Source organism: Perognathus longimembris, chromosome 21 (genome assembly GCF_023159225.1).
Source record: "Perognathus longimembris pacificus isolate PPM17 chromosome 21, ASM2315922v1, whole genome shotgun sequence".
Classification (NCBI taxonomy): domain Eukaryota; kingdom Metazoa; phylum Chordata; class Mammalia; order Rodentia; family Heteromyidae; genus Perognathus; species Perognathus longimembris.
The window spans coordinates 35,202,043-35,274,131 of NC_063181.1; the positions used below are offsets into that span (position 1 = coordinate 35,202,043).

At 37.8% G+C, this 72,089-nt stretch overlaps 1 long non-coding RNA gene and 1 pseudogene across 1 annotated transcript; both read left to right on the forward strand.

Moving 5' to 3' along the window:
- Positions 1–33,265: 33,265 nt before the first annotated feature.
- On the forward strand, positions 33,266–35,039 carry LOC125339395 (annotated as a pseudogene).
- Positions 35,040–35,111: 72 nt separating this feature from the next.
- On the forward strand, positions 35,112–47,075 carry LOC125339572. The gene is made up of 4 exons (XR_007208562.1): positions 35,112–35,284; positions 36,591–36,595; positions 46,407–46,412; positions 47,063–47,075. It is a non-coding gene; the product is annotated as an uncharacterized LOC125339572 (long non-coding RNA).
- Positions 47,076–72,089: the final 25,014 nt, after the last annotated feature.

The following is a 72,089-nucleotide window of genomic DNA, read 5'->3' on the forward strand; positions in this document are numbered from 1 at the left end:
CAAACTGCAAGCAAACCAAACCAGCCAAGCAGCAGGAAAATAGACTGTAGACCATTGCGAGGAAACCAGAGACTGGAAATAGCCCACCCAAACAAGGAAGACTCCATTTTTTAAACATTTTTTAAAACTTTTTTATTTTTATTTTTCATTTTTGAGTTGTCATTTGTTTTTTGTCTTTTTTGTTTGTTTGTTTTGTTTTTTGGTTATATTTTTTTTGTTTTGTGTTTGTTTTCCTATATTTTTCTTTATTTCTCTTTTCACATTTTCTTTCTTTAAAATTACTTTCCTTTGACTAATACCTTTAGTCTTTTCTGTTGGCTCTCCATTGTCTGTCTTTTTAACCTTGTTCTTTCTACTGATTCTACTCTTCTCTACCTTTCCACTGCATTGAAACTAAACCAAAATCATCATCTTCCATTTGTTTTACTCTACTCTCTTCACTACCCCTAACTTACCCTCCTAAACTCACTTCCAGGACCTCCAGACTCCATTGACCTCTGGTCATCATCAGAGTAAATAGAGGGTATCCCTGTCCAATCCCAGTGAGTCAAAGGGGTTCACAGAGAAATCCCTTCAGTCCAAAAAGAACTAACTGTAAGAACAAAATTGCTCATATGGTTATAATGGTAAATAATTAACTACTGAATACAGGGCTCAGGGTTGGTTGTTATATTAAAATTGTATTCTTTGGGGATACCAAATCTGCTTTTATATACAAAAAAGAGAGGGAAGGTATCTGTAGGTGATTGTGAACCTCTAAGATTTATACTACAGTGCTTGGTAAGGTCTGCTTTCGGTCTTAAATGGTGCTCAAAGGTGCTTGTAGATTGACATTTCCAATCCAAATGGGCAGAAGAAGCACAAGAAAGATGGCAAGCCAGGGAATCTCATCTCCCACTCAAAACAAGCAGGAAGCAGGGGAGTCAATCAAAGACCTAGAAGAGAACACTCAAAATCCTCTACAAATTCTACTGATAAAAATGTTAAATGAAAAGTTTGAATCTCTTCAGACAACTTCTAGAGCATGAGGAGGTGAACCAAAGTTTAATACATCAATCCACCCATAAATTAATAGAGGATTTCAATGCCTCCACAAATAGAAATAGAAATGAACTTCAAAAGTCCAATGAAAAGATAGCTACCCAGCTAAAAGATTTGAAAGACAGCACTCAGAACCAAATTAATGAAGAAAAGAAGTCCATACAGGACCTAAGAGAAAATTATAGCAAAGACATGGAAGCCATCAAGAAAGACCAGTCAGAAGGAAGGGAGATTCAAAATCAAGTAGCTAGCCTATAGAGCTGACTAGGTGAAGCAGAGGATCAAATCTTAGGAGCTGAAGATTCCCTAGAATCTGTGGAGAAAGACCAAACACAATACAAAATCAATCCAATCAGCAAACAGATCACTCCAGGAGCTTCAAGATACAATCAGGAAGCCCAATTTAAGGCTAATAGGTATTGAGGAAAACCTAGAAATATAAGTTAATGGAATAGGCAACTTATTTAACAGAATATTAGCTGAGAACTTCCCAACTATCCAGAACGATAGGACTATCCAGATACAAGAAGCATTTTAGAACCCCAAACCGACCAGACCAGAATAGGACATCCCACTGACACATTGTGATCAAAACAGGATCAATAGAGACGAAGGAAAGAATCCTTAAAGCTGCTAGGGAGAAGAAAACAATCACATATAAAGGAAAAGCAATCAGAATTACCCCAGACTTCTCACCAGAGACCATGAAAGCAAGGAGAGCCTGGAATGAGGTACGCCACACCCTAAAGAAAAATAACTATTAACCAAGAATTGTGTACCCAGCTAAACTCTCATTCATAGCCAAAGGTCAAATGAAAGTCTTCCATAGTAAGGAAAAACGGAAACAATATATCTCCACCAAACCAGCTTTACAGAAAATATTGTGTATTTCATTATTGTTTTAGTATTTAAGGTATTGCAACGGTTGTCTGTGTATTCTTTTTTATTTTCAAGTTATTCCCTCAGGAACCAAAATGAGACACCACGTCAGCCTCTATGTTCTCGTGCCACAAGATATTTAGTATTCAAAATCATCCCAGCATTCTGACCCAACAAACTGTTTAAAGCTTGTATTGAAATTTTTCTAAAAATATTTATTCCTTTAGATGATGATGGATGAAATTGGTAGTCTGAAACCAAGTACCAGGTGCTAAGTCCTGTGCTGTGGAACATCTGCTTGCTTTCTACCTTCAAGGGAATGCAATTAAAAATCTTTTTTATAAGACCTAGTTTCTATGGATAGTGACAAAAATAAGATACAACTACTAAAAAAAGAAATAAACAAACAGCAATATTTAAGATGGCTCTGGTGTAAATGAATTGAGTTGTGCTCATTACAGTGCCGTAAATACCAGTAGGAATATTTTAATTAAGTAAAATTAAGCTTTCTGAGGGAAAATTTGAGTGTGGCTAGAACAAAGCAGAGGTTGTATTAGATCCACATATTTATCAAATAATTGTCAGATTTTTGGAAAAAATACCACAGATGGTCTATTTAACACAAGGTTGACTTTTGGGTCCTGGGGACTTCATAGATCTATTAAGGAAAGAACTTTCAAATGGCAAGATCTGTGTTTTATTTATGCTTGCATTTCCATTTTCTTTCACAAGGTCTGACAACTTGGAGACAATTAATATTTTGAATAAATAAGTGAATGAATGCATAAATGTGTTAAATGAAGGCATAGATAATACAAAAATAATTTTCCAAACTCAACTAATTATGTTAGACTCCATATTGCATATTAGCTGTAATAGAAAACCATTCTTAATTGTTCAGGCTTTTATCTTCCCTTTAAAGCAGAACAAAGCATGTCTTCATTTCAATAATTAATTCTACCAGTATAATAATTCAGCTGCTTCAGTGAGTTTGATGACAGAGGAGCAACCCAGCTTTGACTTTGTGGAGTGAAAAAGCATACAATTCCTCCGTGAAAAGAAACTTCAAATGCATTGACTGTGGCCCTGGGAAGAAAGAAAACCTTTGCAATAGAAAATACTAAAAACAACTATGTTTAAATATTGACTAAATGAGTACTTTGCTTTGATTGCTAAATCTATACCTAAGCTTTGTGAGCATAAGGTGGCCTCCTAATACTGAGTTCCTCTGGAAAGATAAAGACCGCAGATGAGTCTGAATGAAGCAGTAGACCCCAGAGACTAAGCCTACATTAATTAAAAGAAGCAACAAGCATATTATGGGTTTTTCTATTTCCATCTTCTGGTACCATCTCAACATGCTTAGGGTCTTAGACCTCCGCGGACAACTGCACTTGTGGGAGGGGCTTTCTCTTCTTATACTATGTGTACAGGCTGGAAATAGAGTGAATGGGAGCCATTGACTCTAACTTTGTCACATCACTTAGACCATACACCTATTTTAACTGACTCTCATAGCACACATTATCTATGCACATTGTTAATGCTTAGTTTGAAAGGCTGAGAGTTAGCTAATCCCAAGTCTTCCCTTGTCCTCTTCAGCGGGCACAGCCTGTTGTTGAGTTGGTTTTCACATTCTACCAGTCATATTTACATTGTACAGTAAATTTCTGGATGTTATGTATTCACCTGGACATAGGCAGAAAAACTGGCACTCAGATGATTGATAGTAGTCCTTTTGATCTGTCATGAGGGCTGGACACAGAATCTTCTAACTCAAAAGTCTGCAGATCACCCCTTGGGCTACATTAGTATTTCTAAGCATGACCACCCTTTTCAATGTCCATTTCTTACAAATAGGAAACAATATGCCAGTGACAAGCTAACTGATGTTTCTCTAAGGGCTCTAAATAACATTTACTTCTGTCAGGAGTGCAGCCTTTGGATTTGTTAAACACTGGTATCAGGATTAATTCAACAGAAGAATACTTTTTTTATTATGAGAAATGAAACAGACGACAAGAGTGGTGATTAAATTAAAAATATTTCTAAGCAAAGAGAAGCAGCATTTCTCTTGTGGAGGGATGCATAATAGATTCATCCCCGATTGGAAAGGAATGGCTATGCAGGGAAGCATAAAGTTTGTAATGTTTACATCTTGATTTAAGTATGCTGGAGTCATAATCAGGCCTTTAAATTCTCTTTTATGAATTTCTTTTCTTCTATGAATTTTATTCTGAAATCCTAGGTCTGGACTTTAGGGGCACAAAGACATGAGCACAAAGTGCATGGAAACCTCTAGTTCTGCAGCCTTGCCCTTAGTTCAGTTGTCCTTGAAGTACCTGTTTCCTTCTTGGCCTTGGGCTGACAAGACCTATATGCATTCAGCCAGGCTGGAGAGTCCTATACTTTTACATATTTGCCAGGAGCCCAAGCTCAATTTTAGGAGAGGCACACTTACACCTTTAATTCCATTTCACCTTCATCTGCATCTCCTGAAGGGAACTGAGCTAAGATGATAAGAGCCTGGATTTGTGGTCCTAGTTCTCCAGCCTAGCATCAAGTCTGGACTCACATACATGCACTAACGCCTCTTCTGTAACCACTGAGAGCCCTTTGTTTATTTTTCTATTGTCTGTAGTAATAAACACAAGCCAAATGTCATTAAATATTATGGCCAAGCCTTTGCAAGAGAGGCCTCATGATCCCTGCTTCCTGGTGTTCTGTATGATGAGGGAAGTCCCACCTTGTATCAGGGCTGTGGTCGCGGCCAGTACAGTGTGGTGATGCTGAACCGTTTCCCACAGGAGGTGATGGTGTGTCACATCCCAAAGTAGACATGATGCTTAATTTCCTAGCATCAGCTGTAGGAAAGGATGGCTTCTGCCTTGGATACACGCTTTATCTTCCTCTATCCACCTCCACTTGCTTGCACGGGAGCCAGCAGCTGCCACGTCCTGCCTGGACACATGGAGAGGTAAGGATGGAGGGCTCCTGCTTCCAGCCATAGGCATAAGATAAGCTTGGAAACCCATTTCCCAGTCCTTCCAGAGGCTGCAGCCTGGCTGACAACTTGACCTCAGTCTCAGAAGGGACTCTGAAGAGGAATGATTCGGCTAATCTGTGCCTGGATTCTGACCCTCCTGTACTTCATGAGGAAATAAATGAGTTAAACAGAGATGTGGGAAGCAATTTAATCCACAACCATCAATCACCAATAAGGGAAAGATTTGTGTTTGATTGTGTGCTCCATTCCCAGGAGCGTGTGTCACATAAATCTCAATAAATTGGTTGACAAACTAGCTGGTGAATATAGAGATGAACCTATATCGCCCCATATCTTGTCCAGGTACTTTCTAGAAAAAATGCTTAAAATCAATTTAGGTCTATGCAGGGCCTTTTCCCTATAGTTGTTGATTAGGGAAGTCCATTTGTAGCTACAAACTGGAAAAGAGTCTCTAAGCTCAAGATTCCCATAAAAATATGAATGCTAGTTAATGGCACATATCCCTATTAAGTGGCAGACATTGAATATTTATACAATCAAGTGGAAATCCTGTTGTGATTGTGTACTTACTTCCAAACTCATCTTCTCATGATGATAGTGATGACAGAGTCTTTCTTCACTATATATATATATATATATATGTATTATAAGAATGTGCCACCACATCTGACTTCTTTTTGGATCTGTCTGTGGCTTGTGTTTCTGTCATATGCAGGCTGCATAAGACTGTACTTCCTTATTTATATAAACCTCAAAAAGTTGCTCCATTCATCAGAGTTCCAATGTTTAATATTTTCAAAAAGAAGATCATTATAAATTTCTGAACTTAGCTGGGCACCAGTGGCTCATGCCTATAATCCTAGCTACTAAAGAGGCTGAGATCTTAGGATTGCAGTTCAAAGCCAGCCCGGGCTGGAAAGTCTGTGAGACTGTTATCTCCAATAAACAGAAAAGGCTGGAGTGGCACTGTGGCTCAAGTAGTAGAGTGCACAGAGGCTCTTAACTTTTTTTGATTCAGAGATTTTTGTTTTTCTGAACAAGACTTGGTTTTTTCTGAACAAGACTGCTACCCAGAGATAGCTTTGTTCCTCCTTCCTGTCTTCTCACCTTTCTCTTTCTCCCTTTCCTTTTTCTTCTCTCACTTTCCCATTCTGTGTATTTCTCTCTCTCTCTCTCTCTCTCATCCCCATATTTCTGTCTCTCTGTCTATTTTTCTTTTTTCCTTTCCCTTTCTCCTTCTTGTATGGTAGAAGTACTTTGGTGTTTGTGCCTATTGGCAAAAGTGGGGCAATCTTCAGACTGAATAACACCTAGAAAATCCTGGGCAGTGTTTATGTTTCTTCCTGATTACTTATTGCTTACTTAACCACAAAAACTAGATTACAGATATAGAAATTACATGTGAAGGCTTTGAAGCTGGAACATTTTAGCTGAGTTCAGTTGTACCTGACAAGAAAAAAATAGAGCCATCCATGACCTCGGATAACAAAGACAGCCTAGTGTTTAGGCACAGCACAAAGCAAAGAAGATGTGGAAAGCAATTTTGAAGCTGCTGAAGAACACGGAAGGAATTATAAATGGGCACAGTCCTTTTCTTTCTATGATGCTCAGGGCCCACCATATATTAACCATTGTGCTCTACCACTGAACCACACACCTAACCCTTTATAGACTTTTAATTATTAAATTTGGAAAACACCCACCATTTCTACATGTCTTATAAGGCATGCAGAATTTGCACATTCCTGTATCTTGCTTGTCATTCTGTGGGTTCTTTCTGTATCTGGTCATCCTTAACCTTCACCAGGCCAAAATTAGGTCTCCTCCTATATGTGCAGAGGCTCTCCCATCTTAACAACCAATGATGTGCAGTGTATGTAGGATTTCATAAATATTTTGAAGCTTTGGCAAATTTTTACTGTACTCAGATTCAGCAATTTGATTTATAAATATTTTCTGTCTCTGCCTCTTTAGACTTCTTCACCTACACACCTATAGAAACCCTCCCACTTTTACCGGATGGCTGTTTTTTAAACTAATGAAAGTCCCAATTGCTTTGTTGTGAATTCTCATTCAAACATCATGGCAAAACCAAAATGATTATCTACATGAAATTAAACTTTCCACAAGTGTAATAGTTACATTCTCCATGATTTGTCAGCTATAACTTGACTCATAGTTCTGTGCCTATCTGTACAAGTTTTCTCTCTGCATCTAAATTTGTGTGTGTGTGTGTGTGTGTGTGTGTGTGTGTGTGTGTGTGTGTGTGTGTGTGTGTGTGTTTAAACCAGTTTTGGGCTTTGAACTCAGTCTTGTGCTTGGATGGCTTGTTTGCTAGTCTATTGCACTGAAACCTTGTTTTATGTTACTTATTTCTGAGATAAGATCTCCTAAACTGTTCTGCCTGACTGGCCTCCAACCATGATCCTCCCATTTTTCAACTTCCCCAGGAGCTAGGATTACAGATCTGAGTAAGTTCTTTGACATTTCTTGCAGAAGCTGACCCAAAGCTAGTCATGTCATTTTTTATGTATACATCATCAACTGGATCCACTTAATAGGATTTTCAACTAGGAAAACAGAGCCAGAGAAAAGGAGAATCCTATTTCCCCAGAAATCATAATGATTGACAGCTCTATCAATACCTGTATGGTTGGCAGAAATAGTTCTGTGGCCTATTAATCCTTCAGTATCAAATTCTGACTTTTCATCTTCAAATTCCTACACTTTTCAAAAGACATTGGGACTGAGTTTTTCTTCTTTCCCCTGAAGAAGACATTCCTGCTGATTCTTAGGGTTCCCCTGGCTACAATGTGATCTTTAAGAAGTGCTATATTCTACATATACTGTGTGTTGACTTTCTATGCAGAAAATTTACCTCTGATCTTTAAAACGAAATGGAGTAAAGAAGGCAGTCATAAACATGCTGTCTATAAAAAAAAAATTGGAAACTCATATGTCTTCTGTCCTGTGTGCAGCACCTGTTATTATTCCCTGGTGACTTTGCAGCTTCTATGGCTTCTGCAAACTTGCTGGGAAATGGTTTGGGACTGCTTTTGTCCTCTAGATATAACCTTCCTGTTTACCTCTAGATATGTTCACCTCTGTTCCTTCACCACTGTCTACAGCAACACACTTGTACTCTGAGAATATCAAAATGGGCAGAGTGGCTCCAGTTAATGTCTCTGCCGGTAAGAAACAATTGCTCTGTTATTCATGACACCTAGGTACTATAACCCCAAGTCCCTGACCTATAGCTTCTGAACCAAGGCTGTACTTTCCCCTGGATCAGGGGCATATTATTTCAATCAGTCTTTTTGTCACTTTGATCAAATGCATTCTTTCTTGGCCTCTTATTGTACTTGTCTTGATGACCTCTATCTGAGACTAACTCCATCACACCACCTTCACTCTTCTATCAGGGTTTTGAGGCAGAAAGAAGGAAGAAACAATGATACAATTTAGAGTTCCTACATTTTACTATCTAATCTTATGGTTATAGTCTCAGCCAAGTTCTCTTCGATACTTGGACATCTCCTCAACTATTCCCAAATTGATCCTTCTTAAAAAAAACTTTTTCAAGTTTCACTGGTTTGTTCTTTCTTCTATCAGCTCTCCTTCTCTAATAGTTAAAATGTGTTTTTCTAAAAGCTACCTAAGAAGTTCTATATGAAGAACTTAGAATGGTGCCTAACATAGAGCAAACTAGACTAATAATAAAGGCTAATTAAGGTTATTTCATCTAAAATATAAATATCAAACTGTGTCTCAAGTTCAATGTGAAGTTTACTGAAAGCATTAAGAAATATAGCTACCAGTATGCTTTTATATCATGTTTCTTAATGGGAAAAAGTCTCCTACCTGCTGGAAAGCAATAAAGTATCATAAAAATGAAGACATAAAGATATGATGTTTTTCCAAATTATTATAATAAAAAATGTAAACATGAGCTGTGCATAGTTGTACATCTCTGTGATCCCAGCTTCTGGGAGTTAGAAGCAGGATTGTGAGTTTGAAGCCAGTCCAATGACAAGAACCTATCTCAAAATAAAAAAATAATAGAATAATTAAAAACAGAAGGCCTGAGGGTGTAGCTCAAGTGATAGAGTACTTGTCTATTATAAACATGACCCTGGGTTCAATCTACAATACAGCCAAATTTTTTTTCCTCTTTTAAGGTTTATTGTCTCAAGTATTTATTTATTTATTATTAATTAAATTTTATTGACAAGGTGTTGTGCAAAGGGGGTACAGTTACATAATAAGGTAGTGAGTACATTTCTTGTGATATCTGTTACACCCTCATTTTTCTTTCCCTTCCCTAGATCAGGTAGGCATTTTTTCAAAATAAGAAAACACAAAAAAAATTAGCAAGATTACAATGAATACTAACATACTAACTACATAGATTCAACTATTGATCATTTATAGGTTGTATTAGGTCTCTTATATTTGTGCGTTTGGTGAATATTTGCACACAACTCATAAGTGTGATATTTGTAACTATAAGGTCCAACAATCTCACTTCGTGTTTTTTAGCCAAAGAAACTAAATCGGCATATTAAAGATCTACCAGAACATGTGTTGTTTATTATAGCATTCATTGTAGGGAAAATGCAGAATTAGCCTGTTCCCATTGATAGATGAGTGGATAAAGGAAATGTGATATTAATGTAGAAAGGAACATTATTCTATCATTGGGAAGAAATCTTGTCATGTGCTATAGAATGGGCAAGTACACTACCCACAAGAGATACTGATGAGCATTCTCATGTGGGGACTGACAGACACCCAGAAGTGGACAGCTATTGCCAGATGTGAGGAAAGGGAGTGGAGAAGAGAAGTAGGATTTGACCAGTGCACCACTGGCACACACATGCACAATTAACAAGTGTCAAAATTTTTTAATAAAGTGAAAACACAATCGATAAAATGGGAGAAATATTTACAAAGTATATGTCTTGTTGAAAACTGATATCTAAAGTATAAAGAATACTTATGCTTGTCAATAGTGGCTCATGTCTGTTATCCTAGCTATGCTGAAGCCAGCCTGGGCAGGAAGGTCTGTGAGACTCTTATCACCAATTAACCACCAGAAAACCGGAAGTGGATATGTGGCTCAACGTGGTAGAGCACTGGCCTTCAGCAAAAAAGCTCAAGGACCTTAAGTTTAAGCCCCACATTCAGAAGAAACCCCCAAAATTCTTATTACTTGAGAATAAAAAGAAAATATTCACTTTAAAATACGAAAGATAATTTTTATCAACAGAGATGGGGAAGACATTCTCCTTATTTATTGTTTTAGTAGCAGTAGTGGGGATTGAACTCAGAACCTTGTCCTTCCAAGAGTGTCACTATACTATTTGAACCACACCTCAAAACCCATTTTCATTGGTTATTATCAAGTTAGGGTTTTGTTTTATTCCATGGACAGACTGGTCTGTGACCTTCCTACTTGTCCTTCCCCATGTTGCTGGGGGATAATGCATAATAAGGAAGTCACAGAAGCCAGATGTACTTCAAAACACACACACATACACACACACACACACACACACACACACATGGCCACAGGTCAAGTTCTAGCTACAAAAAAAGTAGCTTATTACAGACAAGTACTCCCAGAGCTCCAATTGTTTCAGAGACTTACCACTGGAACTTCAAAGTCCCGTTGACCATAGGCACTTATAGTACAGCATGGAGCTGAATCCAAACTTAGAGGCTGAGGCAAAATAAGAGAAGGAGCATGAATGAAGTCAGAAAGAAAACAAGTCATACAGAATAAGAATTACTAAAGTCAATGAATCATAGTGGTAAGCAAAGTCTCTGCTCTCCAAAGACAAAGGACATTATGTCATTAAAAACATAACAGTAATAATTATAGTACTATTAATAATAAAAACAACAGGAATAAATCATGATGTTCTTATCATGCACTAGAAAGTCAACTCTGCAGTGCAGCTAAGGAGGAGGAGGCAGGAAGAGAGTGAGGTTGAAGCCAGACTTGGCAAAAACAGCAAGACTATAATATATGTCTGTGTGCGCGCGCACACACACACACACACACACACACACACATACACACACACATATACTAAAATTAATTAAGAGGGCTGAGGAAGGGGTGTAACTCAAGGGGTAAATCACTTTCTCAGTGTGTACAAAGTCTTGAATTTAATCCCCAGTACAGCAAACAAAAGAAAACAATTACTTTCCAGTAATTTGACCTTTAATGTTTATCTTTTCTCTTTCCTTTTTCTGTCTGTCTGTCTGTCTGTCATCCTTCCTTCTTCCCTCCCTCCCTCCCTCCCTCCCTCTCCCTCCCTCCCTCCCTCCCTCCCTCCCTTCCTCCCTTCTTCCCTTCCTTCTATTACTGTACTAGGGTTTAAAAACAAGGTCTGATACTTAAGCATTAGTTTATTCTTTCAGTGAGATCCCACTGTTTTTGCCCAGGGATGCCCTTTATCAGGGATGCCACAATTTTTCCTTCCTGATTACCTGGGATTACAGGCCTCCAGCACTACTCCTACCCCATTAAAATTATTCTTGCCAAGAATTTGAAACCTTAAGGGAGTTTTAAACTTTATACAAGAAAATCAAACTACCATGACTCATATTGCCACATATTTTCAATTCCAAATATGACCTCATTTTAACATCTGTTTGATTTCTGTAAAGGCTCAGTATCTATCTGATTATGCATACTATTGCTGCACCATTCGCCATCTCTGAGAAGAAAGTTTTCATATTTACAGGTCAAAGCATATGACATGCACAGAGTAAATCATAATAAAATCTATATAATTGAATTTGCATATTTGATTAGCAAGCAGTGTGATACAAAGATCAGAATGCTATGCCTCTCTTATTGGCATGTTGCTAATTCAGAATGTGTCCTTGGACAAGTCTTCTTTATATTCTGAATTTCTGTTTCATTCATTATTAAATGTGTAAATGCTTTCTTTCATTTTCTTCTCTCACAGGAATACTCTAAGAATAAGTACAGTAATATTGTCTTGGAATAGCCATTGGCTTCTCTGACCAGAGACTGTAGGAAAGATCTCAATTTAAATCATTTTACTTCTCCTCTCTTTCCACAGGGAGGTATTGTGGGGATAAATGTGCAAGCTGGTATTTTAAGCATATTTTAAAATGGCCACAGTAATATAAGTAAAACAACTTAAGCATCTGGAAAAAGATGTGCTATGTACACCTGGGGGTGATAAGGATGCTGATAGTGATGATGGAGAATTTTAATAACAGTAAATCTGAGTGAATTTCACTCAACCTATTTGCAGAAAATAACAACTCAAGGACATAAACTTCCCCCAAAGGTTAGCTTCCGTATCCACTTTTGCAAATAGATTTTTTATGGCTTTCCTGATCTCCTGTTCTAGACAAAATGCAAATGTAATAATGCCATACATATCTTGGCTCTGAACCTGAAAATATTCCTGCCAATGGTAAGAATCACAAGATCCTTACTAGTTGGGTGATGGTGCATGACTAGAATCCTAGCTATACAAGAGGGAGCAATGGGAGAGGAGAAGTCAGAGGCAAGCATGGGTTAACAAAAGTTACTGCAGTTATTTCTTCTTTCTTTCTTCCTTCCTTTCTTTATCTCTTCCTTTCCTTCTCCTTCCTTCCTTCCTTCCTTCCTACCTTCCTTCCCTTCCTTCCTTCCTTCCTTCCTTCCTTCCTTCCTTCCTTCCTTCCTTCCTTCCTCCTCCCTCCTCCCTCCCTCCCTCCCTTCCTCCCTCCCTCCTCCCTCTTTCTTTCTTTTTTTCTTTCTTTCTTTCTTTCTTTCTTTCTTTCTTTCTTTCTTTCTTTCTTTCTTTCTTTCTTTCTTTCTTTCTTTCTTTCCTTTCCTATTCGTTTGGTTTATTCCCTGTTATCACTGTTTTTGTCATCTGAACCCTTTGTCTTGTATATAAGTCTATGTGATTTGGGAAAGAGAAGGGGAATAGCAGAAATGGTGAGACAAAGAATGAACCAGTTCAACAGTGATACTCACTAGACACTATTTTGGGAATGAACTTGACAACTTGGGGGAAGAGGGGAGTCAGCTGGGTGGGTGAATGGGTGAAAATGAAGGAGGGGTAACACTGTTCAAAAAGAAATGTACTCAGGACCTTACCTATGTAACTGTAACCCCTATGTACATCACCTTTACAAAAAAAAATGTTAGGAAGAAACAATGTCAAAACATAATCTGGATGTGTTGCACATTTCTTAATCACAAATATCTAGGAGGCAGAGTTAGGCAGATTAAAATTTCAGGCCAGCACAGGCAAAATTGCTGAGAAATAAAATAAACCAAAAGGAGCTGGGGGAGTTTTTCACTGATAAAGTGCCTGCCTACCAAGCATCAGGCCCTGACTTTAATCCCAGTACCACAAAAAGAAGAAAAAGGAGGAGGAGGAGGAGGAGGAGGAGGAGGAGGAGGAGGAGGAGGAGGAGGAGGGGAAAAGGGAAGAGGAAGAGGAAGAGGAAGAGGAAGAAGAAGAAGAAGAAGAAGAGAGAAGAAGAAGAAGAAGAAGAAGAAGAAGAAGAAGAAGAAGAGGAGGAGGAGGAGGAGGAGGAGGAGGAGGAGGAGGAGGAGGAGGAGGAGGAGGAGGAGGAGGAGGAGGAGGAGGAGGAGGAGGAAGAAGGAGATCTTAAACTAATTCTTAGGAAAGCACATTTCATTTTCAGAAAAACTCTACTTTTCCAATATACATATGTGCATTTTGTTTCTTTGCAGAATGCAAATAGGGTAGCATTAATGCATAAAATAATACTGTATTTTTTACAGTCATGGTTGATTGCATTCCACCTAAATAAGTACAATCCAGCAGATGCCATAAACCCCAAATCCTGCAGTGCAGTACATTTTATTCATGAGTACACAAGTGGCTGTCAGCTCTAGCATCTTGAAATATTTTACAATGGAAGCATGAGGCAAAAGTAAGGCTGATGGAAATCAACTTGCAGAAACTGATACAGAAAGCTAAGGGAAGGACAGCCAAAGCACTGACCCAAAGCTGCCGGCTACAGAACAAAGGCCTTGAGCTTCATTTCTTCATCTCCTCATGGAATCCATAGGACTTATCTGATAATGAGATTGTCATGCCCAGACTAAGGTTTAGTAGCCAGAAGAGGGTTAGCCCTCCACAATGTCTATTTATAGAAACTGACTATATCACAAAGCTGTTCATGAATTGTGAAAACCCCTCCTCCCTAAAAAAATAACCCTGAGTTTAATCATGGAGAAGAGTTGAATGAAATTCTCTCTCCTTAATTGTGTCAGGTCTAATACACTTAGCATGTACATGAAATTTTCAACTGAGCTTTTCTGAGTCCAGGATAGGAAAGGCTATAGTTGGATATAAGAAATATATTCTAAGTTTTGGACTTTTCCTAGGGAAATTTTCACCCATGTAGTCCTTATTGGTTCCAATAAAATGTCCTAGTCTTCTAGGAATTTGAATGTCTAAGTATTGTTAAACAAAACAAAACAAAACAGCTCTGGGAAGGTCTTCCCTTCTCCCAAGCTCTCCTCACCGCTTTAGTTTGTGCAAATGTGCCTGGCCTAGAGCACCCGAGTCAGTTAATGTGTCAAGGCACATGGTTTACTTGAGAATTTCCCCTAGCTGGGAGCACAGAGCTTTCCTTCCTTTGGGTAGAGGGATGCAGAAATCTCACCAGTGTTCTCAGTGGCCTCAAAACCCTTTTGGTAATTAATCCATCAATAAAAGAAGTTGAAAGAGCCTCAATGTCTGACTGTTTTGTTACCATTTACATAGATTTAGTACTGCTTGACTGTGGTACACAGCAGAAAACATGCTAGAATATAACAGTGTAGAAGAAAGAAAGATATATAACAATATTTGGAAACCATTTCGTCTAATTTTAACTTATAGAACATAGTTCATAGCACTCTCATGAACATTTTATTAACCATTTATTTTAAACTGAGAGAAATTGTTGTATATGGCAGCTATTATTAGATGATTTTTTCGCTTATTTATTGCTTGAGCGGGCTTAATCTTTATATGGCCTATTCTGATATTCTGATATTGAACTCGTAGTCCTCAGCATCTTAATTATGTGTATGTGTCTCCAGGCCCATTCTGTCTTTCATTTTTAAAATGAGGATAAAAGTTGGGCACCACAGGTTCACACCTATAATCCTAGCTACTGAGGAGGCTGGGATCTGAGGATCATAGTTTGAAGCCAGCCCTGGAAAGAAAGACAGTGAGACTCTTATCTCCAATTAACTGTCAAAAAAAAAAAAAAGCCAGACATTGAGCTGTGGCTCAAGTAGTAGCCTTGAATGAAAAACATTGGAGATAGCTCCCAGGCTGTGAGTTCAAGACCCACTGCCAGCACACACACACAAAATGGTGATAAAAATTAAACCTAAGAGTAAAAATGCTAACATTCTTTTTTGTTGACATATTATTGCATCACATTTTTGTTTCATTACCTGTTGTTAGTTTTCAGTAATTATACTTAACAAGTTTTTTAATTTTACTTTTATCTGGACAGTGCTATTAATAAGGCAGCCTATCAATAATAAGTACAACAGATAAAAGTAAAAATTGGCACACTGGAGCATTAAATTCAGGATGGTTACATTTTCTCACAGATTTCTCAGAACTCCTGGTCCTGTCTATCTGAGTCATTCAACAAAGATGAGGTATCATCTCATGAAAACATACTGTTGACTTTTTATTTCCTAGTTAGAAGTTAAAAAAATAGAGAGATGTCCTCTAGGGGCTGGTATCTCACCTTGTAATCTTAGCTGCTGAGAAGAGTGAGATCAAGCGCATCACAGTTCAAAGCCAGCCAGGGATGACAGGTCCATGAGACTCCATCTCCAAAATAACCAGCCATGTTTCATATAGTAGAACACTAGCTGAGCAAGCAAGTTGAGTGCGAGTGGCGGGCAGAGAGAGAGAGAAGAGGGAGGGGGGAGAGAAAAGGAGAGAGAAACAGAGAGAGCAAGAGAGAATGAGAGAAAGAGAGAGAGATTTCTTTCAGAGCTGTGGACAATTGTTTTAAGCTCTAATGACATTTCAAGGATGACCCACTTGTGAAGTCAGTTTCTGTAGATGAGGGCATTTGGAACTCGGTGAGGAAGCTAATTAGCTCATATGCCTCTGTGGTCCATCCTTTATAAAATGAAAGCTTCCATGTAACCTGCTTAAGCAGTCAGAATTCTCCAGAGCTGCTTCTCACTCAACTTGATAAACAAGGCCCCATGGGGCTCCCTAGTACCAACTGGGATGCCTTTTTCTCTTGCCTCTCTTGACCTCCCCAAGGTCAGTGTGAGCTTAATAGGTTGACCTCTGCTTGTAAAAGCAGGTAAACTGAACGTATCTAGTGTGATCTAGGAAAGGGAAAACTTGAGCAACCTCCTAACAGGGTGACAAGGAGGATAAACCCTTTCTGAAGAACTACATTGTAATGACCTCTTCCCACTGCAGCCAGTGTGCTGAAAGAAAACCACTAAGCCACTTGATGTCTTTCATGCTTTTTATGGTTCCTCCTTTAAAAAGAAAGGAAAAGCTTTGAACAAGCATAGTCGGTAAAGAAAGGTCAAGTGGCACAGCAATGGCACATTTGTTCTGGGGAGTCTTTGTCCCCTCCATGCTGAGCCAGATAAAGGAACCAGTTGTGACTGCCACACAGTGGTTCCTTAATTGAGTCCCCCTTCTCCACAGAACCAGATGAGAGAGTCGCTTGAAAGGCATAAAAACCATGTGCACTTTCAGAACAAAGTGTCCAAGCCACCTAAAAATGGAGTTCTTTGAAGTCCTATTGCTGCTTCAGCTACACCAAGTTCTTTCTAATTCCAGCTCAAGAACTCCTGTGTTTGGAGTGCAGATGCATGTAATGAAGTGGCATTTGATTGTTCACAGTGAGCTGTACCGTCTCATGAGAGGGTAGCTTTCACAGTTGAGTGTTCTCAACTCCATTCAGGTGAGAGAATGCCATGCGCCAGGTCAGGCAATGCTATGTACATATTTCTGGGAATCACCAGGTGACCCACAGTTGATGCTGATCCCTCACAGAATGTCAATCAAGACTGACATCAAAACTAATGAGGAAGTGGTGCTGTGGCTCAAGTGGCAGAGCCTGGTGCTGAAGAGCTCAGGGACAGCACCCACGCCCAGAGTTCAAGCCCCACAATTGAAACAAAACAACAAATGACAACTTTTACCATAGTGCCAGGTGATAAAGGAAAGGTGTGTAAAATTGGAGCTGCTGCTAAGATGAAAATTGAAAGATGTAGACTGAGATCAGACCGGCCTGTAGTTGCCAGAGCGTCCACATGAAGAGCGATGGTAATGGACTTGCTGAGGACAGAAGTGGAAATTCAAGACAGAATGACCTATTACATCCAAGGCTCTTTATCTTAAGGTGAAGTCATATTAATTTATACCTATAAATATGAAATGTCCAAGGTGATGGATAATGACAATCTAAACATAACAGCTCCATAAAGATATTATCCTGTAATTCCAATAACCTATACAAGCAGCAACATAGAAAGTTAAAATCCACATATCCAATCACTATTAAGGGCAGAATAGTTATTTAGCAAGCATAAAAGATCACTGCTCTGATGGCCGTAAAACTTGGATTGCAGCTCTGGATTTATTAAGATATGAGTGTCTCCAGGCAAATTTGAGCCAGGGTTTACATCATTAAAATGAGAGAGTTCGTAAAGTTTTATTCTTCTTTATTATAAAAGTATGGTCAAACTTAGGACAGCAAGATAGATATAAGAAGTATGTTGGTATCCTTAGTAGCAGGTCCCTGAGGCAGTCTTATGGCTGTAAATGTAGACAAGAACTTTTAGATAGTTATTAGAAATATGCTCAAGGATGTAAAGCAAAACATAAATATAATTAGGAGACAAATGGAGATGGAAGAAAGCCACACTGGTACTCTTAGAGATGAAAATTCCATATAAAAATTTTAATGCAGTAAATGTGATAAAGGAGATCAGACAGGGCAGAAATTATTTCTCATGCATTTGACATGTCAGTAGCTTCCAAGTGAGGCACGGAGAGAGGAAAAGTACAAAAATAATGACAAAATAAATATAGCTGTGGTGAATTGAAAGGACTCGGAGAGTAGACTATCATTAGTGAGGTTGGAACTCAGAAGCACATAGAGCAGAAAAAATATGATTGGATGAAAATAAAAACTAGTGGAAGAAATTATAGTAACATCTATGAAACTTTAAAAATCTCAGTGTATCTCAGTAACAATGAACATGAAGTAAATCATATTAAGACATACAATATTCAAATTGCCAAAACCTTGATATTAGGGAAACTTTATCCTGAGAAAAATGTATATCCATTACTCATAGTAGAATAATGACTTACAGCTTGACAGAAATGATGTAAACCAGAATACAAAGGCATAACTTCTTCAAAGTGCTAAAATAAAATACATTTAATGTAGAACTCTGTGTCTACTAAAACTATAGTTCAAAGCTAAGGTGAAATTATGACTTTCACAGATGAATTGGAAGTGTGATTCTTTTTTATATACTTATTTATTGGCAAAGTGATGTACAGAGAGGTTACAGTTTCATACGTTAGGCCTTGGGTACATTTCTTGTACTGTTTGTTACCTCCTCCCTCATTCCCCCCTCCGCCTCCCCCTTTCCCTCTCTTCCCATGAGTTGTTCAGTTGTTTTACACCAAATGGTTTTGCAAGTACTGCTTTTGGAGTCATTTGTCTTTTTATCCTTTGTCTCTCAATTTTGATATTCCCTTTCACTTCCCTAGTTCTAATACCAGTATATACAGAATCCAGTGTACTCAGTGAGATACAGTGATAGCGCAGGTACAACCACAGGAACGGGATACAAAAGGATCATCAACAAAAGAAGCTACGGTTTCACATGGCATGTTGAAAGTAATTACAACAGTGATATAACACTCATTTACATAACATGGAGTTCATTTCACTTAGCATCATCTTATGCGTTCATAGGGGCATAGCTATTGGGATCTTGTGATCCTCTGCTGTGACTAGCCTAAACCTGCGCTAATTATTCCCTATGACAGAGACCATAGAGTCCATGTTTCTTTGGGTCTGGCTCACTTCACTTAGTATAATTTTTTCGATCCTTCTATTTCCTTACGAATGGGGCAATGTCCACTCTTTCTGATAGAGGTGTAAAATTCCATTGTGTATATGTACCACATTTTCCTGATCCATTCGTCTACTGAGGGGCATCTGGGTTGGTTCCATATTTTAGCTATGACAAATTGTGTTGTGATGAACATTGTTGTGCTGGTGGCTTTAGTATGTTCTTGTTTGTGGTCTTCTGGGTAGATGCCCAAAAGTAGGGCTGCTGGTTCATAGGGAAGCTCTGTGTTTGAGGAATCTCCACACCACTTTCCAGAGTGGCTGAACAAGTTTACATTCCCACCAAAAATGAAGTAGGGTTCCCTTTTGGCCACATCTCCTCCAACATTTGTTATTGGTAGTTTTTTTGATAAAGGACATTCTTACTGGGGTGAGGTGGAATCTCAATGTTGTTTTGATTTGCATTTCTTTTATGGCCAATGACATAGAGCACTTTTTCATATGTCTCTTCCCCATTCTCATTTCCTAATCAGAGATGTCTCTTTTTAAGTCTTTAGCCTACTTGTTGTGGGGGCTGTTGGTTCTTTGCTGTTTTGTTTTGGAGGAATTTTTTTTTTTAGTTCTGCATATATTTTAGATATGAGGCCTTTGTCAGTTGTATGGCTGGTAAAGATCTTTTCCAAATCTATGGGCTTTCAGTTTATCTTGCAAACTATGTCCTATGCCCTGCAGAAGCTCGGCAGTTTGATGCAGTCCCGTTTGTCCAAACTTTCTTTGATTTGTAGCATTTCTGGATCTTTAATAAGGAAGTTTTGTCTTGTGCCAAGGAGCCCAAGTGTTTCTCCTACTCCTTCTTTTAGTGTTTTCAGGGTATCTGTTTTAATTTTGAGGTCTTTGATCCATTTGGAATTGATTTTGGTGCAGGGTGATATATAAGGTTCTAGTTTTAGTTTGTTGCATGTCTTGAACCAGTTTTGCCAGCACCATTTGTTAAAGAGTCTATCTTTCTTCCATCCTATTTTTTTTAGTTCCTTTACTGGAGCAAGGTAAAGAATCACATGGTTATATCTCTAGATGCGGAAAAGGCATTCGATAAAATCCAGCACCCATTTATGATAAAAGCCCTGGAAAAACAGGGATTCCAGGGAACTTTCCTGAATGTAATAAAGGCAGTCTATGACAAACCAACAGCAATCATAATTCTAAATGGTGAAAAGCTAAAGCCATTCCCTTTAAAATCAGCAGCAAGACAGGGATGTCCACTCTCTCCTCTCTTCTTCAACATAGTACTAGAATTCCTAGCCAGAGCATTTAGGCAAGAAGAATTCATAAAAGGGATCCAAACAGGAAAAGATGAAGCTAAACTTTCTCTCATCGCAGATGGCATGATCCTATACCTAAAGAACCCCATAGACTCTACTCCCAAGTTACTAGAGATGATCCAAAACTTTGACAAAGTAGCAGGATATAAAATAAACCCTTAAAATCAACGGCCTTTCTATATGCCAATGACCCGAAGACCAAGGCCTAAATTAGGAAAGCAACTCCTTTTTCAATAGCCTCAAAATCATAAAATACCTAGGAATAACCTTAACGAACGAAGTGAAAGACCTCTATGATGAGAACTTTAAAACATGAAAAATGAAATTAAGGCAGAACTAAGGAAATGGAAAAACCTCCCATGCTCCTGGATTGGGAGGATTAACATTGTCAAAATGGCAATATTGACAAAGGCTATCTACAAATTCAATGCAATACCCATTAATATCCCAACACCATTCTTTAATGAAATAGAGGAAGCAATCCAGAAATTCATATGGAACAATAAAAGACTGTGAATAGCAAAAACAATCCTAAGCAGAAAGAACAGTGCTGGAGGAATTACAATACCAAACTTCCAGCTGTATTATAAAGGTATAGTAATAAAAACAGCTAGGTATTAGCACTGGAACAGGCCTGAAGACCAATGGAACAGAACTGAAGACCCAGAAATGAACTCACAGAACTATATCTTCTTAATCTATGAGATTATTCTTTAACAGCCAGTCTATACTACAGACCTACTGTATTTGGTGTGGAAATTTAAGTTTACAGCAAATTTTCTCAAACTTCTGACATAAATGTCAGTGTAGAGTAGCCATCATCAAAAATGTTCTTGTGGCCATTGTAGCATTACCACCATTCCTAACATCTACTGACAAAACACCAGGAGCAAACAAACCCTCCCTCCTCCACCCAAGACCCGATGTGAATATCTAAGATATCTACATAGGTGAACACATCTCCTAGGCATCCAAATTTCCAGTGCTTGTCTCTCTAAATTAGTTGTAATTATGAGACAACTGTAAAGAAAAAGGTTTTGTTTGCATTTTTAACAATTCACTAAGAGATAGTTCATAAAAAACTATAGTATTGTGTTATTTGATTTTTATCATAGGTAGGTGTAAAATGTGTGAAAATAGTAGAATGACAGGGAAAAATGGAAATAGGTTCTTGTAAGTTTCATATATTACAACTGAGTAGAGTCCCAGAGGGGAGGAAAAATATGGTATAGATATAGCATGAAAACCATAGTGTTCAAGAGTTTCACAAATCAAAGAATGATACTGTGCCCAAAGTATAGGAAATGTGATAGATACCAAGAAATTAATTTGGAAGTCTAGATACATTGAGGAAATTCCCACAACATAAAAAAACTTGTCAAATAATATAGATGAATACTACAAGGAAAACTGATGTGGGGATAAATTATCTGTAAAACACTGAAATTTCCCAAGTAGAAAACTCTGGGCCTAGAGTAATTCTTTAGTGAATTCCATAAAATATATGAAACAGTAAACACAAAAATATGCTACTTAGAAATGAATACAGCAAACAAAGTCAGCTCTTAATATGAACACAACATAAAAAACTATGGTTCAGGGATAAGTTTGAAAACTTTTCTAACTATACATCTTATTGTCTTAATGAATAATCTGATCTCAAGGACTGCCTCAGTGTATTCAAAACCATCGTGAGTTCAGACATTTGCATACAGATGAAGGAAGCCTTTCCTATGATGCTATGCAGTCTGTTTACTGAAAGCCTGGATCTTCACCATGGTAATGGGGAAAACCAGGCGGGGTGTGTGGGTTGCTTTTCATTTCACTCTGTACAAAAATAAATAACAAAACATTTCAGTAAAGCTCACCTGACCTTCCCATTGAATCCCAGAATGAACAAACATAAATCATGTCTGACAAGGTTGAGTCTCTCTCCTCGGAGCTCTGAAAATAATAATATATCATCCTCTAACAATATAGCATCCACCCTCCTCCACGTTCTTTCTCATCTTGTTGGCAAAAGGTTCTTCTACCCCAAAACAAACCTTCATTACACCAGTTAAATGTAATTCTCTGACTAGGAAAAGTAATATCAGATTCATATTAAAGAGAAGATTATTCTATACAAGGACTTGCCAGAAAAAGACTTAGAGATGTATTGTGTTGGAGCTTCTGAGCTCCTTTAAGGAAAATGTCAGTACATAGTCAGATGTTTTGTGGGGGGAAGGGAATCAAGAGGAACATAGATTTTCCTGCCTCAATGGACGCTGAAGCTAAAATTAAAGTTATTCACAAATAAACATAATTGCTGGAACATTTTTTAAGGAAAAGAAGAAAGAAAAATTCCCCCTCCTTCTGTAAAATGAAAACCAGACTTTCCAGGTGCCCTTGGTGATCATATCTGCCTCTAATCCCAAGAGAGAGACTGAGATCTGGGGATTGGAATTTGAAGCCAACCTGGGCAGAAGAAAATCTGGTAAGGCTCTAAACTCCAAAAAGCTACTAAAATCTCCAGAAGTGGCACTGTGGCTCAAGTTATAGAGTGTTAGCCTGGAGCAAAAGAAGCTCAGGGACAATGCTGAGGCCCCAAGTTCAAGCCCAGGAATAGCACATGACTAAATAAATAAATAAATATTAAATACATACAAGAATTTTATTTGTGAGAAGTCAGAACACCCTATCCACGTTGGAGAAGTAGCTGACGCTAATAGTCTTGATATCTTATCTAGTCCTCTTACTAACAAACTTTTATTTAGAATGCAAGGTGTTAACCAAAAGAAGGATTTGAAAGAGAATAGATGTATTAATTTTGAATGAATGTGTTAATTTTAAATGCAATACTAACTCTGCCATATAATTTATTTTTTATCTCCTTTTATTGTTACAATGGGAGCTATTATATCGGTATAATGTTGTAATGTTGTATTACTTTACTCAAACTACACACTGACTTGGAGAATTATGTGCTTCTCTAAGATTTTAAGCATAAGAAACCAACAGATGCAATTTCAGTAGTCTTATCTCTGTATACTGACCTTGTACTTTGGCACTATTTCATACTCTGTCCTACATCCTGTACAATATGAGGGGTAGAGTTTGGAAATACGTAAGTGATGTAATCTAAAGAAAATCTAGCTATAACTGCTCGCCTCTTGCTATAATAACACCTACTTAGAAACATGAGACTTAGAAACAGAGCTTAGCAGGGTCTTGGAAGTTAGGTGTTCTTTTACTGCACTATTTATCCTAAAATAGTTCCATTTGAATCATTCTGAGCTACCAAACAATCTGCTGATCATTCAGGTCCCTTGTGCTAATACCCTTCTGGAATTCAAGCCAGCATGCCTGATGCAGTTGCTGCTGTTTTGTTCAGTTCATGGTCTTCTGCTCAATGAGCAGGAGTGGAAGGCTTGTGTTGTGAAATCAATTTCAGCACAAGTGGAAAGCTCTATATAGGGCTAAGAAGAGGGGCTATGGTAGCTCCTGATGCAGTACTTTGTAGGAAGGGCCTCTTTGAATTAAATGACTCTTGATGCAAATTGCATTTATGTTTCCCTTCGCTTCTTGTACCAATCATCTTCTTGATAATTAATTTGGCTTGACCTGGTCTGAATACAAACATCTCACTTGTCTAGAAACAGAAATTCCTTGCTAGTTAGTCTATAACAGCAAAATGATCTTCCAGGTGAAAAATAAATAACTGGTGTGACTTCTTTATGCAGGGTATTTCATGCAATAAATCAGTCCCTTCACTATTGAGGAACTCTTTAGAAGAACTGACATGGATCTGATTCAATGAACGACAGCTATGAATCTGGGCCATCTTTCCCATCTCAGTGCCAGTGAGAAAGGCACAAGATTTGTGAAAAGGCAAAATCTAGACTTGGGAATCTCAAGATTGGTGGTACCATAGCGAAGGCTTGTTGAAGCTGGGATGGGGGCTAGTGAAGGCCTTGACCGTAGCTAATGGAGCATAAAGCAGGGAAAGGCAACAGAAACTGTGAAATACATGGATCTGCAGCAGGCACTTTCCCTCATGTCCTGCCATACTCCTGTGAATAGGAATCTATTCATGATGAGGGCTGATAGGAGAGGAGATATAGGAGATTAAAGATGATCATTTATAGGGTGCACAATAATGTATAAAATGGGTTGGGTGATTTGTAGAGGAAAATGTTTCCTACTGTTTTATGTACTTGGAATTGGCTCTTTTAGTTTGGTTACTAGAAATACTGAATTAGATCATGCAGGGGTCTCTGCACCCCGGGTGCTCTCCCAACCAGCAGGAGTGGCGAGGAAGTGCACCCCGCCGAGGGTGAACCCAGAATAGGTAACGAATCACGAGTCGCTCGCAGGCAGCCCAACCTTTCTGCCACTGTTAAACACTAAGTCGACTCTTGAGAAGTTCAAGACTGCTCTCAGTTTAGTGGTGCGGACCAGATCTTAAGTATGGGCAATGTCAGGAAGAGGGGGTTGTAACATACTTAGCCAGGGACTATGATTGGTGGTCTGAGCTGTCAGTCAAGGGCGGAAGGCCATGGGACCTCCCTAAGGGGCGGCCTAAGTCTACGTCATTACTAGCAGGACCGCCCCGAGGTTACTGCCGGCAGCCATCTTGCTGCACAAGGTCTTAAGGCTGGGAGGTGTGGCCAGCTAGAGCCGCCTTTCCAGTTCCAGACTTGGAAGGCAGGCGGGGCTAACTGGGATCCCTCTTCTGGGAGGCGGTGCAAACAAGCACACACCCAGGGACTGAGGCAGGCAGGGCTATTCAGGGCCTCACTCTCGAGGTGCAACAGCCACACACCTCCGTGGCGCGAACAGGTGGGGCCAGTTGGTACGCCCCACATCTCCCCCTTTTTCATTTTTTTAATAAGCAGGTGGATGTCCTACTTGAGAATGCGCCTGTCTTAGGTTGTTCCCCCCTTGAGGAATCTTACCTGTCTTTGGCTGACCACCCTAGCCTTTTGGGCCATCCTACCTGCAAGGCTTGCCAGCCCCAGCAAAGGAACTCAGAGGGAGAGGGGTCTGCACATAAGAGGAGGCCCTGCTATTTCCGTCTCACGCCTGTACACTCCGGTAGACTGCACATCCTGGTAGGGGCCATGACCAACCTCCTAGGGTTCCCAAATGGCTAAAAGCAGCATAATGCTGCCAGACAACCATTGACTGGACAGCTCTGGCTCATTGCTTAAGAACTAGGGGAAGCCAATTTGCCCTAGCATGGGTCAGGTGTAAATACAGAGGCCATATAAGCACAGGGGCAAATGCAAACACAAAGGTCATGGGGGGTCTCTCCCACGAAGGGGAGAGGGAAAGGGAGCCACCCATCTGGCTCGGTCCAGGGAAGGTTGGAGTTTAGTCCGTCCCCACGCTGCTCAAGGTGGGCAGGCAGCACCATCCCCCATCTCTAACGGTGAGGTAGAAACAGGTCCAGGCCTTGGCGGTTCTGGAGGTCCATGGCAGCCAAGGTGCTAGTGATCCATTCCAGTTCTTGGACAAAGCTATAGGCGATATTGCCACAGAGAAACATTGCACCACAAAAGATGCTGAGGTAGAGTCCAAGAAACAAACAGCAGGCAGGGCTGGGCACTGGAAGGAAAGGAGGCTGGCTGTCGCCGCTGTTGTCCACCACTGACACACTCAGACAGGCCTTCCGTGGTTCCAGGGAGGAGCAGGAAGAGATCCATCTTGGTCTTTTTCTTTATTTCTGGGGAGAACAAAGATTGTACCTCGAGAGAGAGAGAGAGCTCTTGGGTTCTGGTGAACAATATCTTAGGTCTCTAGCAGGTATCTAAATTGGGATTGGTTCCCAATCGGGAAAACACATCTGAAACCCCTTCCCACGCTAATAAGTGGGTCAGGACCTCGCCATGATCCAGTAAGGGGGTCCTTCCATCGGACTTGCACCTTTGAATAAGGTGTCTGATCTGACCAATGCCTCTGAAAACCCATTGGAGGTTGGTCTTTGGAGAAATTTAAAATATTTAATGTAAGCGTGGCTGTCCTTAATTGGTCATGAGGGCTGTCCCCCCCCCTTTCTGTTTTAATAATTGGTCTTTTAGGGTCTTGTTATGCCTCTCAATTATGGCTTGACCCCTTGGATTGTACGGGAGCATCTCTTTTCTTCTTTGATATGCTATCATCAGATTCACTGTCCGATAAAGATTTTCTTTTTGTACCATCCTTTTCTTCACCAGCTGTTTGAGAATTAAGAAATGCTTCAATTAATTCTGGACAATCTAAATTTTCTTCAGGTTCCCAAGTATTATCAGCATCTGTAAATCCCTTCCACTTCAGGAAATATTCTACCTTCCCATTCACTACACGTTGGTCCAGTACTTTTTCTACAACAAATACTTCAGGCTCTTCTTGGGAGAAACTTAATGAGGCAGAAGCTAATTCACTCTCCTGGGAGACGTGGGATTGGCTTCTGCCAGCCAAGGGATACAATGTATCAATTTCTCCCAATCTTTACAGCCTGGGAGTCTGAGATATGAAGTCCAGCATTTTGGAGCCTGTATCTCAGCACCCGGAAGGCTGGATTACACAGCCGGCTTGGAGTTTGCCCCATTCTTCCCGGGGAGACTCTTACCTATGGTAACTCGCTTCACTGGGCTCACCTATAGTTCCTGTGTCCTGTGCTTTCTGTTTCCTGTGTCCTGTGTCCTGTGCCCCACGTTGGGCACCAGCTGCAGGGGTCCCTGCACCCTGGGTGCTCTCCCAACCAGCGGGAGAGGAGAGGAAGTGCACCCCACCGAGGGTGAACCCAGAATAGGTAACGAGCCGTGAGTTGCTCGCAGGCAGCCCAACTTTCTGCCACGGTTAAACAGTAAGTGGACTCTTGAGAAGTTCAAGACTACTCTCAGTTTAGTGGTGCGGACCAGATCTTAAGTATGGGCAATGTCAGGAAGAGGGGGTTGTAACATACTTATCCAGGGGCTATGATTGGTGGTCTGAGCTGTCAGTCAAGGGCGGAAGGCCATGGGACCTCCCTAAGGGGCGGCCTAAGTCTATGTCATTACTAGCAGGACTGCCCCCAGGTTACTGCCGGCAGCCATCTTGCTGCACAAGGTCTTAAGGCTGGGAGGCGTGGCCAGCCAGAGCCACCTTTCCAGTTCCAGACTTGGAAGGCAGGAGGGGCTAACTGGGATCCCTCTTCTGGGAGGCGGTGCAAACAAGCACTCCCCCAGAGACTGAGACAGGCAGGGCTATTCAGGGCCTCACTCTCGAGGCGCAACAGCCACACACCTCCGTGGCGCGAACAGGCAGGGCCAGTCGGTGTGTCCCACAAGATCATTTAAAATATGATGTTTCTGTAAATCAAAGAAAGACTTGGGTGAGTTAGAGCTGAGAGGGTTGTTTTCTGCTTCACTTGTCCCAACCACAAAGACTCATAAATGAAGAGATAGGTCCTCTCCTTTTCAAACTTGTGAGAAAATATTGACTATACATCTAATAGGGTTTTATGACATATTCATGAGAAATTTTGTGTAAGACTGAAAGATACAGAGAAGAGCATGGTCTCTAGTGACTAGAGAAGGTAAGAGGCAAATACAATGAATTCTTACAGAAAATATGGAATAATTCTGATAAGAGGCAGAGAAGACATTCTAGACAGACAATTCCACATGCTCAACAAGCTACTAAATTGTGATGCTTTTGGTAAGTAGAGGAGGAAGCGGATTTCTTAGTTTTGACCTTGTTGGTTTATTTGTTTTCCTCTGATTTTTTTTTTAACAGAGGAGCCGATTAATCAATTCATGTTCTTCAAAGGGAACCACAGAGCAACTATAGAGAATTGATTGGACCAGCAAGAGACTGCTACAAGATGACCATCTTATTGTTCATCTTGCTCCTCCGTTTTCTGTTCCTCTTGCTGCTCCTCCTCCTACTTCTTTCTTCCTCATTGTTCTTTCTTTCCCCTTCCTCCATCTCCTTCTTTTCCATTTCCTTTGCCTCTTCCTCATTTTCCTCTTTCTTTTCTTCCACTCTTCTTTATTGTCTTCCTCCTCTTTCCCCTATTCTTCTTTGATTTTTGTTATTATTCATTGTTTCTTCTTTCTCTGCCTCCTATTTTCCTTCTTTCTTTTGAATAATTAGTTACTGAAAGTGTATTATATTATATAAATGTATTATATTATATATTAATACCTTCTCTGTTTCTCTGCCTCTGTGTGTGTGTGTGTGTGTGTGTGTGTGTGTGTGTGTGTGTTGGAGCTTGGGCACTGTCCTTTAGCTTTTTCACTCAAGACTGATACTGTGCCCCTTTAACTACAGCTCATTTCTGGTGATATTGTACTACTTTAACTACTGTTCACTTCTGGGATTTTTTTTTTTTTGGGTGTGTAATTGCAAATAAGAATCTCATGAATTTTCTTGCCTGGGCTGGCTTCAAACCTCAATCCTCACATCTCAGCCTTCTGACTAGCTAGGATTGCAGGCATCAGCCATAGGCTCACAGATTTTTATCTTGTTTAATCTTCAAAGCAATTCTATAAAGTAAAAATTGTTTTCTCTCTAATATCATGAGAAACAAACTCAAGAGATACACCCCAGTCGAATAATTTAGATGTTCTGAATCCAAATCAAAGACTATAACTATAGTACTGTCCTTAGCTATACTTTATTCCTTATTATTTCTGCATTATATGTTCTCTAAATCAATTAGATAAGTGTGCATTCTTTATCATTTATGAATTAAATTATTATCACTTGATTCTTAGATACAGAATGTGGAAAGAAACACACACATAATAGTAACTAGAGCATCAGAATAATTTCAGTTATTTTAAGACAATCTATTAATCATTTATGTTAAAAATAGTTTTTATTTTTAATGTGTTTTCATTTTTTAAATCTTCAAATGAGTGTATAAAAGGGTTGCAATTTAATATGTCCATTTACATTTATAGTACATTTTGATCCAAGTCATCCTTCCAGTATTGTCCCCCTCCCACCATTTATATCAAGTTCCTCACTTTGGGAGTAGAAAGGGAACTTTCATAGGGAAATGTTTCAAACTGTATTTTGTTTGCTGCAATTTATAGCATAGGACTCTACTTGAGACTTGAGGCCATCAGCACAAAAAGGTGATGGAGCAGACAGACTCTGGTACAACTTGCTATGGGAAGGTGAGAAATCACTTAACCTGTGTTTCCATATCTGTAAAGTAGGAGTTTCTCTTGTTGGCATTCTCTTCATATTCCAAATAGAAAGGTATACCATAATGTCTGCCTGCACTCTTGTGAAATACTTTCCAGGTGAGATATACTCATTTGCCAAAATGTGCTTTTTCCCAGCAGAGCCCACAGTCTAGAACATTCCACTAATATGAAACATCCTACAGAGAATTCATATAAATAGTAATTTTAAAAATCACCACTGGGCCCATCTTTCATTTTCTGAGAGGAGCACGGGATAAGTTGTACTCCTGTGAACTAGTTAGCAGTCTTTTGTTCTTTTTTTGTGCCGATCCTGGAACTTGAACTCAGAGCCCTGACACAGTCCCTTGAGCATTTTTCTCTACCACTGAATCCATAGCTTCATTTTTTTTTTTAATTTTTGGTCATTAAGTGGAGATAAGAGTCACAGACTTTCCACCTCAGTGTGATTTTGAACTGTAATCTTCTATCTTAGCCTTCAGAATAGCTACAACTATAGGCTTGAGCCATCCATACCTATCTTACAAGTATTTCTTATAGTGAGGTGTAGTATCCCAGATATGAGATCCTAAAAGGAAAAGATGATGTCTGTACCACAATATTCAGGTCTTCCTGTCCCTAACCACATCATCTCTCTGTGTCTCTTGTAGATCAAATAAATCAAATTTAAAAAGAATGATTTATGTGTACTTTTCACATATAACTACACAAAGTGGACATGCAAACACACAAACACACATACACACATAGATACCCATGCTTATTGTTTGATATCAAGTATTTTTAGAAATGGGGCTCTATGATACACATATTTAATCCTAGCTCTTGAGAGGTTGATGCAAGGGATCAAGAGTTTAAGACCATTCTGGGTAAAACTCTATCTCAAAAAAGTATTAGAATAATCAAATTATCTTTAAATATGCTTTTGAGAGTGTCAGGCATAGTTAAGTAGGTTTATTGAACTGATAATATAAGTTACGTTAAGCTCTGGAGATACAGCAATAATTATTTGCTGTCTGAGAGCTTCACTTTTTGGGGTATGAAAGAGACAGTAAATCTGAATGTGAGATGTGAACCATTCCATAATGTTATGCAAAGCAGAGTAAGAAGGGATAGATAGTTAGGCACTGGGGGTTCAAGCTTATATAGACAGGAGCCTAAGCTCTAAGGATCACAGTTTGAAGCCGGCTTGGCGGAAAATCCATGAGACTTTTATCTTCAATTAAGCAATTGGAAATGGAGTTGTGGCCTAAGGTACAGAGTGCTAGACTTGAGCAAAACAAAACAAGTGAAAGTGTGTGGCTCTGAGTTCAAGCCCCACCACTGACACCTGCACACACACACACACACACACACACACACACACACACACACACACACACACACCAAGGGTGAGAGTAGATGCTTAGCTAGTATGGTCATGGAAGCAGCTTTGGGTGAAGTGACATTTGAGAAAAGAACTGGAGAAATAAAAAAGATTCAACTAGATATTAGTAGCTGGGCAAAAGGCGTAGAGGAAAAGAACAGAAAACAGAAAATCAGACGCCCTGGAGAAATGACACGAAGTCCCTTATGACCGGAGCAGAATGTGAGGATGTGTGATGGGAATGAGGCGACAGAGTAATGTAAGGCCAGACCTGAGAGGGCCATAGTGATTATGCTAAGAGCTCCAGATGTCATGTTGATGAAATGGGAGCCATCAAAGAGCAAAAAGCATTCATTACAAAGAGCTTGTGATTGTACATTATGAATTATACGTAAATAGTGTGTATTGCAATGTATTTATTATGTTAAATCACCCTTCTGATGGTACAGCATTCCTCCTAAGAGCCATCACATGCCAAGAAAATCACCTCTTGTGAAGTATTTTATTTAAGTCTTTTATGTTATGTTTTGTTAAAATGGTTTTTTTTTTGAAAGAGTATCTGTCTCTCTGTGTTCTTTACCTTTATGTTAAAATGTATTCACAGGGCAAATCTGTTTTACAAGGTAAACCTTTTGTGCATTTTTCCCCAGATTCATCCTCTCTGAAATGACCATCCTGTCTGACCTGGCACAGAACTGCATCTTCTTGCTTGCTATCACCAGGTCTCTCTTCAATGTCTGTACATTTGGCTTCCAGAACCAGTTCTTTTCCCCTTGTCTTGTTACTTACTGTTTACTACTACATCAGGGAAAGGGGAGTTCATTTTTCTTACATTTTGAACCATTCATATTTCCCTTTTCTAAAATTTTTCTTGCCAGTCCTGCCCTATCTTGGGCTTGAACTCGGGGCATGGGCCCTGTCCCAGAGCTTTTTCAGCCCAAGGTTAGTGGTCTACCACCTGATTTACACCTCTGCTTCCCATGTTTTTCTTTTTCTTTTGTGACTATTTGGATATAAGAGTCTCATGGACTTTCCTACCCCATTGGCTTCGAATGGCAAGCCTCAGCTCTCAGCCTCCTGAGCAGCAAGGATAACAATCCTGAGCCAGGTGTGCCAGACTCTATATTTTCTTTTACTTTTTGAAAATTTATTTTTTCAGTGACAGGGTTTGAATTCAGGACCTCATTTTCAGAAGACAGGAAAAATGGGTCCTCTAGCATTTAAGCCACATCCTCAGGATTTTTTTGTTTATATTATATTTCACAAATGTTTTTGCCATAATGGAGTTTCAAATGGCTATTAGAAAGAAAAAAGATTATGTCGTTTGCAGGGAAATGGATGGACCTAGAACAAATCATGTTAAGTGAGGTAAGCCACGCTCAGAGAGATTAGTGGTGAATGTTTTCTTGCATATGCAGGAGCTAGTTCTAAAATACACTGGGACATGCTAAGTTATATAGGACTGTAGGCATTCACACACAATGAGACCAAAGGAGGACGTGCTTAGGGGAGGAACTCAAAGGACTCCATGCCCCTGATCATATAAAATAATATTTAATGAAGTGAATTCCAGGAAATGGAAACAAGAGTTTTGTTTTCTTTTAGTCTTTTTTGTTCATTTATCTGTCTTTTGGGGTATGGGAGGGAGTCAAGGAAATGCAAGTACAAAGTGTGAACAAGTGGAGAAATGGTACTCAGAAGACACTTTGTTGAAAATGAAATATACACCTTGTGGGCAGGATTGGGAGTGGAAAACTGGGAGAGGAAGAACTAACACTGTTTAAAAAATAAATGTACTCATTACTTGACTTATAAAATGATAAACCCTGTGCCTATCACCTTTATTTTATTTTTTTAAAATTTTTATTATAAAACTGATGTACAGAGTGGTTACAGTTTCATACGTTAGGCATTGGATACATTTCTTGTACTGTTTGTTACCTTATCCCTCATACCCCCCCCCTCCCCTTTTCCCTCCCTGAGGTGTTCAGTTCACTTACACCAAACAGTTTTGCAAGTATTGCTTTTGTTGTTGTTTCTCCTATTTTACCCTTTGTCTCTCAATTTTGGTATTCCCTTTTTATTTCCTAATTCTAATACCAGTACACACTGTTTCCCATACACTCAGATAAGATTACAGAGATAGTGTAGATACAATCACAAGAAGGTGATACACGAACATCATCAATAGTAGAAACTACAGATACACATGGGATGTTGAAAGTAGTTACAACTGTGATATAACAATCATTTTCCTAAAATGGAGTTCATTTCACTTAGCATCATCTTATGTGATCATAAGGGTATAGCTATTGGCCTATCACCTTTATAATAACAATAAAATATATCTTTTTATCAAGGTGTTTTTGCCCAGGACTAGTCTTGGGCCATGGTCCGACAGCCCGACTTCCTATGTAGCTGAAATTGCAAGTGTGTAGCACCAAATACAGCATTCTGTGTCCTTCCTGAGCAGCCATTTTGTCTAAGCTGAATTGGCTACAACCTGATACTCATGGGAAAGCTGGCATGCAGGCACTGGGCATGTGTGTGGCTCAGCTGTGTGTTTCTAACAGCATCTGTGACAATTCCCAAGACAGTCTATTTCAGAGAATATCTATCTTCCTGTTCTTTATTCTTTTATTCATTAATTTATTATTATTTTCTTCTTGTTTCCCCTTTCTTTTGTTTTCCTTATTATTTTCTTTTTTACCCTCTCATTCCTTTCTATTTACTTGCCATGTTGGAACATTCAGTTATAGCCACAAGCATTTTTTTTTAGTCTTATTACTGCTAAAACCCAAGTTTAAGGCATACTAAATATGATAGTCAATTAGGTTGAAAAATGATAGTCAGTTAGATTACATAATGTCCATGATTTTGAGAAGTAATATTAATGTCTGAAATTTCAACTTCGGTCCAAAATATTTGAGGTAAGATAATAATTATGATGTATAACTGAAAAGAATCAGAGATCTTCCCAATATCAAACTTCATACATTCTAAAAGAACACTGAGAATCAAAAGGCATGAGCACTTTAAATACATGTCTGCAACCTTGCGACCAAAATTCCCCCGAGTCCATCCTTGTCACATTTGTATGGACTCAAGGGAAGCACATGGAAAGTATGAATAGCAACATGATTTCAAAAGCTTCCAATATGGAGGAGAGATTTGCTTTATATTCTCTTCCTTGGTCTCAGAAGGCAGGATTAGGATTATTACATGAGCTCAAGTGCTATGGGGTACATTTGATGCCAAGCAAATCTAACACTTAATATTTAGTCTTCTACATACATGTGGATTTTCTGTGATGATTATGAATTATCCATTGCTAGAGAAATCACAGATAAGCTTGTAAATCACCTAGAAAGAACTGAAAAGACGGGGTTGCGGGCACTGACTTGGCGACTGCAGCGATGAAAGGGAAGGAGGGCGGTGGTGGCCGAGCCGGGGCTGCCAGAGCCAGTGGCGGGCACGTGGAAGCAGAAGGGCCCGGGGCCTCTGGCCACCGCGTGTCTGGTCATCTACCGTGTGGTGATGACGGCGGTGTGGCTGGTTATAGCCGTTGGTCTGGTCAGAGCATACCTGGCTAAGGCGAGCTAGCCTAAGTCTTTACTGTTTAATTGAAAACCCTTTGAAATTCTTCCACACTGGAGCCTTACTGGAGATTTTATATTGGGCTTCAGGAATTGTACCCTCTTCTGTTGTCCTGACTTCTTTCCAAGTGATGTCAAGAGTTTTTTTTCCCCCCTAATATGGGCAGTAACACATAGTGTCAAAAAGGTGCAGAGTGAAGGTGATTACTGTTTGTTACTGCCTGGACAATCACAGAAATTATCCTTTACTCCTTTTATACATTGAGTCTATTAAATCATCTGCCTTACCTCACCTAATTGGTCAGGTACCCGCTTTTCATTGTGCCCTACCCGATGGGAGTGTCAGGAGAATTGCTCACAACATAGGCCTCTCTGCCATTTGTCAGACAGACTGGTCTGTACTCCATCAGTTTACCAAACAAATACAATTTCTCCTTTGAGTACCATGCATTCCTCATTCTGATAATGATCTCCTACATTCCCATTTTCCCCCAGTTATACTTCCACATGATACACTAGAGGAAAAAGCTCCTTTCTTATACTGAAGAACACAAGAAGGTTGAATAGTTCCTACTTTCTGCACCATCCCAAATCCTCCAAACCAAACTTTCCAATGATCAAAAAATGCTGCAGACTTTTTGAGTTCCCAATATGTTTCATAGAAAATAAATGAGAACTATTTTTTAAAATATTTTAAGAAAAAGAAAAAAAACAAAATCCAGTGTCATATGAGCGTGGAATTTTATCAAATAAATTAATAAAAAGCTGTTATAAAATGTCCTGGCCTGTCCTTTCAGCATGCTTTTCCAACTGTTTCCAATATTTCTGATGGCCCTAAGAAAGGGATTTGGCATTTTGTCTCCTCTAACACGAAGTAAAAAAACAAACAAACTGAAAAAGTATTGATTGAATAGACAGAAAGTTATGTTCTCATAAAACCCAGAGAGAGAGAGAGAGAGAGAGAGAGAGAGAGAGAAGTTCTTGACTCTGATCTCAAATATCTAAAATACAAAACAAAATCTCAAAGCCCATACTGGATCCACCATATTTAAAACTCAGAAAGCAGGGCTGGGAATATGGCCCAGTGGCAAGAGTGCTCGCCTCACATACATGAAGCCCCGGGTTCGATTCCCCAGCACCACATATATAGAAAATGGCCAGAAGTGGCGCTGTGGCTCAAGTGGTAGAGTGCTAGCCTTGAGCAAAAAGGAGCCAGGGACAGTGCTCAGGCTCTGAGTTCAAGGCCCAGGACTGGCAAAAAACAAAAAACAAACAAACAAACAAAAACCTCAGAACGCAAACAACCATGTCTTCTTTTCAGATTGGTTTATTACTAAGAATATTAAATAATCAGCTTCTAAACACAGCTGTAAGCTTTGAACTACATACTGATGAAGGAATTGATAACATGGCCCATTCAAAGCTATGCCACTATTATGCCTGAAGCACAGGTGAAAGATGAAATTGCTTCCCACCATTCCATTATTTACTTCTTATGCTTGTCCTTATGTGTGGCAATATAACATAAACTCCTTCAACCTTCCCTTTCATGTGCTTGGAAGTTAACTTTCAATAGTAATGGAATAAATGTTACCTTTCACTTTGATTTTCGACAGAATTTATGTTTCTCAAACAACTGGGCATACTTCACTACTATTGAGGATGACATGGTATCCTGTCTTAATTTGGTTTTATGTATTTGTAAACCAACTGGAATGGGGTCGGTTTAGCAATTATTAGCCATGAGAAGTGAGAAAAGACCCTAAAACATTTAATCTCTTCTAGGACATAAGAAATAACTTCAGGACATTATAAATAAATGCTCAAATCATCAGCAGGGTTTATTGAAATTATAAGGTGCTGCAGCAGTATGCTAGGAAAACAGTAACAATATATAATATTCTAAAATAGTCAATGTAATAACAAAATAAACCAAAAGGAAGAACATTGCTTTGGGCTTCATGGATATGATCATAGCTGATATCAAATTTCATCATATTTACTGCCCTTTATTTTCTGTTACAATCAAAGTGGCCAGTGGCATCACTTTGAGCTTCTTTATTCTATCTCACTTCAGAAAATGCTCTGGAAAGCACCACATATATGGAAAACGGCCAGAAGGGGTGCTGTGGCTCAGGTGGCAGAGTGCTGGCCTTGAGCAGGAAGAAGCCAGGGATGGTGCTCAGGCCCTAAGTCCAAGGCCCAGGACTAGCCAAAAAAAAAAAAAGAAAGAAAGAAAGAAAGAAAATGCTTTGGGAATAGCCTTTTCCAGCCTTTTTTTAAAGATGGCAATTGTGTCAATTCTACATACAGTACATCGTTTGTTTTTAATGTACCCAGGATTTTGCAGTAGCTGTTTTTGGAGAATAGATGAGTTCACAGAGTTAGAAGACTAAACTTAGAGCATGTAAACCTTATGATCCACCACCATGCTTCTAGAATGCTCCACTGCTGTTTTCATCTGCATTGCTTGAACTGTAGATTACCATAGGTCTTCTAATATCAAGACAGGCAAGGTGAGAAGAAGAGGGGTAGAATGATGAGACTTTGGAATAATCAGAGCACAGATGCATTAGCCAGAGACACATATTTAGAAAAGTGACTATTAACTGGTTGATTGCATACATCATTTAAAAAAGTGAATACAAATTTTAAGTGGGTTTTTGAAAAATAAATTTATTTCTTAAACCCGGAGACAATTTTGTTCATTGTATTGATGAACTCTTTAAAAAAGTGAAATTATACTTTCTCTCTCTATTCCTAGGGACTGGATTGTATAAGAATAATATAAGGAAAAAAACAAAGATAGTTTCCCTTGGTATCTCTGGGTTCTCAAAAAAGCACCTATTTTAGTTTTTCAGTATGTAGATATCAAACTTAAGTTAATTGGCCCAATGGCCAAATGGCCAGATGATAAGAAGACATGAAGCAAGTCCACTAGGTAAAGAGATATTCTTATTGTTACTGATTCTGAGTTACTGTACCAGGATTTCCTCCCATCACTGCCCATCCATAAATATTAGAACACAGTACAGAGACCTCTATTCATTCACATCCCAGTGGTGTTAAAGACGTCCTGATAGTACAAATCCTAAAACACAAGGAGAAAGTAATCTAATAGTAACTGAATACTTACAAAGAGCTGAGATTATAATTTAACATATGCCTACTTATACTTCCTATTCTACACTTCCTTTTCTTTAAATTACTTTCTGTTGATATTATTATATATTTCCTGTCAAAAATATTATTACATAATTACTTTATATTGGGGTGCATGATGCATATTGTATTTGTTTGTCATGCCATGTGGTAAATAACTAAAAAATTGCTGACAAGGTGCTCTCAGATGTAAATTGAGCCACACATATAGAAAGTAATAGTTATAATTATACAGTTTGTGGTCAGCATTTCAGTTGAGATGTCGAGTCTGCAGGGGTGGTTGAGATTAGAGGCTTTTGAAAGATAAACAGGCAAGAAATTTGTCCATTTAAGGCAGGACATTGAAGCAAAAAGGAAAACGTAAGATGTCAATTATTTATCAACATATATTGGTTTAAAAAAAGCCTAAAAAATGTGTTACCAAGTAGGCCCTTTTCCCTAAACAGCTGTTTACTCAACCTTGAGGTTCATTTTCCTCTTTTTTTATGGTAGTATATGAAAGTCTCTATTTGCCAAAAGGAAATGCACCCTTAGTAAATATATATGCACCTGAGGCAAATGTAATGCCTTTTGGGTGGTCTCGTATCAAGCAATGAACATAAGTAGAAGTTAAGGTAGAACCAACAAAAAAGCCATCTAAAAGCATTTCGTGGTGAATTACCTTCAGGATCTGGGAAGATGAGCACATATCCCTTTGTTATCCATTCAGTCTTTAACTACCCACTCAATAACTATTTATTGATTTTTCCTATGACATACCAGACCCTGCCCTAAGTGCTAGGATATGAACATTCAACAAAAGATATTAACTTCGCTGTCACTAAAGCTTACATTCTGATTCTGAGCATTTCAGAGAGAAGATACACAGCAAACCAGTAAAGAAATAACCCCATACCTGGTGAATTAGCATCACAGAAAGAAAATGGAGCAAGGAAGAAAATGCCTAGGGGAAAAGCATCCAATTTGATATTAAATCGACAAGGATACCCTGCAGATAAGAAGGCTTTGGAGTAGAGATCCGAAGATTGTGATTTAAGAGTATTGTGAATACATCAATTAATTCTTTGATATTTTCTGATAAACATAGGTCTTAATTTCCCTTCCCGGAGTCTCAGTTGGGTTCCACAAGTCCTAGAATGCAGCATCAAGTCCTGTGTGCAGTGGACAAACTCTGTGCAGACAAACTGAGGCCTCAGTCCACAAGCCTTTGAAGCATGCACTCCAGCTCTACACGTAACTGTCAGAACAGTAACACTGGTGTCCTGCAATCAAGACACATACCCGATTGAAACTGAGATTTTTTAAACCCCAGGCGGAAGTCCAGGGGTCTCAGTTTAGATCTGCAACTTTCCCCTATATGTCAAATCGACACAATGAAGAGCAAAGAGAGATCTATTACATGGCAGACATGGGAAGATATTTTCAGCTGCCTTCCTGGGTACGAAGATTCCTTTCACTTAAATAGGGAGATTGGGAGAAATGAGGTGAGAAAAGTATGCATAATTAAAATGGCCCCAAGTCACAAGTCTAGCCTATTTGTCCATTATCTCACTCTTTGTCCTTGGAGAAATTCTGGAGGATTGTTTTCACTTTATTACAAGAACCAGAAAAGGAGCAACATGATCTGAATTTTGGACTGTTTTAAGGTGGTAAGAAGAAGGTGTTGCCTGTTTCAGTAGTCGGCCTTCCATGTAATATACTTATTATAGAATCATCTCCTTCCTCCTAGAACACCTAAAGTGATTTCAAAGGGATTGCAGCAGAGCAAACTTCAGGTCAGAGGGCACAGAAACAAAGTGGGGCAGCTTTGAGTTACTTCACAAGGCCCAGCACAAACATTTTTAAGTTACCTCTTACACCATCATGTGTCAGTGGCACCAATTACCACCCTTGCCAACTCCTATCCAGCTTCCTAAAACCTTGCCACACATAAAGTGCTAAAACTATAAAATTAAATTTAAAAATTATAAATAAAAAAGAAAATAAACTTAAATGACGCACAGGAGGATTGTACGCCCCTTGGTACTCAGCTAATGAGGAATGGGGGAAGGGGCTGTGCATTAAGAAATCAATTGTTGGCTGTAAACCCTTTGGGTGCCTACATCCACTAGACATATGATCTTGCACGGCCACTATTAACCATGGAAGTCTTGCTTTGGCTGTACTTCACGTCTCTGAGTCCATTCTTTCGGGCTTAGGCAGTTGAGTGCGGTTTTTCACATTTTCTACAGTCCTAGGACCTTCTTGGTTATAGTCAAATATTCACAGCAAAGAGGAATTTGGTAAATCACAGCATCAAACATACTTCATGGTGATAGTAACATAGTTGTTTATGCTATCTCAGACGGAGAAAACTGCAAAACAATTTAATTTAAAATTAAACGTATTGTACTTTTTAAAAATTCAGAGTTATCATGTAATCATTTTTTCTAACTTTAGAAATTTTGAAAACTTTTATTGAGGGTTTTTTTTTTTAGCATTAGGCAGTTATTGCATCTTTTTTCCTCTTCCTCTGATGTTCAGTGATGCATAAATGCGGAGCCATTTAAATCTTTGAGATTTAGAAAGATCCCATGATTCAATATTTTGAGTTTAAATTTTTTCTTAAAAGTAAGACCAATTAACAGCACACCAATGATGTTCTTTGGTTGAAATACCTGTTTTCCACAGATGTCTGAGAACAATGGTGAACTAAAATTGCACAGTACTTAATTGCCTGAGAATATAAAATTGGGTAGAAAACACACTTCATCTAAATTGCTCTGTGTGTATGAATGTATAGCATATGTATGTATTATTGCAAGAATGTTAAAGAAAAATAATCACATTTTTCTTAAGGATACAACTTGCCATATAAAAATGGTAGTACTGTAACTAGCAGTTCAAGGTGTGTATTCTACTTAAAAACCATTATATCTAAATAAGTCAGTGTGCATCATGTGGTAAATTAAGCAAAAGGCAAAGAATAATTTTCTCTGAAATAAGGCACTATTAACAAGCAGAATAAGCCATTAGCATTAAGGTTCCAGTAACACTATTTAAAGCAATTTGTGCATGGCTAATGTTTTTCTCTTTTTCATTTGTACTCAGGAGGATTATTTTTAATTAAAATAATACAGAGAGTCCAATTTGGCTTGACATATCATAGATGAGGAGAAAAGTTTGGCTAGTTGTTTGTATTTGTTTGTTTGGGCTGGGTTTTCTCTTACTCTTTCTCAGTTTATTTTATGAAATCTCAACTGCAGATAATTTATTGTGTTAACACTGTGAAGGGCAGAAATGTGGAGGTGCTTTGTTTTTGTTTTGTTTTGTCTTATCTGAGTTTTTAATACCTCTGGGGATTTTTATTGTATTCACATAAATTGATATAAGAAGAACAAATCCAGCTTCTTATGCCTAAAACTAGCTTGGGGCTTTTATTTATGTAGAAAACAATGCCAAATGCTCTCTCCTTGTCTCATAAACTGTGACATTCAGTTTCCATGAAATCATTTATTTATTCTTTCAATCTTCACTCAATGTCTGCTGTGTGTCAGCGAATTGCACAAGCACTGCAAGTAAATTAATGCAAAAATAACAAAAGTTCCTCTCCTCCACTAGTAGCATATTTTCTAGTTGAAGAATACCAACAATACTCAGATTGTTAATTGTGTAGAACATTGGAAGGTGCAAGTATTGTGGAAAAAGCTACAAAGGAAATGATTGGGGTAGGAATAGGGAAATGCATTTTAAAGAATTAGCCTATGCAAACACAATTACATCATCTTCTGCTTAGAGACTTCCTTTCAGTCATAATACATGGAATATGTTTACCACAGCTGTTAGGTGGTGTAAATTTACTTCACAATCTCATGCAGAGCTGTAAAATATAGAGGAGACTCCATTTAAGGGGACACGATGAGACCGAGAAATACTGAGGTCCAGATGAAATGGAGGTGAGCCAAGTGTGGAAAATGGGCCGGGTGGGGGGGGGGGGGGGCGGGGGGGTTGGGGGATGGGGGTGGGGCTCCCAAGCACCAGGCTCCCAAGCCATTATGGAGCACGCAAAACTTGAAGCACGGTCTGGAAAAGAGACACCCAGTCAATCGGGTTGACACAAAGAAGTTGACCAATAAAATCCTCACTCACTCCATTAAAGCCTGTCCCAACTGCCCATCAATTCACATCAGTGGCATCACACGCTTCTGTCTCTCACCTGCTGTCTGTCTTTGACTAGTGTTGGGATAAAGCTTTGTTCTTCTTCTTGTGTCTGCATAAATGCTTTACCAATGAACATAACATGTGACAGTTATTTCCAAAAACAAGTTTTCCACAAGGTCAGAAATTTTGTTACTCCATTTCCATGTTTGGGACGCTCTTGACTTGCTAGGATGCTAGAAGATTCACAGAAGGATCTTCTTTTGACCTACACTGGCTGTGTTCCAAGGTAGTCACTATGAATATAGTCAATCTGTAAGTCAATAAATGGATACCTGAAGACATTCAGCACAGTCACCTGTGTTTGAGTCTGTCCTCTTACTGTAGATCTCCACATTTATCCTTCACAGAAGACTGGTCAGTACCTTGAAGAGGTGTTTCAAACCTTATAGCTCCAGTAGTTCTTAAAGGATGTTAAATTTCTGATACTTCCCCTTACTTGTCTACCTCTCAGTGGTTTCTAGCCAAAGTACAACTAGAAAACAAAGAAACAAGCAAATTAAAGCTGAGTTTCTGAAACTTTTCTGCCAGGGCTGGCTTTAAATTGATATGGCACACAGCAACCATGTTCCTTTTGCTCTACAGACTTTCTCTTATGCCTTAGTACCCTCCTTTACTTTCTCAAATATTTTATGTACGGAAAAACAATGTTTTTTTTATCCTTAAAGAGGTGATGGATCAGTGATTATATTCCTCCTTACTGGTTTTTGCCTAACTGTTCTGAGTATATAATGCTCTTTAAGAAAAATAAGTTCTTTGATAAAGTATGGCTAAAAATACATTTTTGCTTTCTAAAACTTTTTTTAGAATTGTTCATAGTAATGGGGTTTGGATTCAGGGCTTCCAGTTTGTTTGGTAAATGCTCTACCACTGTAGCCATTCTGATCCCCTTCAGATTGTCTCAGGTGTTTGCTCATACCAGCCTCTGTCATCCTCCTACCAATGCCTACCACATAGCTAGGTTTTCAGCCACCATGCCTGGCTTGTCTTTAAATGAGAGTCACACCACCATTCTGCCTAGACTAGCATTATACTCCAATCTTCCTTCTTATGTCTCTCACATACTTGGGATTACAGGTGGAAGCCACTGCGCCTGGCTGAAAAATGTTTAATAAAAGCACTTCAATTATCCTTGGGTGCTGATGGCTCAGCACCCAAGAATGCTAGCTCCTCACGAAGCTGAAATTTGAGGATCAGGATTCAAAGCCAAATAGGGCAGAAACAAGCTGGGAGACTCTTATCTCCACTTAACCTTCAAAAAGTCAGAATTAGAGATATGATTCAAGGAGTAGAGGACCAGCCTTGAATCAAAAAGCCAAGTGACAGCAGAACAAATTCAATTCTAGCCCTGTTACTGGTACACACCATCGATCGATCTATCTATCTATCTATCTATCTATCTATCTATCTATCTATCTATCTATCTATCGATCTGTCTACAGAGAGAGTTAATTCAGTTGAAGAGAAACTGTTCTATAAGAAATTATCCAGAACTCATCAAATAAACTGAAAGTATAAAAGGCGGACAGAGAAAATACAATGCATGGTTAATCATAGTTAAGAGTTTGGTCAGAAAATTGGGAAGAAATAATATTTGAATCAGGTGGTAGAAATTTTCCAGGCATTTATTTTTTGGAGTGGTGATATCAGTCCTTGGGCTTGAATTTAGGGCATAGGCATAGTCCCTGAGCTTTTGTGAACAAGGGCTAGTGCTCTATCACTTTGCACTATAATGCCATTTTCAGCTTTATTTTTAATCCTCAGGTTAACTTTAGATAAGAGTCTCAAAGACATTCCTGGCGTTAATCCCCAGTTTCTAGACGTTTTCTAAGATACCAACACTGAGACCTGTAATGTCTTGTCTGGTTTTTCTTGTTTGTTTGTTTTCTAAGCAAGATAAATAAAGATACACTGTAACAAATCAAAGTAAAGCTCCCAGAAAAAAAAAAAAAGCCCAGTTCTCCACAAATATATGACCATGAGTCTGGAGAGTGATTTTTCACTAGCAAAAAGGAAGCTGGACAATGGTTATGAGATGAATAATATGTGCTGGGAGAAATACAGGTAATATAGAAATTTGTACTATGCTAAAATCTGTAAAGTGTAAGCATGAAATAATTTCTTTTAAAAAGAAAAATTTCAGCTACTGGCATTTTATTAAGACAACTTAAAAGATGAACTTTAAGTAGATGAACCCAGAGGAAAAGTTTATATTGATTATTTTTGGTTATGACCTTTGTGTTGCAAAAGTAATACATATTTAAACACACTTCAAAAAAGGGATTGAATTATAATAGCAATGTTTTCTGTAGGGGGAGGGAAGTGAACTGTTGAATTAAATAAAAAGATGAACATTAAAATAGTAACAAAAACATTAAGAAATTGATATAGAATACATACAAGTTTAGAAAAACTTGAATGCAAAGAAACCTAACAGAATTACCAAAAAGGAAAGAAGAAATAACCAAATAATAAAGTGGAAATTTCATGAAATGATAAGCAGAGATAAATATGGATTTATCAACAATTAAGCAGATGACCATCTACAAAAGAAAGACCATTGACTCCAAGTTACAGGAAACTATAGGCCATCTCTGGTGTTGATTGATCAGACAAGGGAATCCTTTGCATTTTTTATCTGGACAGTGTTTCTATTTGTCTTGCTGTCAGTGAGGCTTGTGTCTTTCTCTGTCATACTCATAGAGAACTCTGAAGTTTGTGTTCTATAAAATAGTTGCTGTTGATCACAACATGTCCACTGAGCTGTGGGACCATATCTCCTGCGAACACTTCTGGGCAAGATGGCTGTTTTCTCCCTTTGTAAACTTGAGAGATACAAGATATTATTAAACTGGATTAAAACAGGACAATTTTCATGTTGCTTGTAAAAAATGAAAACAGATGGACACAGAAGGCTTAAAAGTCAAATGATGAACTGCACAGTGGTTTAAGTATGTAACCCTATCTCTTCAGAAGGCAGAGATCAGGCGTGGTACAAAAATATTAAGTGGAAAATTCCAGGAAAAAAAGCACAACTAAATTTTAACTTGTGTGCTGCTTTGGGCAACATGAAGTCTTATAGTTTCTGTCTGTCCTGCCCATGAAGTGACTTTTTTTGCCAAGACAAGCCCTACTATATATGCTACCAACCTATGGGCTACTTAGCAACAGTTGTGGGTTATTGGGTGGACTGTCCTACTGTATTGCTTGTACTTTTAGTTAAAGTGGCTCCAAGTATAAGAATGGCTGCTGCTATCAATTAAAATATGCCAATGAGGAGCTATAAAGTGCTTCCTTTAGGTGCAAAAGTGAATTTCACAACTGAAAAGGAAAAAAATAACCATATGTAAAGATTGCTAAAATATATGTTAAGAATAAATGCATCTGTACACTTACGAAAGGAGTGAATAGTATTTCATGTGAGTTTTGCTGTCATGACTCGGACTGCCAAAGTTATAGTCTCAGTGTGTGACTTATGACAGAAAATGTGTTACTTTTGTATGTGAGATAGGCATATAGAAAACCAATGAATCCAGGGTTCATAATTATCTTGGAGTTTTTGGAAGGTTACCCCTGTGCGTTATAGGGATTGCTGAATAAAAGTCAAATGCTTGCATGAGGAAGTGTGAACAAGGGGTCATGTAAACAGTGGACCTCCTGGTACTCTTTTCAACTGCACCACAGGCTTGAAATCAAAGGGGAAAAAAAGCAGCCAGAGTCTAATAAGCATATACAAGAGTGAGGGGTGCCAGTGTGTGCTGAAATTCTTACTGTTAGAGCCAATTTGGATCAAAAGCTTAAGTTTAGTTTTTGGTAACAAAAATATAGAATAATAGGTTTTTATTTAATTTGGATTTTAAAAACTGTTTTGTTTTTTTATGAGTTACTTCATGATAATCCAATTGTACATCTGAAAATATGTTTTTTAGGTCTGATATTTATTTTTAACTTGGTTTGTGAAATGTTCTTTTCTATTTTTTTCACATAAAAGACAGATCCAGTGCTCGTATATAAATGCCATGTAAAGTCCACAGTTTTCTTAGGGAACAAAATAGAATTAAAGAGTGGTAGCTCATGCCTATAGTTCTAGCTATTCAGGAGGTTGAGATTTAAGGATTGAGGTTTGAAGCCAATCTGGGCAGAAACATCTGTGAAACTCATCTGCAATTAACCACCAAAAAGCTGGACATAGAGGTGTGACTCAAATGATAGAGCGCTAACTTTGAGCACAAAAGCCCAGGACTGAGTTAAAGCCTCATGTCTGTCATTAAGAAACAAGCAAGAATTTTAGACACAGAAATCAAAATTGAATGGAAAAAGAAATCATAGATACTACAAATATAACAAAAATTTGAAATATTGTATATATCGTAAACCCATTATGATTCTTTCATATGTCAAAGATTATTTTAAGTTTTACAGAAAGAATTAAAAGGTAATTTAGTGTTAGAACTTAGGTGCTGAAAAAGTTTATATTTTGTCATTGAAATTTCAGATGCAGAAACCATGAGTCTTCCCTGATCAGTAAACATACATTATGAATTTGGCTCAGAACTACTGAGAATCTGTATTCAGTTCCCAGTGAGAGAATTATGTGAGCTGCATTAGCAAATATATTCCCAACAAATGAAACCCTTTGTAAATTTTGTGTCTGGAAGTAATATCAAAGCTTTTTATTCTATGTACAAGAATTATAATAAGTCACCAAAATAAATGTGAATAACTCTGTCTACCCACTCAACAGTCCTGTAGCCAAATCTCCACTGAACACCATGGCCAGCCAAATTGCCTTCTGACATGGGAGCAAAGGTGACAGGATGTTAAGACAAACAGAGTGACCTCAATAAAGTATTGCAAAGCTTTTTAAGGTCAATATTAAGTTTTCAAAGTGTGGAGGTCATAAATCCTGTCACAACTCTTCAACTCTGCTAGTGTAGAATTCACAGGTAATAGGCAGGAGTCAATGTGATTGTATTCTAAAAAACCATTTATAAAAATGGTAGTGTAGGTTTTCCCAAAGCTGGCCTTAATCAGCTCAGATGACATAGCATGTCAGTGTGTATTTCACAGAAATATCTGACAGTGGGACACATTTTAGGAGCATTACAATCCTTGAAGTAAAGACATTGTTAAAATTTACACATGATCACCATTAAAATAAATCCCGCTATGAACACAAATATTCACATTTCTTACCCATTATGAGTTTTGCACTGTATGACTTGGTTAAGGTATTTGCGATGAAGAGACGTAAGGTTTTGTACTTTTTCCTCTGAAAAGTTTACATGTATTTTCCTTTTGTGTTTATATCTTTAGTCCCTGTGGATTTTATTATTTTGAATAGTGTGAAGTAAGGACCTATTCTTTATGATGTTTTAAATTTTCTTAGAAACATTTATTGAATAATTTATAACCCTACTGATTTGAAGTGCCTCTTCTATCATAATATTTAATATTGAACTATGATACTTTTTCTTTCTTTTATTGAGATCTCATAATCCTTCCATAAATTTAGTATTTTCCCCATAAGGAATAAAGTCTTAATATAGTTTTTGCTAAGACGATTACAAGATTCCTTGTCATTTTTTGTAGTTTCAGTTAACAGAATATATGTTTTTCCTTGCTAAAATTGTAATTAGTTCTTGCAGCAGTATGCAAAGCTATCAAGAATTATATATATTGATTACCAGACAGTCTATACTGTATTTCTAGTATTTTTGTCAAATGATACTTTTGAAGATTCAAAGTAAGTGATTATGGTAATTGCAATAATTTAAAACTATTGTGTCTATATTTAATTTTCTTACTTGTTCACCAAAGTGGGACTCTAACCCACGGTGAGACTGTAACCCATGGTGGGACTCTAACACACAGCCAGACCTGCGGTGTTTTATCCCGAATTCAAAGGAGACTCCAAGACACTCAGTCAAGGGGGCTAGGATTTCATTATCCACATGATGTTTGCACTCTACCACTTGGGTGAAGTGCAGCACCGAGCTTCAGTTAGGCCTGGATTTTTAAAGGTGAAAACCACACGCAGGTGGTCCAGCAAGTTAGACAAAGCAAGCAAGTGGACATACAGAAGCAGAATTGGTGGTTAATGATTAAAGATGCTTACAGTTCCAGTAGACAAGATAATACTGACCAAAACACATTCCAGTTTTTCCTTTTTGGATCTAAGACCAGACCACATTCCAGGGTTTTGTGCTTTTCCGAGTTTTACTCCCATCCATCGAATTCTAGTAACCTGGTATTCAATTTCCTAATTGAATTTCCTAATTCTGTTTCTGGAATTTCCCTATCCCCAACAGGGCCTTTTGTGGGGCATTATTATAGGCTGGGTGTCACAGTTAGTAATCCATTTTTTTCTATTTTGAGGCAATTATTAAATCTTAGAATCCTCTGTTCTTCAGTACTTCATGTGAAGATTTCATCAGTGTATTATGAGAAGTACTTTTGTGTTTTACACAAAATTCACATTCATTTAGATTGAAATAAGCAATACAAAATTGAATTTCTTCACCCCAAACAATAGCAATCTTTTCTGTATTATTTCTAGATAAATGACAAAACATTTATTTATGTAGGTTTTTCTTGTAAATCAAGTAAAAAAATCATTTACTTATGTAGGTTTTTCTTGTAAATCAAGTCAAGGCATGAAGTATAATTACAAAAAAAGACAGAAGCAAACGGCCAAGCTTTTTGAGTGGCAAATTAGCAAATACCACTTAAATTGATCTTAAAGATATGCTCCAAAAGAATAAAGACATTATTCATAGAAGGAACTTAGGTTCTTATGTATTGGTGATGTTTGTGTTTACTTGTATCTATATTTCTATTCTTCTTAATGACTGTGTTTGATTTTTTTTTTTACTTTGCCTGATCCATACTTCCAAAGATTTTGTCTTTCAAAAACAATTTGTGTATTTTCTTAATTTTTTCTTTTTAGTTATAATTTTCTTACTTTGGAAGGTTGTTTTTCTTTGAATGAAAGTTTTTTTCTACTTAAAATGAAAAGATTTACATTTGTTTTCCTATTTTATTATCTTTAGTTGTACAAAGGCGTTGCCATCTAACAAACCAGTTTATATATACAACTTGATGTAGTATATTTCCTCTGAAGTTTCTATTCGTTTTCATTATATCCCAGGTTCAGTCTTAAATACTCATTTGTTTCCATTTCCAATATGCTCCTCACTTGTTTAGGTATATAAAATTTGTTGTGAAATGTCTTAAAATATGAGATTTAAGTTTTATTTTATTTTGTTGTAAAGGTGATAGAGGGTAACGCTACAGTTAAAGTAATGAGTATGTTTCTAGTTGAACATTGTTACCCATTCCTTCATTTTTCTCCCACTACCCCTCATTCCTTCCACTCCCCTCCCCCAAGTTCATTTCCAAAGTAGTGTCTTGTGAGTATCACTGTTGCATTGATTCACCCTTTGTCTTTGTTTCCCCATTTTGTTATTTTCCCTTCCCTTCTCCAAACCAGATAAAGTTATATATTAGACACAGAGAACCTGAATCGAAAAACAATTACTCCCGGGGTAAACCAAAGAGAGGGAGGGGAAGAAAGAACTTTGTACAGTACAATAAAAACAAGAACATCCACAACAACAAAAACCCTCTTGTTTCCATATCTTGGAGTTAAGTTCAATTAGCATCATTTTATAGTCATATGAATACAGTTATTGAGCTATTGTGATCCTCTGCTAAGACTATCCTAGACATATACTAATTGCTACAAATGAGGAAAAACATGGAGCCTATGTTTCTTTGGGTCTGGCTCACTTAACTTAATATGATTTTTTCCAAGTCCTTCTATTTCCTTATGAATGGGGCAATGTCATTCTTTCTGATGGAAGCATAGAATTCCATAGTGTATATATACCACATTTTCTTGCTCCATTCATCTACTGAGGGGCATCTAGGTTGATTCCATATCTTGGCTATGGTAAATAATGCTGCAATGAACATAGTTGTTTTGGTAGCTTTAGAATGGCCTTGTTTGCGATCATTTGAGTAAATGCCCAGGAGTGAGATTGCTGCGTCATAGGGGAGCTCTATGTTTAGTCTTTTGAGGAATCTCCATACTGATTTCCAGAGTGGTCAAACCAGTTTACATTCCTACTTTTCTTTTGTGGCCAGAGATGATGAACATTTCTTTATGTGTCTATTGGCTATACTTATTTCCTCTTCACATGATTCTCTTTTTAATTCTTTAGCCCACTTATTAATAGGGTTGTTGTTTCTTTGAGGATTTTTATAGGATGGTACAGTTTTTTCAGCTCTGTGTAAAATATGAGAATTTTATGTTATCATTTTGTACCAGTACTGAGGCCTGAACTCAGGGCCGGGGTGCTATTGCTTAGCTTTTTTGCTCAAAGCTTGTGTTCTACCAGTTGAACCAAAGTTCTACTGCTAGCTTCTTGGTGGTTAATTGGAGATAAGAGTCTCTCAGATTTGAATGCTTGGGTTGGTTCTGAACTCTGAACCTCAGATTGTGGTTCTCAGTTCCTAACTTCCTGTGTGGCTAGGATTACAGGACTGAGCCATTGGCTCCTGGCTGTGCTCCCTTATGTGAGGACAATATGTAGCTACACCTCATGAGAGGTATAATGGTATCTGTGATGTTTGTTTGGCCAAAAATGACAACAGTATTTTACAACTTTTGGACTTCTCTTTTATCCCAACACATACTAAAAGTTTTCAAATGTTCCATGTGTATATGAAATATGTTTATAGGCATATAAACATATTTATATAAATATATTTTTATAAAGATATTTATAAATATATTATATAATATAAATATGTATATATATATTGCATCTGGTGAATTTTTGAAAAAATTACACTGGGCAATATATTGGAATTAGCCCAAGGGCCTAAAATTGCTGCTGGAATACAAATTTCCAATTAAGACATTGGGCCATACAGTAACAATGAGAAGTCACATTACTTTTCAAACGCTGAGATTTGTGGATTATTTGCTTCTGTGATGTATCATCCACAAACTTGGAACAATTCATGGTATTATAACAAGTGACACTAAATGTGCAACAGCGTTCACCAATGTTGGGCTTCGGTGATGTAGGCAGCTGGTGTGACTTTAGATTTTCACCTACAACAGGTTCATGGAGATGCCTTGGCAAGGGACAAACACAGTAGTGTGCAGAACGACTGTCACACCTTGTTCATAGAAGTACCTCATGACATGTCCACCTTTACTGAGAGCCCTACATGGAGCAAGGTTGGTGTCAACTGTCTAGAAGAAACTACATTGTTCCTAGGATGGGCCTAATAGGTAAGAGCTGATAAAGAAGGCAGCACACACTGACAATAATGAATTCTAACATATATGACATTAAACTACTCTATCCAATCCAATTGATTTCACTTGCTAGTTCTATTTGATATGTCACTTGGAGAGAAAGGTATCACATCCTTGCTGTTTGATTTTCGTGCTGTTTCTTCCTGTCCTGTTAGTCTTTTAAACCAAAGCTAAAAATGGATTCATATGATCTATCTTCCTGGTAAATTTGGAGGCTCATGATTGGGAAATAAGTTTGGAAAACATATTTCTTTGTCATTTTATACAGTTTTACCCCTTAAATTTTCTCTAATAACATTACAAATTTAATTTTTTGTAGTTTTCACCAATATATGTTTAAAATCCAAAGCAAGATTCTGAAGACAACACTGTCTTGGTTCAAAACCTGGCTCTGAGAATTACTACTTATATGAGTTAGAGTAAGGTCACAAGTCTTTTTTGCCTCAATTACCTTGCTTATGAAATTGAAATAATCATGACTCAACCTAGAACTATTATGAGGATTAGAATTTTGCCAACAGTGCATGAGTGTTATTTATTATCTTTTTATTTTCCAGTGTCATTCATAAGTACAAAATGGCAAGATTCATTTCATTTTTTTCATTATATATGAAGTTGAAGATTACTAGGTTAGCCTAATCCCAAATTTTTATAATCATTAATATTTATGAATTTATTCCTATTCTTTCCAGCATTTTTGAAAGTTACTATTATCTATAAGTGGTTGTAAATAAGAGTTTTCATTTTCCCAATGTTGTTTTATTTATTTGGCTTTCTCCTTTACTCTGTCTATATTATTTGCTTTGTTATATTTATTTTCTACACTGATTTTAAAGTTCTTTTCTTCTGATGTTACTAATTATTTTACTATTGCATACATATTTGAGTTTCTATTTTTTCTCTATGCTTCTCTATCTTGTCTCTACTTCCAGTATTAATGTAATTATCATCTTCAAACTGTAAGTAGAAATTATTTTTTAAAATAAGGAAGCCTTTTTTGAATCTGTATAGTTTGCTCATCTATGGTCTTACTATGACTTTTTGCATTCAACTTTATCTACTTGGAATTGACCTAGGTCAGTAGAAAATGTGCAGGAAATTATAGCCTATACATTTTTCTCATAGTAGGATAAGCTGATAAGCCAGAATCTGAATGACAACAAAATTGAGACAGGAGACTATAAAACAGGAAGTAAGATGGACACAAAAATGAAGAAATAAGCACAGGAGGGTAAATCTTTGGCATCACAACCTATCAGGAAATAGAAAAAAACTCCACCAACCACAATGCTGTCATTATTTAATTGAAGATTGAGTTCTGTGGCAAGGAAATAGTGGAAGACAGCCACAAAGCCAGAGATCAGATAAACTGCCATTTTCCCATGGCAGGTCTATACCATGTGCTCTTTTCCTCTGCCATAATTTTTTTCTAATAAAGATTTCTGTCACCTTTATTGTGTTTGAATCTTTCCTGAATTCTTTTTGACAGACATAAGGACCAAGGTTTTTTAGATGCTCTAAAGTTTCTGGTAATGTATTTGAAGTTTTGACTTTGAAGTTAGCGATTTAAGTATGTTGTCTTCTGATTGAGTCATGGTGAATGATTACATATTTTGGTGGAAGGACTCAGGTCAGCTGTGGGAATGGTTACAGACACATTATTCTTTAGTACTTGAATGTACTTCTTTTCATTTACAACCGTTTTCATTGAAATTTTCCTGAAAGATACCACCTAATTGATAAATCTTCATCGCAGTCTCATCTCTGTTAATGCGATCATTGGTCTTCACAGCTTCTATTTCCCTGAAGTTTTGGAGCCCTGAACAGATAAGTTTTCAGCAGCATTACAAAGTTTTGTAAGAGGGAATAATTGCTTCATGTTTACCCAGACTCATTATAAATCAGAATTATTACTAATGCTACTTCATGAGTCTTTGGTGACAAATGGTAGCAGGATTTGAAAGCTACTGAGTAAATGGCTGGGAAACATTAGCTACAAGTTTAATTTGTGAGCTATCAAACCTATTTCAAAATTTCCACACTGTGTTTTCTGAATGCTAATTGTGCCAGCAAATTTGAAATACAAAACTCTTACATAAGTGTTCAGAATTAAGTAAAGTCCTTGAAATGGCCACAGTCAAACCTGTTTTAATTTTTTTTCTTAGTAAACATTTCAATGTTCATTTATTTTCCTTATCACAAGCAGTCTAGGAAGATATGAAAGCATTTGGGAACAAAAGAAACATTGGCTATGATAAATGCTAGTGCCAATGGGAAGGTATGTGTACAAAACATTTCCTGTCTCTTCTCCTGTCTTGTTTTCTCATCCAGCAGAGGTACGCCATGACCAGGATCAGCATTCTCAGAGATAGATTTTATCACATCTGTTTTAGCTTTCCATCACTGTGATAAAACACCTGGAGTCTGCCTTAACATTTTATTAGCATAAATTAATCGTTAAAAGCAATTTCTTTGTAGTATTTGCCACATAGTGACAAAGTGCGTTTAATGAAAGTCACTCTGCCCATATTGCTCCTTCTAATGCCTGGAAAGGTTTACTCTGGGTAACATTTTCAGGTGTGAAGTTAGCTGGCTCCATTCCTTTTGGGGGTTTAGGTGAGACAAAACATCCAACTATGCAGGAATGCATAGTAATGACGGCTCATCACCTCAATGAGTTCAAGAAGAGATAGGGTGGGGAAGGAAAGTAGGTACTAAAATACCCTTTTATGAACTCCTTCCCCATCCCAGGTACTTACTTCTTCCAACCAGGCCCCAATCGATAAAATAATCCCATATGCACTCATCCAATTACCTCTCAAGGCACTGCTCTATCACTTGAATCATTCTTCCAGTCCATTTTGCTCTGGATAGTTTTGAGTTGGGGTCTTGATTTTTCCTTGGGCTATAGACTATAATTCTCTAATTTATGCTTTCCGTGGAGGCTGAAAGGGCAGGAACATGGCACCATGCCCAGATTTTTCTTTTAGAATGGGATCTCACTAGCTTTCTGCCTTGGTGACCTAGAAGTATGATCCTCACAATCTCAGCCTCCTGTAAAGCCATGACAATCATGGTCTACTACACCCAGCCTATTCACTGAAATGGTGTCTCAGAAACGTTTTTCCCAAGCTGAAGGCTCCACTTTTGCACAGTGCTACATTCAGGATCAAGCCTTCAATGCACAAGACTTTGGGGATATTTTATGTCTAAACAATAACAGTGCCAAAGCTCTCCTGGGTTTGATATCACATAGGAACCAATATTATGGCCAATTTTCATTTCTGGATAATGCTTAAACAAACTAATCTGAGAGCATCTCCTGATTTTTCTGCTTTCTCCAGTGTTAAGTGCTTCTCAAATGCTGGTAAGAATTCAGGGCATGGATTGTCAACATTTTTGGTGGTCCAAATTCTACAAATAATTTTTTTTTTTTTTTTTTTTTTTGGCCAGTCCTGGGCCTTGGACTCAGGGCCTGAGCACTGTCCCTGGCTTCTTCCCGCTCAAGGCTAGCACTCTGCCACTTGAGCCACAGCGCCGCTTCTGGCCGTTTTCTGTATATGTGGTGCTGGGGAATCGAACCTAGGGCCTCGTGTATCCGAGGCAGGCACTCTTGCCACTAGGCTATATCCCCAGCCCCTACGAATAATTTTTTAAGCTTCATTTCAAGAACACATGCTTGGATTTTTCAGTGTTGCTTATAAATTGCCTGGCTTTGAAGAGAACTTTCGATTCTAGAAAACTTTTTTGTCTGTCTGTTATTATTTTGTGTAATATTTTCTTCACCTCTCTCATACGTGCATCATTCACTTTTTAGTAGCCCAAAGAATATCTATCTACTTTGCATTTGTGAATGAAGATGGCAACACTGCCCTCACTGGAAGCTGCTGAATAATAGTGGGTGTGACAAGGGAGAGTAACCAAGGGGGTCAGTGTGATTAAAATGCAGTTCATGCATGTGTGAAGATACCAGGGTAAAATCCCTTTGAATAATTAACTTAGACTTCACATTGATAACAGGAAGGTAAACAGGTTCTATTGGTATGCGAGGACTAGTGGGCAGGATTAGGGTAAACAGAAAGAGTGAAGGAAAGTGAATGTGATCAAAACACTATGTGTGAAAATGAAACAATTGAAGTTTGTGGAGACATTTTTGGACAAAAGGGAAGGGGGATGAAAGAGACTGATGGGTGATGGGTGAATCTGATCAAGGTAATTGTAGGCATATATGGACATGTCCACATGAAACCCTCTTGGAGATTAATTGGATTCACTGAAGGTTAACGGATGTTAAGTTTAAAAATGTGAATAATAAAATTTCACAAAGGGCATACTGAGGACATGGTTCCAATGGTAAACCTGGTAATTGCAAGGTCCTATGTTGAAATCCTAGTATCATCATCAAAAACAGACAACATAAAACCTTAGAAACCTGAAATACCTTGATTTTTAACTTGTATCCTCTAGACTTCAAGACAATAAATTTCTGTTGCTAGATCTCCACTGTGTCACTTTATTACACTTAAAAAGTCCATGTCATCTCTACAGTCTCCATCAGAAATTCTTATTTTTAAATAAACACTGGATACATTTATACACTGAATTGAACTGGACCATTTTCCTTAGGTGTATACTGCTGTGTGCATCTACATACTTGACTATAAGATAAGATAGGACTGGATGGGAGGATTTTTGTCTCTTTTTACTTTAAGTGAAGAAGTTGAATTTTGGTAGCCTTAACTTGTGCCAATCTGCCATCAGCCAATGTTCCTGCAGATCTCTCTACTGGATCTGAGTCATGATATTATAAATAATGACTTCCACTTCAAATCCCTGGAATTAATTCTTAAATTAAAAATTTGCCGAATGAATACAAAGTGTCAGAGGGAGCTCAAGGCAAGAATATACCTTTATGAAGGGAAAGGAAGTGTTGAGTTGGAATGTTTAATTTGTTGACGAAGACTAAACAACATTTGTAATCTCTGAACACTTGGCTAAATCTCTCTCTGCTGCTGAGCAGCAGCAATGAGTGCTTAGGAGGAAGAGTACCTCAGTTCAATTCGCACACTGTACTCAAATGCTGGCTTGATTTGTCAAGATGAATATGGGCTGAGCAGCGACACTTGCCCTTCTTTTTGCTTATGATGCCTCAGTTTCCCTGAGTGTGACCCAAATGTGAAAGCAACTAATATACACTTATGCAGAAGGACACAAATGGAGAAAATTATATCCAAGAGATATTCAGAGGCTCACTAATCTACTTCTCTAAACTTTATTGCTATTGTTTGTAGAATGCAGAAGTTAAATTATAATATAGTTAAAATTATGTAGTGAGAAACTTCAGGACACACAAAAAAAAAAAGACAGCAAAGATTTAAGTGACCTGCTTTACCTTAGGTTAAATAGAAGGTCAAAGCACTTTATCAACACATAATTTAATTCTGTCAATTTCTTTAGGTCTACAAGATGAACACACATTCCAATAGCTCTAGTGCTTCTGGTTAGCACAGGACATTTAGCCTTCTTAGAAATGTCACTCCTACAAGGGTTTGAAATCTTTCAGGATTTATCCCTTGAGTTCTTAAGTGGCCCAATCTGCAAGTAGTCAGTGTCCATATGTGATCATTAAATGGTATTGCTTCCTTTGAAGTCTCCTAACGGCAGCTCCCATTCTTTTTGCTTTCATTGTCCCTAAGAACTTTACATTAGCTCCAATGGGACTGCCTTTCAAGTTCTCGCATTCAAATGTACTTGAAGTGTCACCTCCATGTTTCAAAGTTGTAAAGTAACACTGTATTGCAAAAGAAGAATCGAATAACTTTTCCATTCTCAGATATGTTTCATTAAAATTAAAGCTGATATAGCAGAATAATCAACTAGTAATGAAGGATCCAGGCATTTTTTTATATCCTTAGCACCAAGTCTGGTCTCATCCTGTTCTTTGTATTTTCCTTTGCTAATAGGCAATGCCTTCTTTCTGGGTCATGAAATGACTGCAAGAGAAAAATGCATCATATGATCACTTGACAACATTTATCTGAAGTAATTATAAATAATTTTGAAATGTGAAGAGTGAGACAGAGATACTCACAAGACAATATGTTGGAAATGAATTATATAGTTTGGGGGTGAGGTGAGGGAGGAAGCAGGAGAAAAGTGAGGGAGGGGATAACATGTTTGACAAGAAATGTACTCCCCACCTTAAGTATGTAACTGTAACCCCTCTGCACATCACCTTGACAATAAAATTAAAATTTAGAAAGAAGACAGAGACAGAGGCAGAAAGACCCAGGGTTCTGCCTATCTTCTCCAGTATGCAGTTTTGAGCAATCACTCATTGTTTGTGAGCTATTTTATAATTCTCCAATTGTAAAAATGGAACACGGTTAAAATGTGTCTTATTCACAGAAACATGAGTGAATTATAACCTGTAAAATGCAAGTAAATTTAACTCTTGGGTTATAATAGTTTTTAAATCAATTTCTAAATTATTTCAATGATCTTTGATGTGTGATTTTAAAATTCTTCATGGAACCAATCATGACATCTTATTTGTTTTCTCTTTAATTAATACAATTATTAATGAGTCTGTCTTTGAGTTGTTGGTAGTTTTTGCAATTGCATGACAGTCATGACTACACATTTTTATTTTTAAACTGTATGTTAGCACATCTCAAGAGTAAAGCACTGAATATGGGAGCACATGTCCATAATACCAGCACTTGGGAGGCTGAAGCATAAGGAACATGAGTTAAAAGCCAGGCTTGTCTGCCATAGTGAGACCCTATCTCACAGATGAGAGAAGAAAGAGGCAAATTTCTACCCCTAACTTTAAGGGGTACAAAACAATTTGTTATTTTCAGTCTCTATGGCAAGTGACTAGGAAGCAAAAGCAATGGGTGAATGAAACTGGGTCTACTATGCCCATAGAATTCTCTAGAAAAGTGTCCTGACTTTCTGTCTGAAACTCTTCTCTCCAGAAACAGTGGACTAATGTCTTAAGCCTAATGTGGTAAGAAGACTATCTCAGACTGAACTGAGAGTGTTCTATAAGCACACTTCCTTCTTCAGTAACTGTATGCTTGATTTATCTTCTTCCTAAAATCCCCCTTGTCTTAAATAGGCTTCTTGGAAGTTTACCACAGGCCTTCTGGGCTTGTCTGACTTGAACACAGCTCGGACTACAGATCCATGCCGTGGCAGCTCCTAAGACAAAGGGGGCATTCTTCTTTCCTGAGGTAGCTCACGAATGAGCCAGGAATCAAGGAGCTGAGAGGAAGTGAAACACTTACAGATTTTCCTTTTTAATATAATAAAAAAAAGGCTAGCATGAAAAAGAGATTCTGAAAAAGGATCTAAAATACCTAGTTTCTAGCACCAAATTTGTTTGAACCCAGTTTAATATTCCTCAGTGTCAGTGTGGTCAGCTAAAAAATAAATGATGCATGGGGTGAGGCCTGTGATCTTACAGTCCAATATGATATGATTTCATACTGCTTAATTGATCCCTGGTTTCGTAGGGATTTTAGACAAATAGAGTAAGGCCATCCATTAAAATAAGCAAGTGTAGAGAAATTGACAACACTAATTATTACGTTTGTTGGTTGTTTTTTTTTGCCAATATTTTCCAAACTACTCCAGCTAAAATTATGACATAGGAAAGCATCATAGAGAGAGCCCTGAGCAAGGACTGTGCCTCATTTAACTAGCTACTTGTCAGTAAGTTACTTACCTTAGCTGAGCCTCCTATCCCAGTGGGACCGACTCAACCGTGGTCTCTTCCAGCCCCACTGCGTCATGATTTAGGATGTTCTTTATTACTCTGGAGTCCCCAGTAGGCTCCCGATGGGATTTCATGTTCACAATAACTCTTCTCTTCATTGAGCTTCAGAGACAAAGCAAGTAGGTAATGAAAAAAGAAAAACACAGGTCTATGAAGATCAAAAAAAATCGCAAACTTCCAATTTCAGTTGGTTATATTTATCTTATCTAGAAAATGCAGCCTGGAAGATATGGGTTAGTCATGACAAAACCTTAAGTTAGTAGTTTGCTGTTTGCAATTGCAATTCAGAATTTTCAGTTGCAATTTTTAAAATCAAATTTAAGTGTTTAAAATTAAGTTTAGATAAAGAAAACACATACTTGAGAAATAATGGACAGATTGTAAGTATAATGTTCATAACGTGAAACCGGACTTCAAGCCAGGAACCAATGGCTAAACTCTTAGCTACTTAGGAGTCTGAGATCTGAGTGTTACTGTTGGAAGCTAGCCTGTGCAAACACCCCACAACACTCTTATCTCCAAAAATTGGAAGTGGAGTTGTGGCTCATGTGGTAGATTCACTATGATAGAAAAATTCAAGTGAGAGTGTGAGGCCCTGAATTCATCTTCCAGTACTGGCAAAAATAATAAAGAAAAATGAAGAAACCAACCCCCTACCTAAATGCTACAACATATGAAAGTTACATAATGATGAAAAACAGGCAAGGCAACCTCCAGCCTTATATGTCAGGATGTAGGGAAGGAGAGTAAGAGGGTGAGGATGACTTTTTTGCACATCTTTCTGAAATCCAGGTGCACCAATATGCTCATGTCATAAAATGTATCAGGTCCCATCATTTGTACATTTTTTCTGTGTTTATACTGTATAATTCATACCACAATTAGCATATTTTAAAAGGGAGGTGCTTATATTGATCTATTTCTTAGGATTCCTAGTGAACAAATATTCATTCTTATCATTTAGTCATGAATGCTTCTATGTTCTATCACTAATGATTTAACCATCATTTATCATCCAGAGGGAATGCATGATTAGCATTTCTTAATAATTCATTAAGATATTGAGATAAATTACACAAAATACTTTAAATTATTTTTTGAATTGTGTGATTTGGACTAGTTTTCATTTTCTGTATAATTTTCCATGTTTTCTCACGTTTACATTTTAGAAATATATTCACTTTCAATTCATTGAAATTGAATGTTATACAACAGAAAATGAATTAATAAAGAATAACTATGAGATGAGAGACTTCTTTGTTAGAAAGTCTTCACATATGGTGGACAGATGGTATGATGCTGCTGAGACCAATTTATTCTTCAAGGTGAAAACCACAGTGTTGATGCTACCTTTTCTGTTTGTAGCTATGGAACTTTAGCAGGAAATATGGTGACAAGGTATAAATTAGATCCATGTAGATTTCCAGTGCTCACTACAACCTCAGAAGGTCAAATAAGAAACTCCTATAGATCTCAGAAACCATCTACTTACCACCCTTTTGTGTTGGATGAGAATCCACACTTTTACTGTCATTAATAACAATTCACTTCCTTGGGTTGCTGCCTAATAATCTCTTTAGGTTCAGATGCCTTAATCTCAGATCTATTGAAAGGATAATGACACCTAGCTAATGACACCTAGTGAGACTTATGTTGTGCCACCTGTGATTGATAATAACTTTTTACTATGTGACTATTTAGGTATCTAAATGTGCATGTAGTTTATAAATTACTTTGGAAAAATTGCTGTATTTGCATTAGCCTTTTGACCTTTCTAATTGCTTCTCTTTTTCTTCTGACTTTTCTCCTCTGTATTCCAATCTTTTTTTTTTTCCTTTTTGTTTTTGCTTTGAACCTTGCTTGTAGGTTACATGGTTCTAGTAAATCAGCCTTTGGCAAGTATTCTTCCACAAAAAAGAACCCTAAATGGGATGAATATGACAATTATGATTTTACTTTAGTGCGTGACATTGAAGAATGCTGTTATCTAGAGTTGTTAAGTTTGCAAGTAGCATAATTAAAAATATTAAGATGTAGAACTATTATTCAATAATTTCTCCCACTTTTCCCCTTCCTTTCACATCTTTAGTTAAGTTAATTCCTAGGTTTTTGGTTTTTTTTTTTGTTTTTTTTCCTTTTGAGGCTATTATAAAAGGAGTTGCTTTCTTGACTTCAGCCTTCCTCTTTTCATTGTTGGCATATGGAAAAGCTATTCATTTTATGTGGGTTAATTTTGTATCCTGCTACTTTGCCAAAGTTTTGTATCAGATTAAGTAACTTGGGATAGGAGTCTATGGGGTTCTTAAAATACAGAATTATGCTGTCTGCAAAAAGAGAGAGTTTTACATTTTCATTTCCTATTTTGATTCCCTTTATGTTTGTCTCTCGCTTTATTGCTCTAGCTAGGAATTCCAATACTATGCTGAAGAGGAGTGAAAAGAGCAAACATCTTGCCTCCTTCTTTATTTTAAAGGAAATGGTATTAACTTTTTATCCTTAAGTATAATTCTGGCTGTAGGTTTGTTATATTCAGCCTTTATTATACATTGAGGGATGTTCCATGGGTTCCTAGCTTTCCCAGAGATTTCATCCTAAAGGATTGTTGGATCTTGTCAAATGCTTTTTCTGGCATTTTTGAGATGATCATGTGGTTCTTGTCCTTGGTCCTGTTGATATACTGAATTACATTAATTGACTTGTGTATATTGAACCAGTTTTGCAACCCTGGAAGGAATCCCATTTAATCATAGTATATGATTTTTATAATTAGTTGTTGAAGTCCATTGGCCAGAATTTTATTGAGAAGTTTTGCTTCAATGTTCATCAAAGAAATGGGTCATAGTTCTCTCTCTTTGACAAGTCCCTATCTGGCTTTGGGAAGAGGGTTTTGCTTGCTTCATAGAGTGGATTTGGTTATTATCACTAACTCTCAATCTCATTGAAGAGTTTGAGGAGTACTGGAATGAGTTCTCCTTTGAAGGCCTTATAGGATTCAGGTGAGAATGTATCTGCTCCTGGGCTCTACTTGGTTTAAATTCTCTTGGTTTAGTTTGGTTATATCAATATTTGCTACAATTTCCTCCATTTTTTTCCAGATTCTCCAATCTGTTAACATAAGGTTTCACAAAGTACTTCCTTATAATGTTCTGAATCATTCTTGTTTCTGTCATGATGTTCCTGTTCTCATTTCTAATTTTATTTATTCAGGTGTGTTCTTGTCTTCTTCTTCTTTTGGTCAGATTTGCTAGGGGTTTATCTATTTTGTTAACTTTTTCCAAGAACCAATTCTGCTGTGTTGATCCTTTCTATTTTTTTATTCTAATTCATTTAATTCTGATTTTATTTTAATTATTTCTTTCTGTTTACTTGTTTGGGGTTTGGCTTATTGCTTTTTTTTTTCAACAAGCTCTAAGTGCAACATTAAATTGTTGATTTGAGAGTTCTCCAATTTGTTGACATAAGCACTCAGAGCTATATGTTTACCTCTGAGTACTATCTTTGCTGTTTCCCAGAGAAGCTAGTACTTTGTGTCTTCATTTTTGTTAAATTCCATAAACATTTGAATTTATTTTCTGATCTCTTCAATGACCCACTGGTGAATCATCAATCCCATGTGTTGTTCAATATTCATGAGTTAAGGATTTTTTTGGTGGCTTTTGGTAGTGAGTTCTAATTTTATTCTGTTGTGGTCTGACAGGATGCAGGGAATAATCTCAATATTTCTGAATTTGCACAGATTTGTTTTGTGGTCTAAAGTGTGATCTATTTTGGAGAATGTTCCATATGTCGCTGAGAAGAATGTATACTCTGATGCTGCTGAGTGAAATATTCTACAGATGTCTGTGAAGTCTACTTGGCTAATGCAGTTATTTAGTTCTGGGGTTTCTCTGTTGGGTCTTTGCCAGGTAGATTTATCTGGAGACAGTACTGATGTGATAAAGTCAGCAAAAATCAGTATGTTTGGATCTATGTGTGTTTTTAGGGTTAGTATTTGTTTGACAAAGTTGTATAACCAGAATATTATGGCATCTTACAAACCTTACTGATACAAAAAAATGTAAGAAAATAGTCAAAATTGGAAAGCAAATTTTATATTAAAATGAAATTTTCCAGCCAGTGCCTCATAGCTCACGCCCATCATCCTAGACTCCTGGGAGTTTGAGGTCGAGAAGATGGAAGCTCCAGACCAATCCACACAGCGTAGTTTCAACAACTCCAAAAGAAATATATGGGTGTGGTGGGGAATACTTGTCATCCCAGCTGCAGTAGGAAGCATAAATAGGAAGATTGCAGTCCAAGTGTGGGCCTGTGCACAAAATCAACACCATAAGTCAAAATAAATAAAACCAACAAATAAACAAAAAGACAGTACTGAAGTGTGCTTCTGTGAAAGCACGTGCCTAACAAGCAAGAGGACCTGAGTTCTAGCATCAGTACTACCAAGGAAGAAAGATAGAAGGGAGGGAGAAAGGAAGATAATGAGGAAGGAAGGAAAGAATATTCTCATAATATCTCAAGGCAGCATTTATAGGTGTACAGAGTCACTTGTCTTATGTTATTTCTCTTATATTAATAATACTAACAAAAACAGTGATATTCACAAGATAATATGTTGGAAATTAACTTGGTTGTGGGGAATTGAGGAGGAGGGTAAGTGGGAGAAAAATGAGGGAGGTGGTAACAAGCTTGACAAGAAATGTACCCACTACCTTACATATGTAACTGTAACCCCTCTGTACATTGCCTTGACAATAAAGCTAAATTTAAAAATAATATTAAGAACAACAATATTTAAAAAATCAGGTATTCTGGTTATTTGAAGAAAATAAGTGGTTCTAAAACACTTACATCTCCCTAGGAGCATTATATTTTATTAACCATTACTTTTTCATTTCAAGATCAAAAGTGCTGAAGTACAAAGAGGTTCAATGATTTGTCCCAGGTCACAGACAGAGATGGAATGGCAGAGCTGAGATATATACTCAGGAAGGTGAGAAGGTCACAAGACTATGCTGTTAGATATCAGGCAACAAGTCAAAATGAACAATCTTCTCTTTGTCCTGAGAACCTATATTCACATGTCATAGAAAGCCAAAGTCATTACATCACACTCAGGTAAAAGTCTTCATCTTTCTTCCTCTAGTACTCTGACCTCACAGGGCTTCCTTATTCCTGTTTATGACACCCAGGTACCTCATATAGACTATTTTGCCCTTATGTAGCTATAAGATAAGTGTCAATTTGCCAGTAGAAACCCCTCCTTCACAGACTGAAGGTTATAAAATATTACTGTGGGTTGGGGAGCCAGAGCTCTCTAAACAGCTAAGAGGTTCTTTCAGACAGTGCATAGAGAAGGAAATTAGGCTTCTCAGGGATGGTTCTCTTGGTATCTGGTATTGAGTGATTATCAAACTGCAACCCCCTTTTTCATGATTGATATGGGGTGATTGAGCAGTAGCTACATGAATACGGAAGTGTTCAAGAAGAAAGAAGAGGGAACAACATCTGAAGATGACTGTGAAAATGTAGGATCAGGCTTCTTACACATTCATGTCTCTGTGAATCATATGGGGATCTTATTACTAGGCAGAGATTCTGACTTCACAGGTATGAGAGATTACCAGTATAGCCATATTTCTTCAATTTCCTTTATGTCTACCTTCCTAGCAATGTGACTCTGCAGCTTTCCCTAGCAGGGGACAAACAATAGTTGTCTTCCACTTGAGTTTGGCTTCTGCTGAGACTTGCTCTGACCAAACACGTGTGACAGAAATTACAGGATTATATGCTTGATAGCCCTTCTTAGAATTTTACAATTCACAACCCTCATGGACAAAGTCCAAGCTAACCTATTAGTGAATAAGAGGCCACTTGGAGGAGAACTCAGGTGCCCAGCAGAAAGTCAAAGAATTTCCAGAAGCAGAGACAACTGGCTTAGTTCCTGAAGTTATAACAAATGCATGAGAAAACCAAGCCAAGGCCAGAATTACCTCCCAGGCCCCCAACAGTTCCATTAACAATGATAAATGATTGCGATCTAAAACCATCCTATTTTGTGGTCATTTGTTTGAAAATGGTATTTTGTAGGTCTAGACGAGAGCCCGATGTTCTTCATCTCTTGTAAGATCTGAGAGGATGGACTAGGTGGCTGCTGCTGCTGTTCCTGTCACGTGGAGAGGCAGGGCTCTCAGACAGGGCGTGGAAAGCTATATCAACGATCTACAGTTTGTTTTATTTAAGCAGTCACATAATGGTAGGAAAATATCACAGCACTCTAGAAAATTTGGGACATAGCTCTTCCATCAATGCTAACTCCAAGGTTTATGTTCTACAATGCACAGATTAAAGGCAACTTTGTTTATGTGGCTCTCCTAACAGGTTGTGACACTTTCTGGAAATTATATGAAGAACTTCAACTATCAAAAACTGGCTAGGATGCCAGAGAGAGAGAGAGAGAGAGAGAGAGAGAGAGAGAGAGAGAGAGAGAGAGAGAGAGAGAGAGAGAGAGAGAGAGAGAAATCCAATAAGAAGTAAAATAGAGGAGAGGTTATGCTACCACAGAAAATTATAAAAGGAGATGAGGCACAAGGTGGTGATCTGTATTTTAGTGACATAGATGTGGATGTATACGTATGTATGTGCGTACACACATGCACAGAGGTGTTTTGATATACACAGCAGATCAGTTCCATGCCTCTCATAGATACTGAAACCCATAGATGCTGATCCAAGTCCCTTAAACTGTTTTGCTATTTGCAAAGAACCCAGACACATGTATTTATATACATTAAATCATCTCTAGATTAGAAGACTTCTAGTATCTAATGCATTGTAAATGCCATGCTATTACCAACTATTGATATTAGGAAATACTGACAGGTTAAAAAAGTTTGTGGGAGCTGGGAACCTGGCCTAGTGGTAGAGTGCTTTCCTCATGTGCATGAAGCCCTGGGTTTTATTCCTCAGCACCACATATATAGAAAAAAAAATCCAGAAGTAGTGCTGTGGCTCAAGTGGCAGAGTACTAGCCTTGAGCAAAAAGAAGCCAGGGACAGTGCACAGGCCCTGAGTACAAGCCCCAGGACTGGCAAAAAAATGTTTGTGAGTGTTCATTATAGGCAGATTTTTTTTTCTGAGTACTTTTGGCCCATAGTTGGTTGAGTCCATGGAGGTGGACCCTGTAGCTAGGAAGGGAAGCCTACATATTCATTTCAAGAATTTCGGTTCTTTGTGAATCTAAGTGAGTTGCATACCTAAAATCAGTATGGACAACAGCCCCAAATCCACTCCTTTCAATTTCTGTTATTATATCAAATATAAGATGAACAGTGTGGAAATGTGCCAGGTCTAGGACACTTGGACCCTGACTTGAAACTCAGCGATTGTTCCCATGAGAACTGATCCTAATATTCTCACTGCGGAGAAGAGAAGAATGGATTTAGGCAAAGAAGCTACCAACACCCAAGTTTTCTCATCCACAAAAGGGAATCCGCATGGCTTCTACCTCCCAGCTTGCATGAAATTTGAATCTCATTTGTGTGTTCTCTTCCCAAGGTTCATGACTCAGAGGAATATCCAACAACTACCAGCAGCTGTCACTGCTTCATTGCTTCTCTCCTTTCCTCAAGCCTGGCCCTGAAACTATGCACTGAATTCTGTCTGAGCCTGAAGAAATTGCATTTTCACCGCAACCATGTCAATCCTCTGTCCTTAGAAATTACTGGCGGGAACCCTGACTGACCTGTGACAGCCATGAATGGAGATACGTGCATGACTGTGGCATCTGGGGCCCCTCTTAGGCTGCTGAGTGAGTATTCAGCTGTTTATGCCTAAGAACTATCACATCTCTCCCCAAGTTATCCTCTCTAACAAATCCATGAATCCTTGCCCCCATTTAATTGGCTCAGGCTGCCTCATTCTATTCAAGAAAAAGAGAGAGGTTCCAGGATTGCAGTAGTTCTTAAGAGGAGAGATATTACCTCATTCCAGAAGAATATCTGAAATTCACTAGTGAGCATGTATGTCTGGGAACAGACAGAGGGAAAGTGCCCCGGAGGACAACGATTCTAGTTCCCATGGAAACACACAGTATCTGACCATCTTATTTGGCTCTATACTTTTAAGAAATTTTGTTATTACCTTAGCTTCAAATTCTCTAGGAAGAAGTCTAGAACTAATTTATATACATTGTGGGCTTTTCTCTTTCTCCAAAGAGCAAAGCTAGCTGAACAGAAATGAAGACTCAGTGTTTGGTGAAGCAGGAGGCAGAATATGGATACATTGTTCCACTGAGAACAATAATTTCATACTGTATAAAAAATACCAGAGTAAAACATGGAGCAAAATACTGAATTTGAAACAGCCAACTGTCTGCCAGTTTTTCCACTCTTTTTTTAAAGACACAGATAAATGAAAGTTTAGTTGAGTTTACAGTTTGAAGAATTTATATTTTTTAATTTATTTTTCTTTTTTATTGTGAAGGTGAAAGGGGTTACAGTTACAAAGGTAATGTTATGTTGTTTTGGTTTGCATTTCTTTCATGGCCAGTGATGTTGAGCACTTCTTCATGTGTCTTTTGGCCATTCTCATTTCTTCTTCAGAGAAGTCCCTTTTTAGGTCTTTAGCCCATTTATTAAGGGGACAGTTGGTTCTTTAAGGATTTGTTTTGGCGGAATTTAATTTTTTGAGTTCTACATATATTTTAAATATAAGGCCTTGTCTGTTGTATGGCCAGTGAAGATCTTCTCCCAATCTGTGGGCTTTATATTTTTCTTGCAAGCTATGTCCTTTACCATGCAAAAGCTCTACAGTTTGATGCAATCCCATTTGCCCAACCTTTCTTTTATTTGCTGTGTTTCTGAGACTTTATTAAGAAACTCTCAACCTGTGCCAAGGAGCCCAAGTGTTTCTCCTATTCCTTCCTGCAATGTATTCAGGGTATCTGATTTTACCTCAAGGTCTTTGATCCATTTGGAATTGATTTTGGTGCAGGGTGATATATAAGGATCTAGTTTTTGTTTGTTACAGGTGTTGCACCAGGTTTGCCAGCACCATTTGTTGAAGAGGCTGTCTTTCTTCCATCCTATTTTTTTTAGCTCCTTTAACAAAGATTAAGTAGCCATAGACCTGCAGGTTCATTTCTGGGTCTTCAGTTCTATTCCATTGGTCCTGTTCTTTTGCCAATACCAAGATGTTTTGCCCCAATAAGAATATTCATTACCAAGAAAACTAATAACAACAGATTCTGGAGGGGATATAGCCAAAAGGTAACCCTACTGCACTGTTAGTCGGAGTGTAAACTTGTTTAACTACTCTGAAAAGCAGTATGGAGGTTCCTCAAAAGGCCAAACATAAAAATTCCCTATGACCCAGCAGCCCCGCTTTTGGACATTTACCCAAAGATTATAAGCAAGACCACACTAAAGCCACCAGCACTGAAATATTTTGTAGGTAATGTTCTTAAAGGTGAAGTTCCTGGTTCTTAGCATATGGACATCTGTTTTCCCTTACCCCTGACTAGTATGTTACTTTCTCCCAATTGTTAACAGATCTTATAAATTGTCATAGTTTTGTTCAAAATGATGGGCATCATATATACTTACCATATATTTATTTGTCTTGGATAATTACAGATATTTATTTTACATTTGCTCATGTTTCCTGGCTTTTATCATTACATATTTACTGTAGTAGGATTTATGTAATAAAATTTAAAATAATTCTAGCTTCTACTCTCAAGTATGCTTTTTTTTTTTTTTTTTTTTACCTGCTTATCCTTAGCAGAACTGTGTGGTAAATCTCTGTCGTGGTTGTCAAATCTGATGGGTGAAGCAATGTCAAATTTCATTGGTTTCTTTACTGTGCTTCTCTGGCTACCATCCAATGTATTTTCACCTATTTATTGGCATCTCAATTAAATATTCAGTGAATTATCTAGTCAAGTTTGTTTTTCATTTCTACAATCTGTTTACCTTTCTCTAATAAAAATAGAGATGCATTTGTATCAATTCTTAGCCACTTGATATTTGAAAATAATTTATGTCACCCTTATGTTCACACTGAATATATCTTTCTCCCTTCCAGAAGTATGATAAGCATTAAAGATACCCAGGATTCTGTTTATGATAACTGGGTTTTCTGTGTTTTGTGGGAAGGTGGGGAAGTAGGGAAGAGAAATTTGCCCTCAAGGCTCCTCTATGTCCCTATTCACACACAGTGCCTCAGAGCTCTAAGATATGAGCACTTATCAGCCAAACAGACTGAGTGGGGGTGGGAAAGTGGGATCTCCGCGCCTGTAAAGTGATTCAAGGGTGTCCACATGGGGCAGCAAATCAAAAGGGTTGTGTACTATTCCACTGATGCAAGGACATACCAGCAGCCTGTTTTTCTTTCTTTGTTTTGTTTTTCTTGATGTCTCTCTTGCGCGCGCACGTGCGCGTGCTCTCTCTCTCTTTCTGTGTGTGTATGTGTGTGTGTGATGTATGCCATTTCTGTGGCTTAAACTCAGGGTGTAGGCTGTGTCCTTAAGCTGGAACTCTATTACTTGAGTCTCGGCTCCCCTTCCAGCTTTTTTGTGGAAAATTGAAGATAAGAGTTTCATAGGTTTTTTTTCCCTTTGGCTGGCTTTGAACTGTGATCCTCAGATCTCAGCCTCTTGAATAGCTAGGGTTATGGGTGTGAGCTACCAGATCCTGGCTTGAGTATCCTGTTTTTATCCAAAGCTATTTTATGAAAGTTCATTTTACTGTAATCCTAGTTGAGCGACTGTAATCCTAGGTGATTATTGTTTATTAATACTATGTTTTGCTCTATGCCTTGTTGGGCCATTTGCTTGTCCATAGAAATCCTGTATTAACAGGATAATATAATGAAAAATGTTGGTGCTAAAGATAATAATATATTTTAAACCATTTAACCATTGATGATGATATATACTAGACTATCACAGTAGAATAAACACATAACATTAGCCTGTTTTTCTTCTTTAAAGATATGTGCATATCTATCTATATCTATATCTATCTATCTATATATACATATATACACACACACACACACACACACACAAACACACACATATAGTAATACTTAGGAGCAACCTAGAAAATAACTGATTGATTGCAGGAGAAATGACATATACCTTGGACATATTTTTCTCAGGAAACCTAAAAAAGTACAAAATCTTCAAAATTAGGTCCTCAAAAAACTTACCAACTCAGCCTTCAGAAAATATTATCCAAAATATTGGCTTGCAAATGCCAAAAGAACCTGGTGTTTATCAGCTTGACTTTTAAGGAACAGATTTTTATCATACTAATGTCATCTTTCCTATGAGTGATCACCTAGCAGAGTTTGTCATTATAAGCACTAAACCCAGGGCATTGCTCAGTCTTAGAAGATAAACACGGTTTCAGCCCCTACTTTGCCAGCCCCTACGTTGCATAAAGAAAGGAAGTGTGTCAGAGACCCTGAGGTTTGAACACCATGAAATTGCGCCATTTCTAAAATTAACAGCACCAAAGTTACTCACACGAGCCAAATCAAAACAGTGTCTTTTATTAACTCCCAAGGGCATTAGTTTTGACTTCAACATCTAGATATCCTAAATCCTAGAAGAATGGAACTCATGGAAGAAAATACTTCTGATGGGAGTGGGAAGAGGGGAAATCTAGGGGCTACAGATTCCATGGAAAAGGTTAGAACCAGACGGTACTTTCAAATGTGTGTTTCTGGGAGCAGAAATAGATATTATAAAGATAACAGTTCTGATTAGCAGTTAACATGAAAGCAGGAGCCCAGGAGCAAGTGGATCTCAACACTAGAGCTGAAGACATTAAAAACACTTTCAGCTTTCTCACCTCCTACCTCTTTCACCCACCCAGCTAAATTCCCTATGATTAAATCCCCTTAGTATTTTCCTCCCAAGATCATTTTAAGAATAAATAAAGCATTGTCTGGTGCTGCATAGGTGGTTCCCTTCTATAATCCTAGCTATGCAAGAGGCTGAGATCTGAGGATTGCGATTTGAAGTGAATACATTAAACATTATTAAAATAGTTTCTTACTGCAGTTGTAATTTAACAAATGCTGTTTCTGTATCATGCTAGCTAGGAATTGAAGCTACCAGGAGAAGGAGAAGCTTCTTGCCCTGCCTTGAGGACAAAGTGACCAAAGTCAAAATGTAAAGTTTCACAGTTCTTTTGATAAGTAATGCAAGTAGTAGTATGAGAAAGAATAGCAATCAATTGGCTGAAAATTGCTACTAAAAACTATATATGTATGTGTATATGATCCATGGGGGGTTATATTGTGTGTGTATCTTTTAAGTCTAGCTTCCATATATGAGAGAACACATGTGACCTTCGCTTTGAAGAAGCCGGTTAGCTACCTGCCATCTCATTTGCCAGTTATCTCTCAGACTTGCTGAGTCCCAGGAACTCTACCCAAAAAGTTCTCACCTATGCCAGTAGGTTCTTGAGTTTACCCTCCTCTTCCAAATCTGGCGTTAGGATTTACCAGCATTAACATAACTGTTGGACACCTCATTTGTCCCAGAAATTTAATGAAGCTGACAACAATGTCATAGCCCCTTCACAATGCTCTCTGAGTAAAAGGAAGTGATGTTTTTAAAAAATATTTCTAGTCATTAATTGGTACTACTATGGGAGTTTCCAGAGAAAGCAAGACTAAATTTCTTACCCTTGACATTCTAAAGACTGAATTAGTACTTTCTCCCATGTAAATTGCATAAAATATTCCATCAATACACTTAGTAGACAGAGCACCCCAGAATCACTAATTTGAGACTTGAGCAGCTAGTGAGAACCTGAAACTCAGCTAGGTTCCATCTACTCAGGATGTGTCAGCATCTAATATAAGAAGATACACAAATAGATTTTTTAATCTCACTTACTCCAGCTTGGTCAGTATTTATGAAAATTGAGATAAAGATGAGGCCTGAACTACTTTTGCTCTGCAAAACCTACTCAAAGATGTGAAAGGATTTTTTAAGAATTTTTGTAATATATTCAAGAAATCAAATGCTAAAATATACATCAAATTATATGTACAATTAAATGTTCTTAGCTAGGTTTTGATGTTGGTCCCCAAAGGCTATTTACTAAGCTATAATTCATCATTT